At 34.0% G+C, this 66,913-nt stretch overlaps 3 protein-coding genes and 1 long non-coding RNA gene across 6 annotated transcripts in view; 2 read left to right on the forward strand and 2 right to left on the reverse strand.

Annotated features, from left to right (window-relative positions):
- The window catches only part of LOC115975835 (protein decapping 5-like), a 7,296-nt gene extending 6,382 nt beyond the window's left edge, over positions 1-914 (reverse strand). The window contains exon 1 of the mRNA XM_031096847.1: positions 587-914. Coding sequence (XP_030952707.1) covers positions 587-752 — 166 coding nt within the window. The 5' untranslated portion in view covers positions 753-914. The remainder of the gene's footprint in view (positions 1-586) is intronic.
- Positions 915-20,898: 19,984 nt separating this feature from the next.
- LOC115975836 (protein CROWDED NUCLEI 1) lies at positions 20,899-29,962 on the forward strand. Its single transcript, XM_031096850.1, has 8 exons — positions 20,899-21,554; positions 23,720-23,929; positions 24,537-24,790; positions 24,895-25,165; positions 25,244-25,327; positions 25,864-27,980; positions 28,661-28,829; positions 29,339-29,962. The coding sequence occupies exons 1-8, from the start codon at positions 21,330-21,332 to the stop codon at positions 29,576-29,578; spliced, it is 3,570 nt and encodes a 1,189-aa protein (XP_030952710.1). The 5' UTR covers positions 20,899-21,329; the 3' UTR covers positions 29,579-29,962.
- A 19,774-nt stretch (positions 29,963-49,736) lies between these two features.
- Positions 49,737-59,150, reverse strand: LOC115966299 (histone acetyltransferase HAC1-like). The gene is made up of 14 exons (XM_031085557.1): positions 58,844-59,150; positions 58,528-58,758; positions 56,100-58,003; positions 55,061-55,342; positions 54,699-54,977; positions 54,398-54,526; positions 54,051-54,251; positions 53,812-53,954; positions 53,389-53,692; positions 51,778-51,917; positions 51,298-51,376; positions 50,710-51,183; positions 50,144-50,361; positions 49,737-50,037 (listed from the first exon to the last, which is right to left on the reverse strand). The coding sequence occupies exons 1-14, from the start codon at positions 59,148-59,150 to the stop codon at positions 49,971-49,973; spliced, it is 4,758 nt and encodes a 1,585-aa protein (XP_030941417.1). The 3' UTR covers positions 49,737-49,970.
- A 2,244-nt stretch (positions 59,151-61,394) lies between these two features.
- On the forward strand, positions 61,395-65,119 carry LOC115975838. Of its 3 annotated transcripts, none has more exons than XR_004088197.1 (4): positions 61,395-61,766; positions 63,143-63,189; positions 63,283-63,521; positions 64,736-65,119. It is a non-coding gene; the product is annotated as an uncharacterized LOC115975838 (long non-coding RNA). The 3 variants fall into 3 exon arrangements; XR_004088198.1 differs by having other exon boundaries at positions 61,396-61,766; positions 64,747-65,119; XR_004088199.1 differs by lacking the exon at positions 63,143-63,189 and having other exon boundaries at positions 61,397-61,766.
- Positions 65,120-66,913: the final 1,794 nt, after the last annotated feature.

Here is a 66,913-nt window from a genome sequence, read left to right on the forward strand (position 1 = left end):
ATTTGGAGGGATAGGAATGAAAGGGTTCCCAACTGGATGGTAAAAAGTGAAGAGGTTTTGTTGAAGGCAATTAGCTTTAATGTCAGAGTCAGACTCTGTAGCAAGATCTAAGACGAATAATTCTCTTCAGAACCATGTTCTGTGCAGGCTGTCAAGGCTTCCTTATTCTATTTTGAGTTCATGTTTAGTCTGTCTCGCAGCACAATGCTGCATTTTCTGTGTTGAGTTATTAAGTTGCCTTGTTTTGCAAGTTGCTTTGTGTTCTCAGTTTTAGTTTGTGTGCAGCATGGATGCTAGTTTCTTTGTTTTTATGTACCTACTATGCAGGGTTCCTACTGGTTGAATAAATCTCTTATTCATCAAAAAAATATATATAAAAAATACACATTCCACATTTAACTCATCAATATACATATATACTTATAGAAAAACACTGCAATCTATATATCCATACAAAGCAACAAAAACCCATCATAGAACTTAAAACCCCCAACCACAAAACCCAAAATAACACAGACCCAGATAGCAAAATCCTCCATTTTTTCTTCAACATGTATAAATTATATGAAATTCATTTTAGACATACCATTTCTCAAGCCGATGCTGGATTCGTCAGTATTGATGTTAAAGAGAACGCCTTCATAGCGAATCTCGGACTTGGAAGTCAAGCTAATAAGGCTGCCGATATAAGAATCAGCGGACCCACTTGAAGATCTGGGAGCTTCTGCTGTTGTTGCTGCTGCTGATGCCATGGCCTTTGCTATGACTATGATTTAAGGTTTGGGTTTTCAATTTCTCGAGTAACAGAGAGAACAAAGGAAGCAAGAATATCACAACCCTACCCTACTGATTGGTATTCACTATTCAGGGCAAGTGGCCCAAACAGACCGCTTTCCTTTTTCTTTTTCTTTTTTTTCTTTTTATTTTTGGAAAAAATTGTTTTACTTTTTCCTTCTCTTTTTTTTTTTTTTTTTTTTAATATGTGTTGCCATTTGCCAATTACATGTGAATGAATAATTGATGGAAGAAAAACAATAAATAAGTGAATAATTATTAGGTCTGGGATACCAAGATGTTCATTTCTCTAAAACTCATTAAGTAGAAAAAGTTTGATTCCAAACATGTTTGAAGTCTTGCACTCCAACAACTAAATAAATGATATTAGACCCATTTAACCCAACTAACCAAGCAAATTGCGTATATTGCACATGAAGAGAAATTTGTCATCTTCTTATTGATAGTTGAAACCAAACGTTGTCTTGGTTGAGCACCTAACAATTTCCTTAAATGAATATGGAAATGAGCTTCCCCTAAACAACGAAAGAGATTCTTATGTGAACCCTCTCATAACATGTGAGTCTAAACATGAATACATGATGTGAAAGGAGATCTCGTAAGATCATCTAATAAGATACTCTTTCCTAAAAAAAAAAAACCTATGTCATAAACACAGTTCTAATAACAATTTTAGGATATTTTAACAACATATGAATAAACATATGATGATTCGAGAATATTGCACAAAGTACGTTTAAATTAATTTAATTAGAAAATAATTGAGGAGTAGACATTATAATGTTATAAGTTTAAATCCTATTGCAACTTTTTTTTTTTTTTTTAAGTTTCATTACACATTGAATCCTCAACATTTGCCCATATTTTCAAAATCCTCCTCATCCTTTAAAATGTTTCATTTTTGTCCTTATACTTTTAAGTTTATGTCAAAAATGACCCTTTTATTAACTCTTTATTATTATTATTATTATTATTAACTCTTGTTTTGATTTTCAATATTTCCAAATAGATATAAAAGAAGCAAATAAAGTATTTGAAAATTGTAATATTCACACATTGAATCCTCAACATTTGCCCATATTTTCAAAATCATCCTCATCCTTTAAAATGTTTCATTTTTGTCCTTATACTTTTAAGTTTATGTCAAAAATGACCCTTTTATTAACTCTTTATTATTATTATTATTATTATTATTATTATTATTATTATTATTAACTCTTGTTTTTATTTTCAATATTTCCAAATAGATATAAAAGAAGCAAATAAAGTATTTGAAAATTTTAATAATGAATCTCTTCCTCCCTTTATTTATATCAAAATCCATGGGATTTTGCTGAACAATTTGGACTCAAAATTAAAGTAAGAGTTAAGAGTAAGGACCTTTCTTACATAACTTTAAAGTATAAGGAATAAAAAGAAAACTTTTCAAAGAATAGTGACCATTTTGAAACGTGAGATAAAGTTTGAGGATTAAAATTGTAATTAAACAAAAAAAATTGACATTTCTCAAAACCCATTTGATTGAAAATCTTTATCAAATGTGGTTTTAGGAATTATGTTTTTATTTTTCTTTTAAAAGAATAATGTATTCTCTGTTCATTTAATTTGAAATGAAGAGTATTATTTTTTTCATGAATATTTATTTATTTTCTATGATTTTTTTTTATTGGTGTGTAAGTTATTCAAAGTCTAGAAATTTTAATTTTACTTTTTACTTTGATGTTATTAAGGAAGGAGTGGTACTTGTGCTAAAACTCATTAATAATGATTTTTTATGTATACATGACATCAAGTCATTTAAAATGCTATTTCTTACTTGTGAATTGTACATGATACAATCGTATCTACATTCTTAAATTCCCCAAAATTTTAATTATTACTCAAAATGTCTCTTCTAAGATTAAAAATAAATGGAGATGATTAAATACATGTGTATGAATCCATGACCCGAACATCATAAAATGAGTCTCAAGGTGATGACTGGCTAATATTCTTAAACCTTATATTAAAGATTTTATATTTAGACCCACCACTTGATATTTTTAAGGCACAGAAACAAGAAAATCAGTAAAATAAATAAAATACATCTTTATTCCATTAAGAATTTAAAATTACATGATAATAAAATGCATAATAGAAACTTACAAAACTTTTTCTCCTAGTTATAACATATATAAAATTACATGACCTTATTTCCAAGTTGCATTCTAAAGCCGTAAAAGTACATAGAAAAGTATAGTCTTAAACCATTAATCTAAGATCATAGTGTAGATTACATGATGGAAAGATGTTAAGCACCAACTTACCCGGCCTAGCGTCGATCTTTTGGGAAATAAAGACCCTTTCAAATCACATTACACAATTTATCCAAACATTTCAGAGTATAAAAACACGAAGAAGAAAAAAAAAAAAAAAACATTCATGTGAAATAAAGATCTCAATAGGTTATATTCCATGTGAGCTATGAAATAGCATTCAAGGATGATCAACACATATTTTCAGCATATCACAAGCCATGTGATTCATTTGCATGCATGCTGAAAGTTGATATTATGTTATTATTTATGTAATCATGGGAATTTCGATTTATTTACATGAGCATGCCATCAATCAAATAATTAAAAATCAGATTTTGGTTATTTCATCATTACATGTGAATCATATTATTCATTTTAAATCATGCAAACATGCGAATCATTTAAATCATCATATTTAAATTTTGAACCCCTAATCAAAGAAACATGATATATTCATTTGCTTTAACTCATGTCATCAAATAAATTCATATTAGTGCATGAAATTTAAACAAAAGTAAAATTGCTATACGCATGCACACCTCTAAAAATGACGAATCCAATGGATGATCCTCACATATTCTATTCTTCGTTCAATATTCTATTCTTCGTTCATTCAAAAGGTACAACCACTCATTTCCTCAGTTTACCATAGACCTCCACATTGTTTCCAAAGAGGAAATTATGCCTTTGTTTTTCCTTATTAATAGTTGTGGGAAATGAAGGTTACTTTAAATAGAAAATGCAATACTTGAGTATACTCTAGGTGCAAACTATTTCTGCGCCTCTTAAAGAGACACACAACTAGTTTGAGCCTCATCGTTCAACCTTCATTGACAACTACAATGTGTGCTTTTGGCCAGTTTTTCTGATTTCTAGGTCCTACTTTTGCATACACAGTTGAAGACCTTCTTAAACTACAATTTGAGAGTTTTTTTTTTTTATGTCATTGGAAAGTTTGTGTTCCCTACTTTCCAAAGACACCAAATACGAGTCATTTGGAGTTGTGGTCATAAAATTATACAAATGGGAGGTTGGATTATTTAAGTTAAAATTTTCCAATGTTGATTTTTGTCCATTTTGTCCAAACAATTTCTGAAAATTCAAAGAAGATCAAATGAAGCCGTTTGAACCATGATGTAGAGAAACACACGTATTCTCTTAAAGTACCACGTTTTCTCTTCTTTTTTTACCGTTGAACTATTATTTAAACACTTATTATGGTGGGCCATCATTTGTGTTAGCTTATCTTTGCAAGAGGTATTTTTGGGGCCTTAATATAACTTTGTTGGATGCAACTCGGACTTTGAGCAAAAATGGACTTCTCACACTTCACCGATAGCCTTTGGGCCATATTCCAAGCCCAAAGTTGAGTCTTGGTCTTAGCTTTTCAAATATCATATAGGCGACAAACAAAAACACCCCCAACATACATAGACAAATCTTTAAAACCCAATCCTCCTTGTGACTTGGGCTTGCACATAGTCTCCCATTTCAACCAATGATTTTTTCAGTTGTCCCCTCGCTACCCCCAAATTTTTTTTTCGGATAAGTGCTTCAATTCCATGGCATAAAGTGACCTAGAGCTTGAAACATGACATTGTATATGTGAGGAGGGCTTAGGCAACAGATTTAATTAGGATTTCTCTTCTTGCTCGGGTCAAGAGTTTAGCTTCCCATCCTTGAAGGGTTTTCCAAATCTGCTATTTGATATTTGCAAAGCTGTCCTTTTTCTTCTTGTCGATGAAAGAAGGAAGTCCTAGGTACTTCTCATAATGCTGCACCACAGGAACCCCAAGAGCCTCCTTGATAGAAAGCTGCATATCAAGATTAGTCGATTTACTAAAAAATAGAGTAGTTTTGGCTCTATTAATCTTTTGACCTAAGGCCCTTTCATAAGTGGTCAAAACCTCAAGCAAAGCTTGACATTCAGTCTTTAAAGCCTTGCAAAAAATCAAACAATCATTTGCAAAAAGAAACTGAGTTAGTCGAGGCCCTATTTTACATATAGCCACCCCATAATATCCCCATAAGTGGCTACCTTCTTAATTAGCCCATTTAGACCCTTAGTGCACATCAAGAACAAGTATTGTGAAAGGGGGTCACCTTGGCTGAGCCCCCTTGTGGGAATAATGTCCCCATGAGGTTCACCATTAATCATCACTGAATAGGATGCATTGGTGATGCATTCCATCATCAAATGTATCCATCTATCACAAAAACTCAACTTTGCCAAAACTTTTTCCATATATCTCCACTCCACTCAATAATAAGCCTTACTCATGTATAATTTTAGAGCCATGTAACCAAATTTACCCATACAATGGTTCCTCATATAGTGTAATGTCTCAAAGGCCACCAAATATTATTTGAAATTAAGCGATCCGACATGAATGCACTTTGCTGTTCAGAGATAAGATGTGGCATAATAAATTTTAGTTGATTGGCTAAAACTTTGGCAAAAACTCTATACAACATTACTTAAGCTTATAGGTCTAAACTTCGAAATAAATTCAGGATTTTTTACCTTGGGAATCAATGTGATGAAGAAGTGACCCAGAGCCTTTGGTATTTAGCCTGAATTCAAATACAGTAAAATAGATTGTGCCACATCACTTCCTAAAAGACATCAATAGCTCTGGGAAAAAAAGGGGGTTATGCCATCGGGCCCCAGAGCTTTCAAGGGAGCCATTTATCTCAAAGCAGCCTCCACATCTTCCATCTTGAATCTGGCCAACAACATGTCATTCATCTCTTGTGTTACCAGCTGTGGAATGGTGTTTGTAACCTCCTCAAAATCGGTTAGGTTTGATATGGTGAAGAGTTCTTGATAAAAATCAACAATTGTGTCCACCACCTGGTTATGTTGTTGCTTGCTCACTCCCAAGTGCAGGAAATCGTAGCAATATAATTCTCGGAGTACCAAGGTCGAACCATAAGGAGCGGGGTAAATTCAAAGACAATGTAATTAAAAATAAAATAAAATAAATTTGGTGAAGATGAAGAATAATTTTTGCCTAGTAAAATTGTAAACAAGAATAACGTTGATAACTAATTTAAGTCAATAATGTAAATACTAGAGCATCGAGGTGTTTCCCTATATCGATACAAAATTCTTTGTGATCTAAAAAATTATATATTTCATAATTGATTGTTCTTATACAATTAAATACTTATGATTCGGTTGAACTGAGACAATTCAAGAACACATGATAACCTAGATTAATAATGCGGTTAGAAAAGTTTTCAGAAAAACCCATTCACTTTAAAACCTAATTTCTATTTGAAACTATTAGAAATTCATCTAAACAATAAGAAAATCATGATTGAATTTATTGAAAGCATGGAAGAACTAATACATCAAAAGAAATCTAATTGAACAATCAAATATGTTGTTGATAAAATCCTAGAAAGAATCACATTGAATATTCATACCATATAGAAGAAACATAACACCTAGCCCTAGCAAAGAGTTTAGGCCACCATTAAAGAAAGGAAAATACAAGGTTTTCTTTGCCAAATTCGTTCTACCCAGCCTCCCTTCGAAACCCTAATGTAAAAAGTGTCCAAAGAAAATAAAATTTTTACTATTTTAATTTTCGTTCAGGTTTACAGTAGTAACTTGTGAGTTGATTTCGGCCTTCAAATACTGAGAATTTTGAAAAACTCAAAACTGAAAAGTTGTAGATATTTAAGTCATAGTTCTAACCCATCCAGCCTTGTGTCAATTGGATTTTTGAGGAGAGAGATACACCCAAAATACTTATCAGTGCTCAAATCTGACTTTTCCTTTTTCAGATTTTGCCTCTTTAATTTCTTTCCTTATTTGAAGCTTCCAAACGTGGTAGACAACCCAATCACTCCAGCTGCACCTCGTTAGACATTTAAGAATGGTCATTTAGCTCATCTTTAATTCTAGTTTGACATCCATTCTCTCATAGACTCTTGTAAACTCATCTTTTTCACATGATTTCCTGAAAGTAGAAAATTACATGCAATGAATGACATCTTATTCGAGAAATTATGTAAAGATATATAATAGAGACTAATGCAAATCATGGCTTAATTATAAAAATTAAGCATAGTAATAAGGAGATAACGCCCACATAAATATATAACAAGTATACATTTTAAGGCATTATCAGTTTTGTGCACCACCTACTCGAAACATCTCTAAGCCTCGTGATGTAATTCCTTCTCCTTCTCTAAGTTGCCTTGCCATGGAAAAACTTTGTATTTTGATCCCCATCTTTAAGCCACATGATTCTAGACCTTTGGCTCCACATCTTTGCTTCTTTGTCCAACAACGAATTAATCTCCTTTTCAAGTTGTTGCATTCGGCCAATGTCTCCTCCCTGCATTGCAATATTTTCCACCTGTTTCAATTGTCTTTTCTTTTGTTCTAGGTCTCTACGAACACTCCTAAAACGTTTTTTATTCCATCAAGCGAGTTCCTCCCTACATCTATCCACCTTCCGGATTACTTGTGTAGCACTTGACTTAAAGATTTTTTCCTTCCACACTACCTTAATTGTGTCACTACATCCCTTGGCTGACATCCACATTTGTTTAAAGCTAAAGGGTTTTCGAAAACTACACTCCATACCATCTAGGACTATCCATAGTGGTTTGTGATCAAAACAAGTCACGTCAAGATGGTGGATTTTTGTCCTAGGAAAATTTGAGAGCCACTTATTTGTAGCCACCACTCTGTCCAATCTCACCCGTATTGTGTAATTAGTATAATGTTTGTGCCACGTGAATTGGAAACCTAGGAATCCCAAATCCATGAAGCCACACTAGTCAAGAACATCCTTGAACGGTTGGATTTGGTTATGGGGCTGAACCCTGCCTCCACATTTTTCCGATTGCCATGTGATCTCATTAATATCACCTACACACAACCATTGTGCATTGCTTCGATTTTTCAGACTATGTAATCTTGCCCACCCTTCATGTCTCTTTTGCAAATTAGGTGCACCATAAAAGCCCATGAACCTCCACTCATCCTCTTAATTTTTATTGATCGTAGTGTCAATATGATTTTTGGAGAATGTTTCAATTGATAAATTAAAATCTTCCTTCCAAAAGATCACCAATCCATCCACCTTATCTTTCCTTGGAACTTTAAATTTTTGTCTAAACTTCAAACAATTTTGAACTTTTTCTAGCCTTGCTTTGTCTGCCCATGTTTCGGCTATAAACACAATGGAGAGATCTTTTGCCCACACCAAATCGGTGAGCTGATTTTTTGTATGTTAGTTCTCAAGCTCAAGACAGTTCCATAACAAGAGACTCATTGCTCCTGGCAAGGCTAGGAATAAACCTCCACTAATATATCTTCATCTTTTTCACTGTGAGAAACCAAAGATTTTTTGTTTGGTAACTCAAGGTGAGCCGTGTCCTAGGTTGCATGTTTCAAGCCTAATGCTGTATATCCTTTCGAGTATGAACCTATGTTAGGCTTGGAAATGCGTTTCCATGTTGCCTTATGGTTTTCAATTATTGGGGAATTAAAAAGCATTAAAGTCTCGATTATAAAATTAGGGTTTGTGGCAGCAATTTTAGGTGAGTGAGGTAACTGTGGGGATTTGGTAGAGATTTTTGGGGTTGAAGAGTTAGCCAATGTAACTACATCTAACTATGAGAAGTTTTCCTTAATTTAGGAGACTTGATTGTAACAGTTCAGCCGTAAGAGACTTACTCGTGGATGGAGTAACTGACCGTGTCTCTTAATGAGGCAAATCAAACTTCCTTAACTCTCGGTATAATGGCTCAAGTTGCTTTTCAAATGGATCTTCCTTATTATGGCTTTGCACAAAATCAGGATTGGAGCTAGTTGTAATCGTTCCAGTGTTACAAGGTAATGGTTAGTTCGAAGTTTGCTCATGCTGTGAGTGTACCATGTTAGGAGTTGCCACTGATAGGGGTGGAGCCGCCTTGGTCCCAGCCAGAGTTTGCATCGAAAACACAGGCTGTCTTGGCTGAGAAGAGCTATATGTGTTCTTCTTGTAGAAGCCTACTACTATAACCCCACTTTTTTGTGATCAACTAGATGGTGCTGCACGTTGTGAGAGACCGGGAAATTTAGGCCTCTCAAAAAAAGAGATTTTTGGGTGCTTTGAAGGGCACCTCTCTTTTTTGGTAAGTGGTGTGGAGTCGCTACTTATTTTTTATACAAAAATAAAAATAAAAATAAATACAACTTTACATGATCAAAATGCTTCATTGTCATTAATTGAATAAAAATAAATACAAACTTGATAGATTGAATATTACAAGGCTTTGAGTCCTATTTACAATCTATCCAAAAGAATACATGGTTTTTTGTCCTAGTTACAATCTACCCAAAAATAAAAAGAAAGACAAAGCATATGTCTACCTATCCAAAAGAAACTAAGTTCGAAGGCTAGGTTACGAAATGGGAAGAGTTAGGCACCCATTCTGCCTAGACAGAGTCTTGTCTTCTAGACTCTAATGACCAATATACCATTTTATGGATGATATGAATTATATGTTGTATACATGACAAACTTAACCAAAACTAACTCACATAAATCTACATTATGAATGCATCCTCTTCTTTTAGAAAAAAATTCAGATATATTTTTGTAAATAAAAAGATTGATTTGATTCGTTAAAAAGAAACCAGATCTGTTTTTGTATATGTAAAAAAAAAAATTAGTTTTGTAGAGAAAAATCAGATCTGTTTCTGGTGAATAAAAGATTAGTTTAGTTTTTTTTTTTTTTTTTTTAAAAAAAAATTAGATATGTTTTGGAACAAAGTAAAAAAAAAAAAAAAAAAAAAGATTTTGGTTTATATGTAAAAAAATCAGATCTGTTTTGTAAGTAAGAAAGTCTAGATTTGTAAAGAAGAAAAAAATCAAATTTGTTTTTTATGAATAAGATGAGAAAAAGACTTGAAAAAGAAAAAAAGAGGGACTACACTCGTAAAATAAATCTACATTATATGTATCAAACAAAAACCATCACAACTTTTGACTTCCTCTTTTAAATTTCAAAATCTACTATTTTTGTGACAAAGGAAATTTTTCTTGGAAGAATCAAATCTATATTTAATGAAAATACAGATCAGTTTTGAGGTGTAAAAAATTCAAATTTGTATTTAATGAAAATACAGATCAATTTTGATGTGTAAAAAAAATTTAGTTCTATATTTAATGAAAATACAGATCTGTTTTGATGTGTAAAAAAATTCAAATTTGTATTTAATGAAATTATAGATCTATTTTTTAGCTTTAAAAAGATTTATTAATTAACAGATTTTTGAAACTCAAAAGAAAAATTATAACAACAAAAGAATTAAGAACATGTTTTAAAGAAAAGTTTAACAATACTTGGCAACAACATCAAAAATTAAAAATAAAAGAAAACATCCTAAATCATTCATGCATCATCAAGTAGAATTAAAAAATGCAGAAAAAGGAAAAGAAAAACTACATCTTGCATGAGCGTGCTTTTCTAAGTGAAGGAATATTTTAGGGTTCAAAGAAATTTATTCAATTTTCTTTGAAACCTAAAATATTTTGCTTACAAAGAAGAAATTTCTAAGGCCAGAGCCTTCAAAACGTCTTTAACGTAGGAGAGAAAATAAAAGAAGAGGAGTCAGAAAGAGGGGAAATCAAAGAGCGTGAAAAAGTGTGCTAAATCTTGAGATGCAACCTCTATTTATAGAGGCTAGGATGTTCAAAAAATTAGCTAAATGATCAAAATACAAACTAGGACGTGTCCTTATCTCTAAAAAATCAGAAAGGATGTGTTTTAGTTCAATCCAAGTGCCCTCGGACTAGAGCTTGAATTTGTGCCAATTGGCACTTGTCGGCACTTATGGGTGCTGGTCCCGCTTTTGAGTTTCGGTCCATCTTGGACTTCTTTTTTGAGGTTTTTTTTAGCCGGAACTTGCACTTGGACGCGTTTTTAATCCATATTCTAAAAATTAAACTTTTTTTTTGATAATTCAGGTCTTTTAAGCAATGATTATCTTGTAAATAAATTCTCCAAAAAGTCTTGATTATCCCCAATTTTATTGTTATCCAATTATCCCCTTTATTCCCATGCAAGCAAGCCTATTTTTGACACTAATTAACAACCAATCACAAAATTATTTAATTAATTTTAATTGTATAGCCAATCAAAATTAATTTAAATTAATCATGTGTGGTTGATTCTATCTAAACACAATGCATGCTGACCGTGAAAACTTGATCATGCGATACCTTTCAATCCGACGGTTCGATTTGAAAATTGGGCATACCACTGTGACCGTTAGAACCTCAAGATCATTTTTATGATATGCAATGAACAAATTAATGCATGTAATGCAATCATGAATTTTGGGTATATATATGGTCATTCCAACCATCTTCCTGGATTAAATCATGAGTGCAAATTTGAGTGTCTACACACGTATCCAAGGCCCAAATTGTTGGTCTGTAGTGGCGAGAGTACCTTCACTATCAAGCTAGATTTCACAGTCCCTATCGTCATGTGTAAGACATTCGCACCAATAGCAGAGATTTGGAAAATGTTCATACTTAAATGAAACCCATTGTTCTTTTCCTTGCCCCATAGACGCCATTCTTCCTCGACTCAATGACCGAGTAATATTCAAATTTATACGTACCTTCAAAAAACTCCCACCCTCCTCCTCCGGCTAAGTTGGTCGTATCACATTACCAATAGTATTGCAAATTCCTTCCACCACCCTTTGGTTCATGAATCTCATTGGTATTCTGTGAACTTGCACCTAAAAGGATGTTAGATTGAAAAGCAAATCATCAAGTGACATGTCTTTGTCATAATGCTGCAACACCATAAGGTGTTTATCAAAACTCTAGGGTTTATTAGAAAGGATGGTATCCACTTCGAGTTTGTTGTCAAATGTAAAAATGACTATATGTTTGCCCATATTTTTGACTTTAAAACCATTTTTTGACCTCCACAATGGTTTAGAAGTCTTAGCAATAACTTTAGCGTTCAGAGCTCGCCTTGTGAAAAACTTGGCAACAATGATGTACTCCAGCGTGGCCATCTCTTCCTCTAGATCGAAAGTTGGTCCTTCCTTGTTTGTTTTTGACAATCCATTACAGTGGCTTGTCAGATCCTCCATGGCTAAAAAATAAACTTGTTATCTTAAGGGACAAAGGCACCTATAAGGAGGGACAAAAAAGTTCTACAACCTAGGAGAAGTTTGGATATTCCAAGCTTTCATTAGCAACCGAGAAACTAATTTAACTCAGTTAGTCTTTGTCGGGGGCCATTTTTGCACATAGACATGTGTCTTCCGCTAGGGGGGGGTGACTTTGCTAGGCCCGACTTTGTTTTGTGGAGTTCAATTCAGAACTCGACATTAGGCCACATAGACCAATGACTTCTGGTGCATTTTTAAGCTACAAAATAGATAAAACCCAAAGTGTAAGAATCGTGATAATGGTTGAAATAAATAAACAATACGTTTAGCATAATAGATTTGATTAAATGGTGAGTTGAACGTTATTATTATATGTGTTAAGTGATGTCCATTAGAATGATTAATTAATTGTCATATGTCCAATAGTTCATATCCAGCTATGATATAGTTCATGTTCAATATAAAAATGTATGTCCAACAATGGTTTATGTCCAAATAATGTATGTCCAACAATGGTTTATGTCCAAATAATACATATCCAGTTGTGGTTTATGTCCAAATATTACACATCTAGCAGTGGTTCATGTCCAAGTAATATATGTCCAACAATGGTTTATGTCCAAATAATACATATCTAGTTATGGTTTATGTTCAAATATTACACATCCAATACTGGTTCATATCCAATTAATATATGTCAGGTAGTGAGATGAATCCAATTTATTAATACATATGTTTATTACTAAAGCATTAGTGAATCCATGTTTATCAAATAGTGAGAAAATATCAAAATACATTGCATCTAGCGATGCAATAATGAGTTAACATATACTAAATGGTGTAATTTTGAAGATAGAGAAATATTGACTTATTTTATATGTTTCTAACTCTAGCCGTATAGCATCACTTTGTATGATTTGTGGCTCCAGCCGTATAGCATTAGTGAGCTGATAATAGTCCAGCGGCATAATAATATGAGTCCAATGGTACAACAATAATGAATTAAAATATACTCAATAGTATAATTTTGGAGATAAAAATATAATGACTTATCTTCATAGTTTGTGACTTTAGCTATATAACATTAGTAGACAACGTTCCAATAGCATGATAATGTAAGTCCAGCAATGTAGTATGATATCATGAGTCCTTTCATGGTAACTTCACAATTGAAGGGGAAAAATAGGTGCAACTAGAGAAAGAGAGAGAGAAAATATGTCCAGCCGTGTGCATAGGTTGGTTAAGTTTATCCCCTTTATCATGTACTTAAATAATTTTCCTCATGTAATGCTCTCTTAGTTTTTGGTCAAATATAAGTGATATTGCCTTCCATAAGTAGGGCTTTTAGTATTATAAATATATGCATTTCATGAGAAGGGCGTTTGTAACATGTTTTTGGAAGAGTGTTTGATATCTTTTAAGATGTATGAAGTTGGTGAGAAATATGTATGTTTTGTGAGATTAGGTGTTTGTGAGATGTATTAGAAATATATATGAGAAGTATGGATAGTTTGTGAGGAATGTGTTTGTAAAATATATGAAAGTATGAGAAATATTGAGGGTAAATATAGTACTACATGAGATTATAGCTGCTGGATTGATTTGTGTTATGATAATGGGTTATGTTTTTTCTAAGAGAAGAGATTTTGTAAGAGAAATGGAGGAGGAGATGTTTAGAGATATAGGCAGCAAGATGATGATATTTCAAAATAAGAGAGTGTGGGAGAGATGGGTAGTGGTGGTGTGTAATAGGTGTTATCTAAGAGATGCAAGAGCATGGAAATGGTTAGAGATATGGGTAGCAAGATGATGATATTTCAGAATAAGGGAGTGAGAAAGGGATGGAAAGTAGTGGTGTCTTGTGATGTGCATAGCTTGGTCCTCTTTATATAAAGCCAAGAAATGAGATTTTAGTTGAAAGGAAAAATTAACAAATAAGGAAAGGTTTTTAACAAAATGAGTGATCTCCTTAGTGGGTTTTTGGTTTTTAGCCAAAAGAAGAAAGTCTAAAATTTAAGTCTACTGCTGTAGTTGTACAGCATCTGACACAGCAGTAGAGCAGTAGCTGTAGCAGTTGACAGCAGTACAACAGTAACTACTACAGTTGACAGCTACACAATAGTAGCTATCCTGACATAGCTAGATGATGTCAGTTGTATGATGTCATCTGTTGGAGGAGGTATTCAACATTAAATTCATGGTTTGGCTGAAAATGGTAAGATATCATTTATAGGATCTTTACTTCTTTGGGTATGGCAGCAAGTTGTTGGTATTGACAATTAATTGGTTGATGATGTCGCTTTTGGACATGTGTTAGTTGTTGGAGCTTTTGCTGGTATTTTTGGCTAAGTGTCCTCTTTTGGAAAATTATATGTTTAGTCTATGGTTCTATTACAATATAATTTTGGTAAGTAGTTGACTCATTGGTTGATTTTGATGAAGTTTTGAAGGTTTAATTATGGTCTCTTTATGTTGTGACCAAATCTTGGAGAGCAAGGAGAGCATTTAATGTTGGATGAGATATTATATAGAGATAGCCAATAAGATTTAGGTATGTGTTTGGTATTGATTTAAATGAAAATAATAATATAATTTATATGAAATAATATAATTTAGATTATATGATCAACATTAAGTTTTAGATAAAGAGTAATAAGGAGTTTTATCATTTTAAGTGTTATGTAATATGAGAAGCTTACTAGATGTTATCTATTGCACACTGACTTGTTAGAGTTCAGGGAATTGGGGAAAACATGCCAAGCAATACGTTTCCTTTATCAACTTTGAACTGCTGGAGCTTTACTAAACATACTTCTTGGCCCTCCAAACAATGACTCCCAAAATTCTCCCGATGAGACTTATGAGCTTGGATCATGAGCTGAAAATGAGATGATGTGCCATGAGCTTGGATCATGAGCTAAAAATGAGATGATGTGCCATGAGCTTGAACCATGAGCTTTGATAAGGTAATATTGCCATGGGTTTTAGACCATGGGCTTGGGCATCGTTTTGTGTAAATATGGGTTTTTTTGTGCTTTGAAATAGATTTATCCAAAATCCATGATAATATTGATGTGGTGCGAGTTGCTAATGAAATAAAACCATGTGGCGTGAACATTTTGTCCTGAACTGTCTTTATGTTTGTTTTTCATTTCTTTAAGATAGCTTTAATTGCATGGTTTTAGTTGAAAAAGGTTTGTGGTATAAAGTTTTAATTAAAACATTTTAGCCTATTTTAGAAATTGGCAAATTACAGTAAATAGTGCTTTAAGTTATGAATTTATAATAATAAACAATAAATTGTAGAGTTTTTTTAATTATTAAAATAAAATTTAGTTTTAATCTTAAAGTTGTTTTCAATTTAAACGTTCCTTAAAGTACTTTTGGGTGGCCAAACACCTAATTTTTGACTTAAAGTGCTTTTCAATCTAGAAATCACTTTTATTAGTATGCTAAAGGTAGGGTCGGATGGATGAGATAAATAAAGAAGGAAAGAGTAAGAAGAAATTAAGCCTTTCGACCATAGACGCATAGACTATACTTCATTTTACATTTTGCTTTCTGAACTATTGAAATGCATAATTGATCCATAACGTTATAATTCTATTCCAATGTTTTTGCCTTCTGTTTTGGTGTTTAGTATAACAAAATTAAGTATTAAAAGACCAATTTACCGCTTTGCTTTGGTATTTTGGAGAGATGGGTTAATTGGGTTTTTAATACTAAATTTTGTTAGATTTAACAACAAAACATACAACAAAGACTTAAGTGTTACAAAGTTTTCAATTTGGGGGGTTGATCTTATATTTTGATAGTTTAGGGGGCAAAGTATAAAATTTGGTATAGTTTATTATGAAAAAAGTGTAATTTCTCCTTAACCTTATATTCTTTATTCATCCTATCTGTCTAACTCTATCTTCAGCTTAATAAAAAAAAATAAAAATAAAAAGCTTAATCATAAAAGTGCTTTAGACCATTCATAAAGTGCGTTATATTGGTGATGTATCTTTATAGACACCAATTATCTAACACTTAACTATTATATTAATAGTTTCTAAAAAAAAAAAAAACTATCATATTACTAATATTAAGGGTCATCAAATAGCCCATGACCCATGAGCTGGCCCAGTAGCCTGCTAGCCCACCAGGCTAATGGGCAGCTCAGCCCGGTAATATTGAAACCCATGGGCAGCCCAGTAGCTCAATGGGACAGACTATGGGTTGGTTTCTTTACCCATGGGCGCCCAGTGGGCCGACCCGTTAGCCCAACCTAGTAGCCCGACTCGTTAGCCTGACTCATTGCCCAAAATTTATAACAAAATAATTTGGGGGTTGGGTGGGTGAAGGATTGAACTTTAGACATTATAAAAACTTTAAGACCACACACCTAACCACTAAATACTTGGAATGATTGTGATACAATATGCATAATAAATATATATTTTGGTATTAGTCTAGTAGTTTTGATTTTTAAAACAAAGTTACTAAGATGACTGTTGCCCTACCTCTGTGCCTCTGGAAAGAAAGTCATTCTTTCCTTTGATAAATTCCAATTCTTTCCTTACAAGTTACAATTATAGAAGAAATTCCTTAAATAAATAAAAAATAAAAATAAAAAAAAATAAAAAACAAAGCTTACTGTTGGTTGGAAGAAATTCTTTCCTTAATGAGTTGATATTTGATTCTTCATATCTTTCCTTTAAGAATTGATATTTTATTCTTCAAATATTTCCTTTAAGAGTTGATATTTAATTCAATGTACTTATTTATTCTTATCAATAAAAGTTAATTAATCTTATTTTAGTACCTTTTTAAGAGGTATGTCTTAGTATTTTTTTTTAATAGAATCTTTTTAGTAGATTTAATTGTTCAATTTGATAGTTTGTAATAATATATAATTATAATTTTTTTGGTTAAATTTTTATAACCCTATTGAAAACCTGTTAAAAATGCCCATGGGTAGCCCATTAAACCCACCTCACTAGCCCAGCCCGCTAAAGCCCAAATGGGCATTGCCCATGGGTAGGGCCATGGGCTAGGGTTTTTCCATCCAGCCCGGCCCGACCTAGCCCATTGACTAGTCAACAGCCCGTTAAGCCCAGCCCATTAGACCTATGGGCCAAGTAAAAACGGGTAGGGCCGGCCCGGCCCGGCCCATTGACAAGGCCTAACTAATATAAATGGTTGACAATGTGTAAATAAGAAGATATAATCAAACATGTAAGGTCAAAATTAATATAAGTTTTATAATGTAAATGACCAGGTTAAAAATAACACCAACCTTTTTACCTTTAAAATTTGGTGTTGTTGTTGTTAAAAATAACACCAAATATATAATAATAATAATAATAATAATAATAATAAAGGCCTTAGTCCAAAGACAATAAAAAAAGGAAAATATAATGACATCTTACATACCATCATGATCCTTTAAGAATTAGTTTAAAAAAAAAAAGATCTTTTAAGAATTATTATGTTCTTTTTTAGTTAGTTTTATCTTTGAGGTGAAATGGCTAGGTTGTATAATTATTTATTTTTATTTTTTTAACAAGATAGAAATTCTACTCTAGTTTAATCTAAGTGTATATGCGTGTGAAACTCCCTCTTAGAGACTTAAATCCCGGTCCTTGCCCTCTACATCCTTTGAAACATTTATACTTGTGGAATGACTATTATACCAAAGGAGTGCGGTGGTAAATGATTGGTATAACTAATTTCAAATAAAAATTGTCCATTCAAAAACAGTAGGGTCACATAATTGCAACATTGAACATTCCTAATCTACTCGTGATATTTTCACAAACTTGTCAAATTCTTTATCAGAACTACCGAAAGTGATGTCTTAGAAAAAAATTGATTAGACTACTATAAGCGTTCTTTAGATGCTTTCAAAATTCAAGGACGCCAAAGAAAGACAATTTTTTTGCTAATCGCCAAAGAAAGACAATTGAATAAACATCATAAGCTGAATCAAATAACATATAAACATCAGAGAAAAACGTTGCAACAAGTCCGCAAACACGTGTATCATTAAAGGACACAAAGTCCAAAGTCCAAAGTCTAGTAATTAGACTTCATAATGCACCGCCAATAAAAATGATGGAAATACTTGTATCATTCTCATTTCATCTCACCGGTGGCGACTTTAGGAATATATTTCAGAAGGGTTATTAAGAAATTTAAAGTAAATAAAATTTTAATAAAAAAAAGAACTAAAATATATTGAGTTATTAATAAGAAAAAAAAAAATACATGAAGTTTTACAATTTTTTTTTACAAGTTTTCATATTTTAAAATTGTTACGTGGTAGTTCATTATCAATTGTTATTATCTATTTTCAATATGGGTAGGTGTGACCATTTTATTTTGTTAAATTTATATAAAATTTTTATTTTTATGCATTTGTCTTTGTTTTTATAGAAATATTTTGAACTAATTGACAAAACTCAACTCATTAGCATTGTATTAACATGCTCATTCATACATAAATAATACACTAATTATTTACTTAACCAACTTAACCAATAAAAAGATGGAACATCCCTAACTTTACTTTTTTTTTTTTTTTCTTGAATCACTAACTCTATAACTAAAAATTTTGGGATGCACTGAATTGTGCTTTTGTTTGGTTTTGGACTAGATTGATTGTGATCAGGGTGTGCAATAACATTTTTAAAGATATTTTGAACTAATAAAAAAATATAATATTTATTCCAAGCCCTGAGGCCTATGTGCCACCGCCCCTGCATCTCAGTGCTTTGCCTTGTCTCGTGAATATTTTTAAACTCTATATTCCAAAAGTTTTAAGCAAAACTTGTTTAACTTATAAAATATAAAGAAAATGCTAGAGTTACAAATTTTTTTACAAGCTGTTGATGTGATAAGTGATTATTAATAAGTAAAAAAGTGATGTAAGCAGTGGGCCCATACAAGAATGAGTAAGAATTTACCATTTTAACAGTTTGTAAAAAAGTTGCAAAATTTAACTAGAACATTACTCAAAATATAAAGTTTTAAGTGAAACTATATATATCTTTCTCAAAAAAAAAAAAAAAAAAAAAAAGTGAAACTATATATATATTCTCTCCTCATGTGTAATTCTGTATTTATGTGTTTGTTTCTCAATAAAAATAAAAAATCAGTTCCCTAATTCTTTTAATCAAATCCAAAAATCAACCTCAAAGAGTCCATAGATGTTCTCTAAAAGAAAGTCCATGGTCTAAAATCTAAATTAATATGATTTAAAAATTTTAAGGTTTAATTTTTAATTATCTGAAACTTTAAGATTTAATTTTTTACATTTGAGATTATAAAGTTTGATTTAACCTTTTATTTTTGGGTTAGAACACTTATATTAGTTAATGTATAATAGCAAAAGGGATAAATTTTGCAAATCCATCTCCAAAAATTAACTACATCAATCAATCTAAGCTTGTGTAAATTTAGATTGATGCTGCAGTAATCTTGTAAACATACATTGTTATTATTCACATGCAAATCTATTTTTTAATACTTAAAAAAAATTTGATTCTTTTTTTATTCATTTAAAGATAAAGAGAGAGACAACCTGAGAGTAATAAAAAATTGATAATGAAATAAAATTTTAATGAAATAATTTTTGAAGAACAATATTTTAACAAAATGCCATGTAAAATGGATAATATGATGCTGATATTTTAAAAAAATAGTTGTGTAAAAAAAAAAAAAAAATTTACACTAAAATAGATAGAAACTTATAAACGAGTTAATGAGGCTGTGGGAATGTTCAAACAATTAAAGTAAAAAAAGATGCAATCAAAACATGAAAATAATATAATCATCATTTTTTTGTGTTAAGAACACCAACCCCGTCAACTTTTGAAATTGTTGACAAGCATGACTCAAGTTGAAGCAGATAATGAGTCACGAAATAAATAAAAATGACCAAAATTCATCATCTAGAACTACCGCCATCTATTTTTTTCTCACAAAAATCATTCCTTCTCCTGAAAGTACATCACGAACAAAAAACATTGTGGACCCTCCACTCCACAATCTCACGTCCCACAGTTTAACCCATATGAGGTCCAAGAATTTAACCCATGATCAAATCGGCTCCCTTTGGTACCCCAAGTTGCCTACACTACACTTCAACTTCAAGCTCTCACTCTTTAGAGAGAGAGAGAGTTTAGTCTATAATGATGGGCCACGAAGCCACACGGGACAAAAGATGCTTATCTTCAAGACCAAATCGCCTCCATCCTCACATCAATAATTAAATTAAATAAATTAATTAAAAAACCGGCTCCATCCCAACTTTAAACAGCTCCTTGACACCGTGGCATTTCCAGTTTCCACATAGGTTATATTCTCGGGAACTCCCATTAACTCCACCCCATTTACTCTTCTACCCCTACTCACCCCCAAATTTACTCTTCCTCTCTCACAACCGCCTTTACCAAACGAGGCCATTTTTGTCATCCAACCAAAACCCCCACGTTCCAAACCAAAAAAAGCCACCCCCCAAAATCCCCAAAATACCCCTCCAAAACTACTCCCAATATAAACATCCAAAGGCCAGTATAGTAATTTAAACATAGGCAACTCCTGTCGGACCCATTAATAATTAATAAATAAATAAATAAAAAATAAAAGAACGTTATAGTCATCATCACAAAAGGTTGGCTCAAAAAAAAGAGTGAAAAAAAAAGTGTTTGGATTTGGAGAGACGTTATCGGATTTGAAATCCACAATTCGCCGGAATTTGGGATTTCCGTTCACGTCCGCCCGTACCCTAGGGTTACTGTTATTAGTTATTACACTCTCTCCCACCACACCAAAACAATTAAGAAAGTGAGAGAGAAAGAGAGAGAGAGTCAGTTATAGATAGATAGAGAGAGAGAGAGAGAGAAAAAAGAAATTGAGTGTTGGTTTCGCTACGACGTCGTTTTCAAGACTTGGAATTCAAAAAAAGAACGGTGATCTAGTTCGTTTCTGTTTCAATTAGGGTTTCGTTTTTTTTTGTTGTTGTTGTTGTTGAAGTTTGATATGAGGATCTGTAATTCGGGGAATTGGTGAGGGTTTAATAGTGGAAAGAATTTGCTACCGTGATGTTTACGCCACAGAAGAAGGCGTGGTCGGGTTGGTCTTCTCTCACGCCCCGGAAGTCTGTTCTCGGGTCGGGTCAGAATCCGAATTCTGTTGACGCTGGGAAAGGAAAGACTGTTGCTTTTGTCGAAACGACGCCGAATTTGGAGAATGGGGGAAATATCTTGGTTGACGCTGCCGGAGACCCTGAATTATTGGCCGAGAAGGTTTCCAAGCTTGAAATTGAGGTTTGTGGAGGTTCAATTTTTTTCTCGGTGTTTTTGTGCTTGTGCTTGTGCTATTTTTGGTGGGTTTTTGTTGCTTTTAACTTTTTTGCTTAATTGGGTTTTCAAAAAAAACAAAAAAAAAAAACTTTTGCTTAATTGGGTGTTTATGGAATTTGGATTGTTGTTATTATGATTTGAGTCTTTTTAAGTTATATTTTAGTACAAAAAGACAGTTTCTTTATCAAGGTCTTGTTGAGTTAAAACTGTTTTTAACGGTTATACTGTGATTTATCAGTGTGTGTGGTAGTTGTTTGTGACCGAGATTGCCCAATTTATGAAAATTTTTACCCTTTTAGGTCCCAAGTATGTTATCTTGTTTCTGTGTTTATGGTTTTTTGTGTGTGCGCGCAAAGGCTGTACAGTAAGAATGTGGGCTTGAAAGGTAGGGAAAAGTGAAGTCTTGGGGCCAAATAGGAGGAGTGACAGTTACACAGTGAGAGAATAGAAAAAAGTAGGAAATGGGTATTGTTCTTTGCCTTTAGCCCTTAGCCCTTTACATGGTTAACTTGTGTGAAGCTTACTGTCGAGAGTAAACAGAAGAGTCTCGCAATTTGAACTTGATGTTAAATGTAACTGGTTGGAAATAAAATAAAAAGTTTTGAAATTAAAAATTGCATTTTTGCTTCAAGGTCTTGATTAAGCAATATTTATGGGTTTTTTGATGAGCCTGTCCCTGTTGTATTATGTGATAGAGGCATTACCATTTATTAGCCTTGTTTGTGCTGTGCAACCAATTCTTTTGTATTCTCTGTATCATGGGTCCTAAAGTGTGTAATTACCACATATTCTATATGGTCTTTGAAGCAAAAAAAATTATGAGTTATTTTCGATGTTAAAAAAAAAAAAAAATTATGAGCTCACAATCTGGATGACTGAAGATTTGGACTTATAATCCACTGTTCTCTTAAAGTCGTTAATGCTACTGTAGTTTATGGTGTTGCTGGGTTCGCCAATACTGGTTGGGTTTAAGATGATCCAGAACTGGTAAATGCTGCACTGTTCAAAAATGAAAGCTTTGAAACTGAAAATAAATTTTACATGAAATTTGGAATTAATGAACTTTTTTTTTAAAAAACAATGAAAGAAAAAGAATACAGCTATTTTTGTGTGTGTGTGTGTGTGTATTGATCATAACACTGGCGTAGTTGAAGAAATAACTTCTTGGCTTCTTGCATAGTAAAGTAAGCGTGTCCGATATGATCTACTTTTTAATGAATGTGTCCTATAGATCTACTGCATTGGCTAAGCACACCTTTGTACTGTATCTATGTTATTGCCATCATATTAATACCTGGATATTATGTAGGATATATGATTTGCCTCATATGGTGGTGTATTAGGTACTCACATTAGGAATTTGAACAATAGCCACATCAGAACGCTTTTATGACTTTTTTGTGGCCAAGCTTTTTTTATTTTTATTTTTTGGGTTCACAGTTAGTACCCATTTGGGAGGGTGGTTAAAAACTGTGCTTCTTTATAATACGGCTTTATAAAGTACAACTTCTTTTAAATACCCCATTTTAAGTAGTACATCATTTATTGCTCCAAAAATTACACTGTACCAAACGTGCGCTTGACCAAAAAGTTGAAGATTATGTGAAGTTGGTGTTTTAATTCTACATCTGGAGCTTCTGCATCTACCCTCTAAACTGTCTGGACACCCTATTTATAAACATATTTAGGCTGGTAGGTGGTCAAGAGATGTTTTGAACCAAACAATTTTTTTGCCAGTTGCACTCTCACCCTCTCACTCCTCCTTCTCTTCCTGTTCTTACATAAAGCTTTGCTGTTTTAGGGTACAGTATCAAATATTCACTACATTGTCAGCAATTCTTGTGAATACATTTGGGCTCCCTCAAAGTTTGTGATGATTCACAGAGCCACTGTACTTTTGTTGGGATTAAAGCGTATTTGAGTTGATTGTTAGCAATCCATATTCATTACCAAATACCATTATGGCCTTCCTAATCACTTGCCTATTAATGATTATGTCACTGTAGTTTTTTTAATTGTTTTATTTTGCAAATTATCAGTTATATTGTCTTTAACGTTTCATTTGTTACAATAAATATAATGCTTTACTCTTACGTTATTTATTTATTTATTTTTGATGTTTTGGACAGCTTTTTGAATACCAGTATAATATGGGGCTTCTCTTGATTGAGAAAAAGGATTGGACTTCTAAGTATGAAGAACTTAGGCAAGCCTTGGCAGAAGCAAAAGATGCCCTTAAACAAGAGCAATCTTCCCATTTAATTGCAATATCTGAAGTTGAGAGTCGAGAAGAAAATTTGAGAAAGGCCTTAGGGGTGGAGAAGGAGTGTGTGCTTGATGTATGTTCTTTTTTTTTCTCCCTCTAATAGATAAATTTCTTATCATTGCTACCTATCAATATCATCACTAAATAACTGGAATTTTTTTTTTCTTCAAGAGATGCCATATTGCTACCTATCAATATGGATTACTACTCACCTCCCCTCTTCATACGTAAAAATCCAATCCCCAAATATTTTCTTCAGGTCTTTATAAGGATATTCTGCTTTTTATTTCTCTCTCTCTTGTTAAATCTGTTCATTACTAAAAGAAAATATTTAAAAACAAGAAGCATCTCATTTGGTTTGTCTTGCTCCTGTTTTGTGAAACAATAAGCATTTTCTGTTACATTTTATACTCATAGTTTTAATGGTATAAGCATGAATAGTTTATTTTTTATCCAGCCATATCATCACTTAGCAGATAGTTTTATGCTAAAAATACATTTTTAATTCTTTAAATATAATTTCTTGTTGACAAAGCAATATGTATCCTGAACCCAGCTTGTTATCTAAAATGCTAAGTTTAAAGCTCAGAGGTTGTTGGTCATGATGCAATTAAATTTTATTAGCTAGAAAACAAAATACAAAGTGATGTTTCCTAATGTTTGGAGATTTTTTTTCCCAGCTGGAGAAGGCTTTGCGTGACATGCGTTCAGAAAATGCTGAAATCAAGTTCACTGCTGATTCTAAGTTGGCTGAAGCAAGTGCTTTAGTCACTAGCATTGAGGAGAAATCTTTTGAGGTAGAGGCAAAGTTGCGTGCTGCTGATGCTAAGCTTGCTGAGGTGAGCAGAAAAAGTTCAGAAATTGAGAGAAAATCACAGGATTTGGAGGCTCGAGAAGCTGTACTTCGAAGGGATCGCTTATCCTTCATCTCTGAGTATGCTTTATGCTTTTGACCTTTGCTTGTTCTTGGATCTATTGGCTCTTGAGTGGGTTTTCAGTTTGTTCTAACTTAATTAAGTCATTTCCTCTTTTTGGCAGGCGAGAAGGTTATGACTCTACTTTTTCTAAGCAAAGAGAGGACTTGCGAGAATGGGAAAGAAAGTTGCAAGAGGGAGAGGATAGGTTAGCTAAGGGTCAAAGAATCCTTAACCAAAGAGAGGAGAGGGCAAATGAGAATGATAGGATTTTCAAGCAGAAAGAAAAGGACCTTGAAGAGGCACAAAAGAAGATTGAAGCAACTAACATCAGTTTGCAAAAGAAAGAAGAAGATATAAGCAGTAGGCTTGCAAATCTTACTTTAAAAGAGAAGGCAAGTATTTCACCATGCCGAGCCATTGTTAAAATTTTAATTGATTTATGTATTAACATGTCAGTTTACTTTGGGCAGGAATTTGATGTTGTGAGATTAAACTTAGAGACGAAAGAGAAAGAGTTACTTGCATTAGAAGAAAAGCTCAATGCTAGAGAAAGGGTGAGTTCTTGTACCTTATTCTTTTAATAGAAGATTCTTTTGAGAAAGATTTCTCATGTTTAGTGTATTTATTACGTTGGTCATCTTCATTTGGCATTTAATTAGCGGGTGTCTTGTTATTTGCATGCTCTATCTAGTTTGTGTTTGCACCAGTATAATCTGTAGTTTTGGGGTGAAACTGGTCCGGTAATTGGAGAAAGTATGCTATATCAAGGAGGTGCCTTTACTCTTGTTTTGTTTAAAGGAAATTCTTTGAGGTGATACATTTTTTTTGTTGGGGGAGATGGGGGGAGTTTTTTTTTTCCCTAGTTCTAGATATATTTCTTCTCTTTTCTTTTCTTTTTTCCCTGACCCTGATTTCTTTGTTTTAATGCACTTATTACAAGGAAAAACTTTTAAATAATAGGTCTGCAGCATCAGGAAAATAGTCTACCAAACATTATACTTTTGCTACACCAAATTGGAATTTTATTGCAATCATTCAAAATTGTGCCCCTGATATTTTTATTTTGGTTTGTTTTGTGCAACATCCACAGACTGAGATTCAAAAGCTTCTTGATGAACATAATGCTATTCTAGATGCAAAGAAGAGTGAATTTGATTTGGAAATCGATCAAAAGAGAAAATCTGTGGATGATGATCTGAAAAACAAGGTTGTTGAAGTGGAGAAGAGGGAGGCTGAAATTAATCACATGGAGCAGAAAGTAGCAAAGAGAGAGCAGACTTTAGAAAAGAGATGGGAGAAGCTTAGGGAGAAAGAGAAGGATCATGAATTAAAATTGAAAGATCTGAAGGAAAGGGAAAAGTCCTTGAGGTCTGAGGAAAAGAATTTAGAGAATGAGAAGAAGCAAATGCTTTCTGATAAAGAAGATTTGCTTAGTCTTAAGGATGAAGTTGAGAAGATAAGGGCTCACAATGATGAAGAGCTATTGAAGATAGCTGAAGAGAAGGATCAGCTTAAAGTAAGTGAAGAAGAGAGGCTGGAATTTGTTCGTTTGCAGTCAGAATTAAAACAGGAAATAGAAAACTGCCGGCTTCAGAAAGAACTTATTCTTAAGGAAGCTGAAGATCTGAAGTTACAAAAGGAGAGTTTTGAGAGAGAGTGGGAAGAACTGGATGAGAAAAGAGCTGAGATTGAGAAAGATCTGAAAAAATTGACTGATCAGAAGGAAGAAATGGAAAAACTGAAACACTCTGAAGAAGAAAAGCTAAAAAATGAGAAGTTGGCAACACAGGAGTACATACAAAGGGAGCTAGAAGATCTTAAATTTTCCAAAGAATCTTTTACAGCTCAAATGGAGCATGATAAGTTAGCAATTGCTGAAAAAGCTGATAGTGATAGAAGCCAAATGCTTCATGATTTTGAGTTGCGAAAAAGAGAACTTGAGACTGATTTGCAGAACCAGTTAGAGTACAAGGAAAAAGATTTGCGTGAGAGGGAGAGGTTATTTCAGGAAGAAAGAGAAAGAGAATTAGAAAATATTAATTACTTAAGAGAAGTAGCTAGAAGAGAAATGGAAGGAATAAAGCTTCAAAGAGCTAAAATAGAAAAAGAAAGACAAGAAGCTGATGAAAATAGAAAGCATCTTGAAAGGCATCAAGTGGAAATGAGAAAAGACATCGATGTGCTTGATAACCTCAGGAGGAAGTTGAAAGACCAGCGGGACCAATTTGTTAACGAGAGACGACGCTTCATTTCATTTGTTGAAAAACTCAAGGGTTGCGAGAACTGTGCTCAAATTATCTCTGAGTATGAGCTTTCTGATCTGCAGTCTTTAGCTGAAATTGAGAATGAAGATGTTATTCCTCTGTCAAGACTCGATGATATTCACGCCAATGAAGGTGGTCATGGAAATGTTGCTGCTTCTGAGAATCAAAACAGTGAGATATCTCCTGTTGGAGTTGGCTTAAGATCTCCAGTTTCTGGTGGAACCATATCTTGGCTACGCAAATGCACCACCAAGATTTTCAAATTTTCCCCGATCAAGAATATTGAGTCTACTGCTGTTCAAAATTTGGAGGCACATTTGTCTTGCCAGAACGTTGATATGGAAGAACCTTCCAAGAGAGTATCTAGCACTGAAAATCAGGCAGAGATATCTCTTGGTGTTGCAACTGATTCTTTTGATGTCCAGAGAATCCAATCTGACAACAGCATCAGAGAGATAGAAGTCAGCCAAGATCCATCAGCTGATGATCAAAGCAACATCAACAGTAAGGCACCTGAAGTTGCTGATGATTCCCAGCCATCTGATTTGAATGGTGATCAGCACAAACCTCGCAGAAGAGGGAGGCCTAGAGTTTATAGGACGCGCTCTGTGAAGGCAGTTGTCAAAGATGCAAAGGCTATACTTGGGGAAGCTTTAGAAGAAAATGAGAAAGATTATCCAAATGGGAATGCTGAGGATTCTGCCTATGATAATGCTGAAAGTCGTGATGATTCTAGTCTAGGTGGTCAAAGACTACCAAGAAATGGACGGAAGCGGAACCATGCTCAAACATCTCAAAACATGGGTAGTGAGCATGATGGTGATGATAGTGAAGGACGTTCTGATAGTATTGTGGCAGGCCAACGCAGGACAAGGCGGCAGAAAATTACTACAGCTGTGCTAGCTCCTGGTGAAAAACGATATAATCTTCGGAGACCCAAAACGTAAGTTCCTACATCCATGACTTAAGTAATGGTAATAACTTGCTTTAAGAAAGAGAAGAAAGGGGGGGGGGGGGGCATGTGCCATGCCATGCATAGTTAGACATATTTTCCCAAAGGAAAAAAACTTTGTTCAGTTGAAGGTGGTGTAAATTAATAAATTATTTTTAGACTGCTGAATATTGGTTATTGAACTCACAACTAGATAATAATTTTGAGAGGAGTGCTACGTTTACAACATTTTGACAATACTTTCACAACAAATCATAGGTGGAAGTTGTTATTGGTCCTAATTTAAATCCACAACTTAAATAACTTTTTTGTTCACCCATAACAGCCAATGACAATTTGCCATTTAAGATTTGTTGTAAAAATGTTGTGGACATAACATTTCTCTAATTTTGAAAACTGTTGTCTATTTCCATCCCAAAAAAGGAAGAAGGGAGGGATGCTCTTTTTTGTGGGATTATTTGGTGTTGTAGCCCATCTAGGCTCTTGGAGGCTGCGTATTCAAAGTTTTGGAAGTTAAGCGGGGGGAATTAAAGATGAGAGTTTTTAATTTTAGAGACATAACCCAAAAAAGGAAGAAAAAATATATTACAATTAATTGATGTAGGAAGATGCCTTGTTCATCTGTGGCATGTCAAGCAACTAACTACCGACTTTACCATAATGCCTTTCAGTAAAGCTACTGTCACAGCTGCCAGAGCCATGCCTGAACTTAGCAAAGAAAACAAGGAAGAGACAGATGTTGTTAGAGCAACAGGTGAGACAATTCTTCACTCCAAAGCTGCTCCTGCACTTTCGACTGGAGCTGCAAGTGAGAATGGTGGAAGCTCTCACTTTTTGCGGGTAAGGGAATTATAAAGAATTTGGGTTTCTTCTATATCCCATTTGATTTGTTGTAATACTGTATCTGCACATATGTGTGCGATCTTGTTTTTGGTCCTTTTTTCTCCTTGTTCAAATCAATTTCTTTGTAGAATTCCATTTTTTTATTGAAAATTTAGGGTTTTATTTTGATTTCTACTAGGACTTAAAATAACATAAATTTCAAAGCTAAAGTTTAAAAGCTTTTCTCTCCCTCTGTATGTGTGTGTTTCTGATTTTCGGAGAATGTAAGAATTATTTAATGAAGATTAAAGAATATACATTTCTTAATGATTTTAATTTGTGATGTGCATGTTTTTGCTGTTTTATTTGACTAAGCTGTTACTATTTTGCCAAAGTACAACTGTTATAGCCATCCTTGTTTTAACTGATTATGGAACACTCATTCGAGCAGTCCTCCAGTTGCTGATGGCTCCTGAAATTTTTCTGAACTGATTTCTCTGACTTGATGTTTATAAATTTTGTGACAGTCCAAGAGAGCTGCAGACTCTCAGGTTGGCATTGCCGATATTACAAGCAATTTGGTTGAGAACACGATCATGAGTGAAGAGGTGAATGAGACTCCAGAAGAGTACGGTGATGTAGATGAGTACAGGTCCCATGGTGAAGATGCTAATGTGGATGGGGAAGATGAAGAGGATGAAGAAGGGTCTGAACATCCTGGTGAAGTCTCAATAGGAAAGAAGCTCTGGACATTCTTCACAACATAATGATGCTCAATGCTGTTTGCCATATAGTGGTCGCTTTGGATGGCCTCTACTGCATCTACCTTTTTAGATATGCTGGTAGGAGTTTCCTGATGTGTAGTAGTGTGAATTAACAATTCAAATGTAGTTAGAAGCCCTGGAAGTATTCAGAAGTATTCAGGTCAGGGAATGAGTTTTTCTCTGCCCTCTTTGATTTTTATTTTTAGGATTAAGAGTATGGGGGTTGTTTTATTTTTTTAATGATAAACCTAGATATTTTGATTAGTAGTAACCCAGTGCAGATTTAACACTGGACTCTCAGCTGCCACCCTTACCAATTGTTTGTATCAAATGCTTTGTATCTCTTCATTTAGCTCTGGAATGATTGTTTGAACCCAGTGGTCTCAACTCTCTCTCTCATATGCGTGTGCTTGGTCTTGTGTTAAAAAGGTGCTTTTGCTATGTATGTTGTTGAGGCTTGATGGAAGGCAAGATAATCAAGCAATGTATGTAGGTTAAATGAGTAGTGAGTTGCCCCAGGGATATGAATTTTGATCAGCATCATACTTCTAGTACTCAAGGGTTGACCACAATTGCTGCCTTGAGAAGTTTGCTAACAAGTTTTACTATGTAAATTCATGGGCCGTATTCTCACCTGATCATTTTTTAAATCCATTAATGCAATTACTTTTTATTTTTTTATTTTTTATTCAAGAATCTGTTAATTAAAAGGGTCATTCTATACTGCATTTATTTTTGTAAATTTACCTTCTTAGTTAAGATACTTAATCTTAACTTTCCATCTATTATTATAAAACTATATTAACATTTAGGCTAAAAATGCCAATCACACTATTTAAGTTTGATTGAAATTCATTTCAGCTATTTAACTTTATCTTTGTTCAATTGAGTCATCTAAGTTTCAAATTTATTTAATTTAGTCATTCTGTTTAATTTCTTTAAAAAAATGCCTTTAAAAAAAATATTTTTCTCAAATGGAAAAAAATCTAAAATAAATATTTTATAGATATTTTATGTGATTTTTTTTATTATTATTAGTTAATTGCAAACTTGACAATTGTGGGGGGTGAAAAATAGATTAGATAACTAAGGTTTGTTTTAATCCAGTTATTGTTCGTTCACACAATTAATTTTTAGAGATAGGATGCAAGATCAACCTTTAAGTATCCGTTATGTAACGAGATGAAAGTCATACCACAAACCATATGTGAAGAGGTAACATTCAATTGGAAATAGCTTGAAAATTGGCTAAGTGTTCGCCCTCGGGTTCAGTTTGAGGAAGAAGGTACAATTGGAGGAAGAAGCACTTGGATGATCCAAGTGCTTCTTGGCTTTATATAACTTAGCAAGAATGCATCTGAATCTTATATTTGGAGGATTGTGATTAGACTTTCTTGATACTTGTCCCATCAAGACCTTGCTAGAAAGTTTTTACACCAGAACATGAGTTGTGAGGAATATTGTTTATGGCCATTTCCTCATTAATGTGACCAGTTAAGTGGTTGCAGTGCATTTAATGCGGAGGGGATGACTGTCTTGTCTTTCATTTTTCTTCTCTTCCTTGTTCAATACCAAGTTACCTTTGTCCCCTTGGGTTTGCACCATGCTCCCTTCATTCCTGATTTCAGCCTTCTGAGGTTAAGTAGGAGCTCTCGGCATCTTCATCAACGGCAACATCTCGAACTCCTTATTAGTTAAATAAGTCCTCTTTGTGAAGTTTTCCTCCTTAGAAATGCCCTTATTTTCTGTATTAACGGCTTTCGATTCTCGTCCCCCTGCAACGATAATTTTTTAATGGAATTGGATAAAATGCCGGAATGGAATAAATTTGAAACTTAGGAAAATTCAATTAAACAAAAGTAAAGTTAAAGAACTGAAATGAATTTTAGACAAATTAAAAAATTGTAATTTGCATTTTAGATTATTTGACATTTAACGCTCTGTTTATTTTGATGTAAAATATTTTCAGGAAAATATTTTTCCATTTTACGGTGTTTATTTTGTAGTAAAATATTTAGATAAAAATAAAATATTTTCGGTCAATTAAATCAACCCAGGCAAATTTGTGTAAAATATTTTACACTTAAATTTTTGGTAAAATATTTTACGTTTGCTCTCCTCCCTCTTACCCGATTCTTCAACATCCTCAGTCTTTAGTCCCTCTCAATTTTTGCTCTCCCTCTCCCACGACTACTATCCCTTCTTACTCTGAAGTTCTCCGTCCTCTCTCTTCTTTTCTTTTCAGCAGTCCATTGGGACTCCTACTGGTGAGTGGTGAGGCAGTCAACGTTGATCTCTCTGGCAGTCCATTTCTTTCAGGCCGCATCTCTCAGATTTGGATAGGTGGGTCGTCGGTAGTGGGTTTGGTTTTGGGTTTTGGTGGCTGGGTATGGCGTTGCTGGGTTTAGTTTTGAGTTTGTTAGGTGGGTTCCGGTGTTGGGTTTTGGCGGCTGGGTATGGCGTTGCTGGGTTTAGTTTTGAGTTTGGTGGCTGGGTACGGTGTTGGGTGATCGATGGTTCATCGGTTCAATGGTGGTGCGTTGGGGGTGGGTTCTAGTGTTGATGGTGGCCGATTGGGGTGGGTGTATCATTGATCTTGGATTTTTTTTCTTCTTCTCATTGTTGTGGTGGTGTGGGTGGCTATTGCGGTGATTTGAAGCGTTGGGTTTTGGTGGCAGTAGCAATGATGGCTTTTTTTCATTATCCTTCTTCCTAATCTGGAATCTGGATTTGGTACTGTTGGTGGTGGTTTGTGCTTACATCCGGTGTTGGTCTATGCTTGCATCAAGTGGTGGTTTGTGGTGGCTGATTTGTACTTGGATTTTCAAGAGTTTAGGACAATCCAAACACTTGAAAATGTTTTACCTAAAATATTTTACAAACGGAGCGTTAAGATTAAATAACTTATTTCCTATAAAAAAAATGGCCTAGTTTATTTGGACTCCACTTCATACCCTATCCCAGCTCAGGAATACTGAGCGAAAGCTCCATAAAACTAAAGTCTAAAGAGACATCAACGTTCTAACATCGAAGTTCACAGGTATGTAGAGAGGAAAAAGTGAAACTGATATAATAAGTCTTGGAATCATGTTCTTTTAAGGGTATGTTCACTTTTTGTCCAAATAATACTATAATAGCGTACGTAAGGTTTTTATTTATTTATTTATTTTATAATTTTTTTAACGGGGTTTGGTTTCTTGAAAGAGAGCACTAGGAGCACTTCAAGAACGTACAGTTTAGAAATGATAGCTCTTTGCCCATGCCAAGCCAAGGCCAACACCAAGACTAAATCTTCACAGACACTTCTAACATTACTCTTCTTTTAGAGAGAGTTTCAATCTATAGTGTCCGCTCTTGATAACCTTTAAAGACACTTCAGACAATAATTTAACCATTTTTTGTTCAATAACTTAGGATACAATATTCTTCAAAACTGTAACATAATTTGTTATGATAGATACATAATAAAGTGGTATTAATGGTAAATCATGTAAAAAAATATTATTCTATTTATAATAAATCTTATCAACAATTATGAAAAACACTTGTGAGTTCTATATGCCTTGAGACAGAAGTTTTATGAAACTATCTCATTAGATATCTCCTCGTGATATGAAGGAAGAAAGAAATAATTAATTTGAATATAGGTATTTTTGTTGAATCACATTCATAAAATTGTACACATACCCCTATACAAGTGCGAAAATAGTTAATTGGATAGAACTCTAACAACTTGTTCGGGTAAAGGCGATTAGTGGGAAATGGAGGATTAGGATTTAATTAATTGAAAAAGTTTACCACTGACCTTGTTTGGATTTTTTTTAAGGAGGGGAGGGAGATGAGGGGGTTTGGACTTTGGAGGGGAGTAGAGAAGAGGTGTTCCACTTGTATAAAAATACATTTAAAATTTCAATTTCAATTTCACTTTTTTTTTTTCCAACCAAAGCTAATTTCATCATTTTTTCAACCAACTTAGAGCACCCACAGTAGATGTGGGATATGTGCCAAATGCTAAATATTTGGCACATATCCCACACCAAACCCAATTTGAGCCCATTTAGTAGATGTGGGATATGGTTTTTTTTTTTTTTTTGCAACATTGAACAGTACCGTGACAAATTTGCCACGGTACGGAAGATGTGTGGTATATTATTTATTGTTTGTTTATTGTGTTGATGAGTAGTAAATATTATTTTAATGTGTAGTAAATATTATTTTAATGTATATAATTGAATTATAAAACATCTGATAAATGGGATGTTGTAAAAAGATGTGGTAAAATAATAAAGTAGGCATTTGATGTGATAAAATGACATAATTTTTGGAACATCTGCTACGGATGCTCTTAATGCCCCACTTGAATTTCACTCTTATAGTGTTAATTTACATCTATTTTCTTAAAATGAGCAAATAGGAGTCATATTTGTCAATTTATATGAGCTCTTTTCTTATACCCCTACTTAATTTTAAACACCCAAACAAAGTAAAGAGATATTTATTTCCCTTTATCCTACATAAATTTCCAGAGCATCCAAACAAGGGGAAGGGCAGAAGGGAAAATAATTCCCCAACCCTCTTCTTTCCTTTTCCCCCTTACCCTCTACTCTCCTTTCCCTCCAAACTTACCACAATGCAGAGATTTTATTAAGTCCAAATTCAAAGTGGTTTTTAATGACAATTTCACTAAATTGAATGCTGGGTAAACTACATGGAATAATTTCAAAATTTTCCAATAAGAAATAGAGGGCAAAATTCGCATTTAAGAGCTTGTTTAGTCTCCTATCCACACACACACACAAAAAAGAAAAAAAAAAAAAGCTTGTTTAGTCACTGTTTTGAAGTCTTTTTTTTCTTTTTTCTTTTTTTTAATCCTGAAAACGTGGGCCCCATATATTGAGTTTTTGTTTGGCATCTGTTTTTTAAATTTTATTGTTGCAAAACACGTTTTTGAAAACAATTGAAGATGTGTTTTTGAAATACATCAAAGTGAACTTATTTGAATTCTTTACACAATGGGCTCATACGGAATTAATAAAACATCATATAAATTAACAGTTATATCTCTCTTTTGTTCAATTAAAAAATATATATATCAAAGGAAAGATTGATAATTATCAAAGTTTATCATTATTTTTTAATGTAAGTGGAACTCAACCGAACCCCTCTAGATTCCCCCAAATTGGGAGAACAAAAAATTGAGGGACTTGAACTCCTCCAAGTACATATGGACAGTTTAGAAAACTGATAAAAACCCCCTAAATTGGGCAAAAATTGGCAATTAACCCCAATTGCCAAACTATATAGTTAGTAGGCAACGTTTCAAAACTATATTTTTAACTAACATCTCGAGTTTAAAAGACTCGATTTAGGGCTTATAAATCGAGCCTCAAAGACTCGGTTTTTGTGTTCTGATCATGTTTGATTTGATGTTTTTCCACGTGATGTCCACCTGGAAATTGGGTCTCTAAGACTCAAGTTATATCTCGACACTTAGAGGCTCAATTTATGTGTTTTGAGAATGACGTGGTTGATCCACATGGAAGCCACTTGGAAACCGAGCCTTAGAGACTCGGTTTTTTAAAAGGGAATTCGAGTCATAGAGACTCGATTTGTAAGTTGTGGTGGACAAGCATCCACGTGGTTGGGCAGCTACTTGTCCTTAGTCCTCATAATGTGGGTCTCTTGGTTTCCTCCTCCAAAAACCCAGCAGCAATCTCTCTTCCTCTCTCACTCTGTCTCTCACTCTTATACAAAACTCACCCCATTTACAAAACTTCAAATCAAACTCACCCCCCATTTACACATTCTCATGTCAGGTAAGGTTTTTATAACACTCACTCTCTCTAGTTGTTATTGTGTGTGTATATATATATATATATGTATGTATGTATTGTTAGGTTTTTTTATGGATATGTATCATGACCATTTTTTTTTTTTGTTTGGTTTGATATTTTTCTTTAAATTTTTTTAGAATGATTTGAAGGTTTGCAATGGGGTGAGTTGTGTGCTTAGTTTTTTTTTTTTTTGGTTTGAGTATGAAATGATAATGATTGAGTGTGTTTGTATGTGATAGGGTGAGTATATGCAAATGTGGGGTTTGTATATGCATATGATGTAACAAGTTAGTGTATATATATGCTAGCTTTTATAAAAATTAAAAAATATTTAAGATATATTTGTATTTTTAGGCTTTTATCATGACTATTTTTGTTGTTGTTTGGTTTAATATTTTTCTTTATTTTTTTGTTAGTGAAATTTTGTAATGGGGTGAGTTTTTTTTTTTTTTTTTTTTTTTTTTTGAGTATGAAACAAAAAATGATTCAGTGTGTTTGTATGTGATGTGGGGTGAGTATATGCAAATGTGGGGTGTGTTTGTCTATGCATATGATCTAAGAAGTTGTAATTTTTGCACTTTGAGTAGATAAAAAGGTTTTGTAATTGATGTTAAATGAAAGAGATAAAATATGTCACTAACATATTACACTTGACTCTAATACGTTCACAATCTCTGAAGAATATTGATATAAATATATACTATGGTGGACCCCTTGTCAATCCTGAAGAGATTGATGGATTCCCATTTAAAGGGCTAGGAATCCAGTGCTATTATATCATGATACGTCATAGGTTGAAGACGTTGAATGATTTGAAGATGAAAATAATGAAGAATTGAAATTAAACCCTGCTTTTTATGACATAAAGATTATTTACCGTTACTCACAAGAAGTCTTTCATGAACGGATAAATTACAGGTATATGGCGATCAAAGAAGACAAACATGTAAAGATCATGTTTAATAGAATTCATAAAATGCCCCAAGTATATGCTCATGAGTTGTACGTAAGTTTGGAGTCGCTTGCAGAAGTTGATGCTGAGGAGGTGCAACAAACAACTACATCTTTACAATTTACAGCCCCAGATGATGGATACACTACAATGGGAGGCTATACAATGGGAGATTATACACTTCCATCTCAAGATCATGCTGCCAATACTAGTGAAACACTCCAACCTCAGGAGACACATTTAGGGGAGGAAGATGAAGACAAAGATCATGCTGCGAATAATGGTGAAAATCTTGATGATATGGATGAGTATGAAGAGAGGATTGAGCGAGGCAACTTTGATAGGGATGTGGATGACCATGAACTTGTTCCCAATTTTGAAGAGGAAAATATGGAGTACCATGATGAAGGTGATGCGAACGATGATGGCGTCAAGCATGTCACAAATACGACCACTGCCTACACACCTCCTACTGAGTCATTCTATGTAAATACTTGAGAAAATATGGTTGATCCTTCACGTCTTTAGATACCATTTGTTTCTACTTGGGAAGATGGGATGCATTTTAGTAAAGGGTTAACTTTTGCAAATAAAAGATGTTACTACCATAATATATTTAGCCATAAGAGATTGCTTTCACTTCCGTATATAGCTATTATTCAAAGATTTAGGGGATAGAGGGGATAGAGTTTTTTGGTTTAGAGAAACATGGTACTTGGTGTAAGGGCTATTTCTTTCACGTTTGTGGCACACGTGTTGGCAATTTTGGGTCTGGCTTTTGTGTTGGTTTGGACCTTAGATTTCAGAGGTGGTTTAGCATGGGAAGCTACCAACAAGAGCCTCATCTTCAATGTGAGTTTAATCATTAATGGGTGACCTAGGTATTATTCCTTATGTTTATTGGCATTAGGAATTTTTCTTGATTCTCTCTCACTGTGAATATGGTATTGGATGCCACTCCAATTGGCTTGGACTGGTTCAAACTTTTTTAATCATATATATATATATATATATATATTTTTTTTTTTTTTGTGGTAACAAATTGTTTAATATCAGTAACTAAATGCACTGGACAGCTAAGCCAAGCACTATTGATATAGTCATTGATATTAGTAACTAAATGCACTGGTCATCACAGCTAACTATAATATGTTATTGGGGAGAGCTTGGTTAATGTACACAGTAATTCTAAATAAAGTATTATAACCTTAGCCTAGCCACTCGCTTTTCAACTAATCATTACAAACGCGCATAGTTTGTTATGCTACATTTAGAGTATGTTTTCTAATAAGATAGTTAATCTAGTAAACTAAAGCTTGGTTAATTAAGTAGCTTTTATATACTTATAAAATTAAAAAAAAATAATAAAAAGAAGTAGCATATATATATTAACCTAATCATATAATTTAGGAAATTTGATACAAAATTAGGTTATATTAACCTAATCATATATATTGAACCTCTGTTTAAAATTTTTTGATATTGACTTAAATAATTCCTAGAAGCCTTTAAAATAAATAAAAAAAATGAAGTTACATGATTGTGGGCTTAGGTAACGATCACATAATGTATATGACATGTATGAGGTAGAGACTTACTTTAGGGATAGTGGACCACGCACTGGAGGACCATAAGCACCCACTAGTGGCCACGCTAAACTCTCAGGCACAAATATGGGAACCTGGCCCATGCCCAATACTGGACCAACAACAAGCACCCACCAATCTGACTGGCTGTCTTATCGCTTGCCCTGCATAACTCTTTGTACAACCATGTAAGGCAAGCACTTCCCCAACTGTACCTTCGTGGGTTGCGAAGGTCTTCCAACTGCTGTACTTACATTAGATGCACCCTATCACCAGATTTGTTCATGAAGATTATGTCCCCTAATAGCGCTAGGATGTAGCATCGTGCATACTTATGTAGCTAATCCTCTTCAGCATTAGGCGGCAATGGACTGGCAACTTGCTCCAAAAGCCGTTTGATGACAATCCTCTGGCCAGTAAGTTGCTTTGTCTCATCATTTATAGGTTCAAAGCCAAGGAAGTCTCGGCACACCTCCCGCCAATCTTTTTGTGTGCTCCTTGTTATAGCCTTGCCATCAAAAGGAAGCCCAAGAAGAACCTCCACATCCTACAATGTAATGGTGACCTCACTATGTGGCATGTGGAAGGTGTGAGCCTTGGGTCACCATTGCTCCACTAAAGTCGTTATCAGACCATGGTCAATCTCTCTACCCGGGGTCCTAAGGAGTCCTTCCCAAGTCCTTTAATGGTCCACCATTGGCTCTAGATTGGTGAACTCTTCACTACGGCTGCGGCAAGTAAAGGACCTCGGATCCTGCACAGAACAAAACCATGGATTAATATATGACAGTTGGTCATGTTAGTGATTATGTTGCATGGCTAGAGGAATGTCCTAGCCTGATTGAGCATGCTTGTGCTCAAGACAAATGTAATCTATTATCTTCTTTTCAATGAAGCTAAGTATTTCCTATCAAAAAAAAAAAAAAAATATATATATATATATATATATATATATATATGACAGTTGGTGTGTGTACATTCTATGAATTAAATGGGGGTACCATAAGAAGGATACAATTAAGAACAACACAAATGGTTTTAGTGTTGTGTTTTACCTGCCCATTCCAAATAGCTTTTGACCGATGGTCAACCTACAAACTCAACACCGTATCGTTAATGGGTCCAAGCTGCGCATGGTCAATCTGTCCAACATTTGCAGCAGGCATACTACACAAGAATGATAAGCAATTGTTAGGGTACATTTCTTTACACCTAATATTAACACCTATTTATTTCTTTTCAAATGTCACAAACAAATTATTGGGCATGCCTAAATATTTTTTCACTGTCACTATGCTAGCCCACAGCCTTTCTCCTTTCTATTACAAAATTGGGCTACAAATGCAAAACACTATGGGACCTAATATTTTCTCTTAAAAGCTCAAATTATTTATTGAGCGAGATAAAATCTAATCCTTTCTAAAGCCCAAGAATTTTATACTTAGCAAATTTTCAAAAAAACTCATGATTCAAATTCATGGCAATACTATTTTTCCAATGCAATTCAACCCCATGATCAAAGCACATGATTCAAACCCGTGGCAAATTATTCATCAAAAAGCCCAGTTCTCACTAGCAATATCAAAATCCCAATTTTCATTGGCAATATCAAAAACCTAGTTTACATTAGCAATATCAAAAACCCAGTCCCCACTGGCAATATCCAAAGCCCAATTTTCATTAGCACTATTTTATAAAAAAGCCGAAGATTATTTACGCTTGGGAGAGAAACAATATTATGGTATAATTATTGCTTAAATATTACTATGGCAAAACCAATGGCAATCGTCTTATAAAAGCTCATTGGGAATTATCTTGAAGATTATGTTCTCATATTATAAACCCATGAAATACATGGTCATCATTTGCATCACAATATCCATAATATATACCTTCAACACTCATGGTAAATATTCAAACCCACAATCTTATCATTTAAATTATGATGCGATTATTAGAAACCATGAACATTATTTACAGTATGGAATTCATCATAGTAAATGTTATTTACAAAGATATTTTGAAACTTGTCCTATTGTTTCAAACATTACAACTAATTGCCCAAAGGCCCATTGCAAGTATCTATGAAAAACCCAAAAATATTTACTAATAAAAGTCCATGAGGAATGAAAACTCATGGCAACATGTGTTATTGATGTCCATTTTGTAGGATGCACACAGCCTAGCCCATGTGAGCAAGCCCAATCCAAAAGATTCCAGCAAGAGGCAGAGGATTGAAAGTGGACACCAGCACTTGTTCATCCTTAACCAAAGTACAGCTGGAGGCCCCTACAAGAAAACCAAGTCTTTGAGGAAGAACTAGAGATTGTCCCATCAGCTTTCTGTCACCCTCTACCTGACGTGAATAGTGCCCAAGGGTTGTGATATCAGCTGAAGTCTAAAGGATGATAGAACTCCATCATCTTCCTCAAGACTGTACCTCCAGCAAAAAAGGAGCTGAAACTAAGTTATCCAAACCTTAACAAATTGATGCTATAAATGTCAAAAACATTCAAGACATGATTCATGTACCAAGCCCATGAATCCTAAAGGGGAAAAATTGGGAACATGTGGTTTGGAGAGCATAAAGGGATCTCCAGCAGAACCCCCTGAAGTGGACTTAGAGTTTGACACCTGGCTTGGGGTGTTGAATCCTACTTCTTGGGGGTCCAAATCTCAGTTGTAGCATTATGATTCGTTCTTGATACATGCCTTAATCCCATTGGTTAAGCTCAGCCCCAGAAATCTTGGCATTTAATGCAAAACACTCCAAAATCCCATCATATGTCATATATTACCCAAAGAAACAAGGCAACCCCTAAAGTAAATCTCCTACTTTTGTACAAATCCTAGGAAGATTAACCTTGATTTACTGCCTCTGATCAGTCCTACGTTTTTTGGATTCTTGTTAATTAATGCTTCCCAAAAACTCCATTATAAAAACATAAGCACCTCAACCCACAAACACACAGCTACTCCCTCTGAAACTCTTGATTAGTTTGCCATTTTTGCTGGTGGTTTAGCTTTCCTTAAGCTAACCACTCATTCCCCTTAGACCATACTCACCCAACCTTAGATATTCTTTCCACTTTTTTACACAATCACAGCTCATAAGTGTCTCCCAAATTAGTCACAAATAGCCCACTACTCACTAAAGCCTTAAACTCAGTATCAATCCTATCCCACTCACTTAAAACAGCCCACATTATCTCATTCATGCCTTATGAACATGCACTTACCAAAATCTTAGTTTAATACTTGCTGCATTGTGCTGGGATCCCTCTCTCCCTTCACATCATGCCAATTAATCTTTTTCTTCTTCCCATGGAACCTTTAATTTTTACTTTTTATTTTACTGTTAAAGGATATAATGTATTTGTAACAATCGAACTCTTCCCTCATATTGATGTAATGATGGCTAAAAGTACAATAAATTCCCCTGACCGAGACATACAAGGACCCCCAAGAGTCAACACTTACCTAAATTTATTTAATCATTGACTGTTGGATTGTGTAACTTCACCCTTGCCGTTGGAGAATTTATCTTTTTGGACTTAAATGTAATTTTACCCTTACTGCTGGAGAATTTAATTCCCTTGCGCTATTAGAATAGGACCACTAACGTATTAATTAAGTATTGTAAAGTATTTTTCATTGGGATTTTGTTGTTGTTTTGTCAAGTGCAGCCTTTGTTTTCTTGCTCGGATAGGCTTGTCATCACACCGAAAGCCTTTTGGTTCCATCTCAAGAGGCCATAGTCAAGTTTTGGCTTGGCTTCCGAACACTTTATTCAGAGGCATCAATTTCTCCCTCAACAGCAATTAGTTTGAGAAATGAACACACAATATGCTTATGGAACTAGGTATGAGGTAGAGCAATAAAAGCCATTTTGTACAATGAGAATTCTATAAAAGATGAAAGATTGAAGCAAAAAAGGCCAATAGGAACAAAGAGCTTTTTAGACTTAGGATTTTTTTTTAAGTAAATTTTTGAAGCAAGAAAAAGAGTAGTTGATTAATAAATAACATTTCAAAAGCAAGTAGAAGATGACTTCTGTTGAGGACCATTTTTTCGGTCTACGTGGCATTACTTCATTGGCAACCCATGCCATATTAACATATTATTGATTTTTTGGGTAAATCTATTTAAAGTCCAAAATAAGCTCATATCTCATTCAATTACATGGATTGGGCTCACATGGCCCACGAGATCCTTACTTCAAGAGGCGGATTCATGGTCCACATTTCCTTTTCATCAATTGGGATCATAACCCCATGACATCATCAACATCAACATATGGATTGGGCTTAAGTAATGAATCAAAGCTCACGGCCCATATTACCTCTCTTACACTCATGGCAAGTGGCTTCTTCAATAAGAGCCCATATTTACACAAAATGACAACAAAACCCGAGGTACGTCATCTCGTCTTCAGCTTATGATCCAAGCTTATAAGTCTCTTTGAGGAAACTTTGGGAGTCGTGGTTTGGAGGGCCAAGAGGTATGTTTAGTAAAGTTCCAGCAGTTTAAAGTTGATAAAAGAGACATGTTACTTGGCATGTCTTCTCCAACTCCCTAAACTCTGACGAGTCCATGTATATCGAGTAACATATGGTAAGCATCTCTTATCACATAGCACTTTAGATGATAAAAATTCCCTATTGCTCTTTTCCTAAAACTTAATATTCATCATGTGACAAATATTCAATATCTCCAACCATCTAACTGCTGGGAAAATAACTGTTCATTCAATCCCTAGCTGTTGCTATACAAATTTAGAAACTTCATTATATTATTCTGTATAAACTACATTACTTCTTTCAGCTAAAATCCAACTCAAACTCATGACCTAATTTGATTGGCTATCTTTTATCTCCAAATATATGCAAAATATTCATAATATCTCTCATATCCAGTTGCTGTCTACCACAATCAGACCATATATTTCTCTGCTAACTGCCAGAGTAGAACATTAAATACTCTTCTTACTCACCAAGATTATGTCACAACCCAATGAGACCTTGACTAAATCTCCAAAGTTTCATTAATTTTCAACCAATTCTTCTATTACTTGCTAAAAATGTGTTGTAATGGAACTTTGGACCAAAAACGCAAACACTCGAAAAAGAAAACATTTCTAGTTGAACCCCAGTAGTGTATTTAGCACTTGACACCTGCCTGGAAATGATATCATTAGCCATTTAATGCTGAAATCCCAGCAACCAGCTGTTATACATAAAATAGCAAGATACTTTTCAAAGAGATCTTACCATTTTTTAGTCAAATCCATGAAATGACCTCTCCAGTAGTTTGAAATCACCCAACTGACCTCATTTTCTTTTGCCCAAAGCAAACTGCTGTCTTATGACAGTTGTGATAACTGTCTCAGGATAGCTGTCACAGCTTTTTCCTGATAGCTGGGACACCTTTTTCAGAACAGCTGTGACAGCTTTTTCAGAACAGTTGTGACAGCTGACCCAGCAGCTTGAGCATTATTGATTTTTCCACATTTGGCTAAAACCAAAACCAACTATTGTAACTACTTTTTTCTTGCCAAAATACCTTCCTTTTCTGTTGCTCTTTCCCCAACAGCTCTTATCCGAAACAACAAGAACACCTTAAAGCTAAACATACCATTTTTGGCCAAATCTTAAGATGGATTTTCTGAAGATTCATTGCTAGTTGGGACAGATTTTGGCTGATATTCTTTGCTAAAATACCCCCTTAAACTTAGATCTAAAGGGGACCCTTCGTCAACACCTCAAGTGGGGGACACCAATGGAGAACAACTCTCTCATAAGCTTCCCTATTCTTTCTCCCTCTAATTATCTTCTGAAGCTCTTAATGAAGTTCTGAGCTTCTGAGTTTTTTAGTTTCTAAATTAGGAACTAAACTCTTCAGCCCTAAGCTCATAAATGTCATTCATAAGCCTTCATACAATCACAACAGAGAATCCCAACAGCTTTGCTAAACACACTACAATACTATTACTCTCTTATACTCATTATCTCACTTTCCATATTCTGAAGATACATATATCTTGCTACCTATATCTCTAAACATCTCTTTCTTCACTTCTCTTACACAATATCATACACATTTACTACACCATTACATATAACACACCACAACTCTTCTAAGCTCCACTCTCATACTCTCTCACTCTGAAATTCTATTATTTTGCTGCCTATAAACACATCTCAATACTCTTCTACACCTATCTTATTGCTCCTATCTCCAAATACCTAAACACATCTCCATACTCTTCTCTTACAAAATCTTTCCTCTTGGAAAGCAATCTCTATAACTTCTCCAGCAGTTATAATCTCACATTCTTACTATCTTTAACCTCCATATCTCTCATACTTTCATATATCATACATATTATAAATACTACATCCCACAAAACATCTATATCTTTTACTATCTCTACACTTCTCAAGAGATATCAAACACTCATACTAAAAGCCCTTCTCACAGAAGGCATGAATTTCTACTACTAAAACCCCTCTCCTAGAAGGCATCAAGATCTCATATCAAAGCCGTTCTCTTAGAAGGCATAACTACTTCTTACAAAAGCCCTTCTCTTAGAAGGCACAAATTACATCTTACAAAAGCCCTTCCTTCGGAAGGCAACACTATTCACAACTTCACAACAGCTAAAAGAGCATTGTCAAAGGGGAAAACTCATTTAAGTGCATGATGAGAGGGGTAAACTTAACTAGTCCATACACACAGCTGGACATATTCTCTCTCCCTCCAGTTGCACCCATTTTTCCCCTTCAATCTTGAAGCTCTCATGGAAAACTACCTCTCTACCGCTGAGGTCACTCTGCTGGGATATTACCACCTCACAGAAGCTGTACAGTTGGGGCTGCGAACCATCAGAGATAAGTGACTTTGCTTCCTTATCTTTAAATTTACATCATTGAGTATATAATTACTTCACCTTTAAATACATATTACTTTATTCTAACTATTATTACAACAATTAACCAAGGCTTAAATTCATTTAAATGCATGATAAGAGGGGCAAGCTTAACTAGCCTCTACCCTGGCATTCCACTGGAATCCTATCAGCTCACTGATGCTGCACAGTTGGAGCTATAAACCAGACAAAGATAAGTGACTTTGCTTCCATATCTTTAAATTTACGTCATTGAGTACACGATTACTTTACCTCTAAATAAATTCTACTTTATTTCAACTGTTATTACAACTACTAATTAAAGCTATCATATCAAACACATATTGTTATTCGACCATCATCATGATTCTTAGACTTTGGCTTTAATGATTTTGTAGGCTTAAAAAAATACGCCGGTAGCCATTGGACCACGTGGCTCAATGTTGAGTTCCGAAGGCAACTCCCCAAAAAGAACTCGGGCCTAATAAGGTCATCCCTCCAATAGACCACACGTGGCTGGGCAACCAAAAAAGGCCCCCGAACAACTTCCATGTGGTCTTTGGAAAGTTTAATATAATATTCTCTAAGAGATACTGAATATCCAAAACTATTCCTAGTACAATATGAATTGAAAACTAAACTAATACATTGAAAGCACACAATGACAATACACAAAACCAATATGAGTCCAAAACTAAAGCTATCATTAATTGACCTTCTTGTTCCTAATAAAAAGTTTAAATTCAGTGTATAAAATATTCAATTTATAAGTAAGTAATTAAGATCCAAGAAAAAGAAACAACCAAATTTAAGAATTGAAAAACAAAGAAATACAAAGATTGAAAGTTGGGTTTTTAAGGAGAATGAGAAATTGGATTCATCAATGAACATATAGAAGATACCTAATCAGAGGGTTTGGATAGGGAAAAGTGTGAATATATATGGAAGATAGTACCAGCTTGGTGAATTTGAAGAAAAACAAAAATTAGCAGAAGTCAAGAACTCTGTTTGGTTGCCGAGAAAATAATAGAGAAGTAGAAAGGTTTTCTTAGCAACTAAATAAGAGAGAGAGAAAGAGAGAGAGAGAGAGTTTCTCTACAAAGTGTGACTTTAGGAAGTAGGGCCTTGTGAGATAAGGCATTTGATTTTCTTAGCAACTAAATAAGAGAGAGAGAGAGAGAGAGTTTCTCTACAAAGTGTGACTTTAGGAAGTAGGGCCTTGTGAGATAAGGCATTTGATTTAGTGCTCTATAAATTCTACATGTGAGGCTTAGGTGGGGTCCCTTGTATGATATTGTGACTGGTCTGTTATTTTTCAGCTAATGACAACATGATCATAACAGCATATTTTGATGAGAAGAAGTTTTTTTTTTAAAAGATTTATCATGGAACCCTAACACAAATCACAAAAAGAAAGTATGAAACAACTTGGATTTATATAATAGTGATGACGAAATATGTAATGTACTTATTCTTGTTTTTAATATTCATGTAGAGTATTGCATAGTGCATACAAACAAAAAGACTCGATTTATCTGAAGATGTTGTATTAAGTGATTCTCACTATCTCATGAGGTCCTAAGTTCAAAACTTTTAACTAGAATCTTGTATACACTCTAAAGATTCATTCTTGTAATTACTTGATGTGTATAAAATGAAAGACTACAAAAATTATGGAAAATAATTAGGTGTTCAAAAAACTCTAGTCATTTGGATACTCAATACTTTATTTACTAAGGTAAAATAAAAAAATAAAGAAAAAACAATAAAGACTTTGATTACTATATATGTAAAGTGTTAACGTTGGCCAACAAATCCAGTTGAAAGTACAGTTTTACATATCAAGATGAAATATATCAAATAATTCATAGGGCTATAGATATATATATATATACACTCTTTAAATTAATAAACAAGCAAAGGATGTGGGGGCTTAAAAAAAATTTGCTCGTGAGATTCAGTAATCAATCGACATGGTTTTGAAAAGATTAGTAGTATAGGAAGATCAAACACACTTTTGCTTTGATTTTCTTAATATTATCGTCAAATAAAATTAGTATCACTTTCCTTTGGGTGACCTGATCATCATGCTACATGCATGGTAAAGAAATATATATATTACAACTAAGAATGATGTAAGATAGGAATAAGCGCACATGTAACAGGTTTAAGGTCTCTATCACACACGAACATTGCCTCTAATAAGAATCTATACCATGTTCAAAAGAAAATAAACTTTATTATGATTTACAAAATGTTCTTCTTTAGGGGTAAATGACCCCTAAAGCACCTAAAGCACCAAATAAATGATGATCAATTTTCCTTGTCCTCGGTACCTAAGGCACCTAAATATGAAAAAAAAAAATTGCTCTACACATTTGTTGCCTGCATATGACTTCAAACCAACAAAATTTTGGGTTTTTGATAACTGACACCTTACATGGAGCCATGGAGGATCAATGCCTTCTCTCAGCAAGTTCACACCTACCTAGAATTATCAACACAAGTTCTAATAGATTGTGTTTGAGCTTAAGAAAACTTAGATGAGTATTAAGCTTGTATTAGAAAACACTTGGGTTAGCTTGAAATCTCCTAACTCTAAATATTTTCCTAATTATAAAGAATTAGTTTTTGGCTAACTAAACATCAGATTACCCAGGTTCTAGCCATGATTTTAACTCATGATTGACCACAATATTGAAGTTTATATCTGTTTATGGTAGTCCAAAACTTATGGTCCGATTGAGAGCAGAAGAAAATATCCCAATTTCGGGGAGGATTGGTATGATATAAATGACAGAAGTAAATGAAACAATAATTCAATATCAAATAAAATATCCCAACACAGTAAATGCAGGCAAGGCAAGAACTGAGCAAATAAAATCAAATAAAATAACACTACAACAATATTACATTAATAAATAAACACAATATCATTTCTGACATTATCAAATTTAGCAAGAAGAAAGTCATCAAACTTTCAAAATTCCTTAAAATTTTTTAGTAACATGGATCCAATAAAACACTAAATCATCAACTTTAACAAATCCTAACATTAACAATTTAATTTAACAAAGACCCAGTTAACAAACTCTAACACCATCATTGCAGAACAATGGGTTTAACCCTTTCCTAGCACAATGCATAGTTTAAGATAGAAATTTGAAATTTGTTTGATATCAATAGTTCAACCCACGAATAGAAAAAAGCTCAAAAAAAAAAAAAAAAAAAAAACCATTTAAGAAACGGATTACCTGGCGTGGGCTTCAGTGAGGGTGGGTCTGTGGAACAGGAATTTGGTGGAGGATGAGGATTTGACACAATGAGTGAGGAATTGAGAGTGTCTATGTCTTTGAGGAATTGACAGGATGAGAGTGGAGGTGCGTGAGAGTGGAGACCGAGTGAGAGTGGAGAGGGTGCATGAGAGTGGTCTTGTGTCTGTGACTTATGAATTTTGAATAAAAACTTTATGAAATTGAGTCTCTAAGGATCGCTTTCCAGGTGGCTTCCACGTGGATAAACCACGTCATTCTCAGAACACAAAAATCGACGCTCAAAGGGTCGAGATATAACTCGAATCTCTAATACTCGAGTTCTAGGTGGACGTTATGTTGAAAAACACTAAATCAAATATGATCAGAACATGGAAACCGAGTCTTTGAGGCTCGATTTATAAGTCTTAAATTGAGTCTTTTAAACTTGAGATGTTAGTTAAAAATATAGTTTTGAAATGTTGCCTACTAACTATATAGATTGCCAATTGGAGTTAATTGCCAATTTTGGTCCCCCAAATTGGGAGAATTAAAAAAGTGAGGGATTTGGACTCCTCCAAATATTTTCAAACAAAATGGATGGCTTAGGAAACTTCAAGTGATAAAAACGCAAAATATTTATAAAACAAATTATATATATATATATATATATATATATATCTTGATGATGAAGCTCTCATCTGCATTTTAAAACTCAGAATTCCAAATCTTGTAGACCATTTTAACTTTATAAGTTGGGGTTGGTTTCAAATTATATCCCATACTTTCAGAAGTTTAGAATTAAGCCATGCACTTAAAAACGTTTTAATTCAAGCGAGCCATAAATTATACATGACGTTAATGGAGAATGCTAAAACAAAATGACAATGGTTTATAGCTTGGAATGAAAGAGTTTTTTTTTTTTTTTAGAGAAAGAATGAAAGAGTTTGTATACATTATAGATTCGTGTTTTAAAATAACTACACAAGATTGATTTGTTTAAGCATTTTCTGTTGGTGTCATGTCAGATGCCACCATAAAAAAGATACAGGGTTTGAGTTGAAACTTTTTTGAAAGTGTAAGGTTTAATTTAAAATTTCTGAAAATATAACGTATGATTTAAAACATCATTAACTATGAGGTTTAAATTGTAATTTGCCAATACTATGACATTACCGAATTACACATTTCAAAATTTGACAAATTCACTTTGTTATTATTATTATTATTATTATTTTATGTTACATATGTTCCTACTTTGATGTTCTAGCTGCTAAGTGTCTATTGCACCGAATTTTGTTATGCTGGTAAATTTCTCTTTCTTACTTTTTAATTGAGACCCAAAATTCATAGGAATAAGGTAAAACAAATTGATTATTTTCTAAGTAGCAATATGATCACCTTTACTTGTATATTTCCTAAAAGAATCAAGTAAAAAGGATGTTGTAAAAACAGGATTGATTCTAGTGACCACATAATAACAGATATGCTTTGTATGAAAGGCTACTAAAATAGCAAATTCACACTTGATTTCGGGAAATATCAAGCAATACACTGAGTAAACCCTTTTTTTTTGATGAATGAGAAAGCTTTTGTTTACACATAATTGTATGATAATAATGAAGCTGCTATCTAACTGCATGAATGAATTTCCTGAACCAACTGCATAATTAGTAACTGTAAACATTTTGATTTACATATATTTGTACCATTATTCTGATGCCAGCTAACTGTATTGTTGAATTTTCTTCACAATTTTATACTTCAGCAGTTCAGCTGCTGTTGTTAACCCTCCAGCTCTATCTGTACACTTGGGAGAATCAACTGTTCTCTGCAGCCTTCAGTGCTTAGCTAATTGACAAAATCTAAGTGGCATCCCTGCACCAAGCGTCAGTTTGCAATGCTCGAGCTTCTGCATGTTTCTTCAGATCCCTGGAAATTGAAGTAAATAGATTCAAATAATGAGAATGTTCTAAAATCATTAGAGTTATGACATAAGAATCAAGATTATGACTTAAAAATGAAAGTAATAACACACGTGCAATATGGTACGCGACAATCTGGTTCTGTACAATTTCTCAAGTGCAATATCAGTAACGCCCGTCCCTTCCTGCACTGTTGACAATCCCCACGAAGCCAAGAAGTGCACTTCTTTGCATGCTGGAACAGCCTTCTCATTTTAAGACAGTTTTGGTCGGAGCAGGGACACGCTACACATTGAAATGCATGTGCTAAAATAGCCAGCAATTTTCTTTTCTGCAACACCAATTTACAAGATTACTCACTAAGTTGTAATGACAAAGGAAAAGTATTGAGCATCAGTTGCCTACTATTACAAGTTAGAATACATGTAATCCTTCGCAAACCAATTGCCCTAAGGAAACAATATTGTACATGTACATATAATATGTTAGAAAGCATTTTTCAATTTGTTTTAGGTGTAAAAATGACATTCTAAATCCATTCAAATGTTTCCATTGTTATGTGTAGTGCATAAATAAACTATGGAAACGTTGACAAGATCAAAATCTTTACAAGAGGATTCTGAAATTCATGATTAAGTCATCACTCTAAAACTGATAATAATTGATAGAGACTTCTTACGCATTTTTCTTTTTCTGTTGAAGAATGGACATGCGAAGCCTTTTGCTTTTCCTCTTTAATCTCTTTTATTGTTGAAGAATGAACATGTGATGTCTTTTGCTTTGCTTCTTTAGTCTCTATCCCATGACAAGTTGTGGGAAACTGTTGAATCAACTCATGATTATGACAAGAACGTCCTTTCTCTTGATTGCTTGCAGCACTGACGACTAACTCTGGGCAGATCCCACTTCCTCTGCTCTGGTCAACCGTAGTATCCTTAAGGCAGTTGCTGCAGTTAGTTTCAGTGGTCTCCAGTGTTGGATTGTGGAGATGATGCAGAATCATCATTGAGGAATGCTTAGCCCGCCGAAGTGTGTCAAACTGATAACGGTTGCCTTGACAGAAGCTCAAGAAAGTGTGCCTATTTTCAAATAATCCAGTGTCTAAAGTAAGATCTTCATCCTTGGTAACTGAAGGCACATCATCAACCATAACCTGAAAGGGGCAAGAAGGCCATATAAATTGTCTGGGCGGAGATGAATATGTACCAAATATTGGCACCTTGTATTCACAAAACTATCGATTGAAATCTAAAGGCTTGAAGTTCACCTGAGAGAGTAAATGCTTATCCTTGCTCATTGAAGTATGTGTGTCCATCCCGTAGAGGTTTTTCTTCTCATCATGGCATCTGCAACATATGATTGGAACAAAAATTAATTCATTTCAGAGTTATATTTCCTTTCAATAAGTCGGCAACACATGCATGTTCATAACTTGTTGATTATCTTGCTTATTATTGTTACCCACTTTTCATTACAGCAAATAACCACCATATTACATAGTTGAGATCTTGCATCTACATAGTCCATATTTGATGAATATTCAGTTTGCACCACACTTCTACATTGCTTGTATCGTCTAATTATTTCTTGAGAGGATGGAAGAGCCATTAAAATAAAATAGCATAGTAGGGCTACACGAAAAATGTCATAACTTATATGAATATAGAAGAACCACCATAAATGCATAATTCTTGACATGGATTGGAAAAAATACTAGATAAAGTGTGGTTTTAAATAAAATTGTTACCTTTCACACAGCTGAAAATTTTTGCACTGGTTGCAAACCCATCGGTGACCAGATAATATCACTTCACAGCAGTGTGTGCAAATAAACTGTAAGTGGGCAATTATGAAGTCCTCCTTATTGGGTAAGATAGTTTCCCCCAACTGTAAAGTGAGAAAAAAAAAAAAGAAAAAAACAAGAATTAGTAACTAGTGCAATCATAAAGAAAGAAAAACAATTCATTCATCCTTTGAGCTTATTGACCTAATGCTACATGAAAATGTGAAAAGTTTCCCAAATTTCTGGAAGTTCTAGCTTTGAATCAAATGTATACGGGGTATAAAGTTAACCATCTACAATCTCCCGTGTTCTCACAAAAATAAGTAGAATGTTAAAATTCAAGGAAGAGAAGCAAACCGCTAAGATGTCCCCCTTGAAGAAATATTATTATTATTATCTTTTAATTTAAAAAAAAAAAAAAAAAAAAAAAAAAAAACTCAAGATTGTATAAAAAGCATAAATAAAACCTGAGCAGCATCCTTCTGACCCTAAATGGATTAACAAGATATCAAAACCTATAGAAGGAGCCCGCTATATTCCTTTTCTTAGGTCCAAGACATTGAATTTCAGGCATGGTTTCATGTAATCTGACTTTCCTTACCCCTCAGCCATCAAAATTATCAAGCTGTTATTTGGTTAATGTACAAGAAAGGTGAAAATTTTTAAGTTCTAATTTTGTCAAATTCTTTAAAAGAAAAGGACTTTTTTAGCTACTCTTACTTGCACCAAAATTTTCCTGATAACAAGATTCTTTTTACCAAAATTACAAAATGGCAAGAAACTTCAGAAAAGGCTTCTTAATGTAAGCAGATCAACTTTTAGAAAATGATATAAAAGGTAAGCACCAAAAAAGAATTTCATAGTTAAAGCTAGTTAAGCGTCCCTAGTTGTGGTCATGACAATTTTTGCCAAGCTAGTGGTATTTTGTCATGGCACTGATAAGTTCTGCGGGCACCTAGGAAAGTATAAGTATCAAATAATCAAGTTACCAGGACAAGGTTATGTGTAACTGAATCATAGATATGAGAAGCTTTTCACACCCTCAATTATTGGTTTCAATATCATTTATAGGCAACTTCAGCAATAAAAATTTTGGTGTGTTAAAGACTACTATTAAAATTTGGCATGTTTGACACTGGACACCAAAACTTGTGCCAACCTGTGCCTGACACTTGTTTCGAAAATAATAAAACAATTTGATTCCTTTGCTGAAAATAGTGCAGAATTATGAGTTAATGAGATAGTTAATGTTTTCATAATACATAATATATCTAGTTCTTATGGACGCAAACTGATAATCATATAACCATCTCCCCATGTCTAGAATACGTGTTGTTTCTCAATGTCTGCCACCTTATACCTACATTCAACACTCTCGTTCATCTCCAAAATAAATAAGTTATACTCTACCTATTTCCAATTCCATGATAATGTTTCCTATTTATAAAGTAAATGTCATGCAGACCTAGGTTGGTTGATCAGTGGAATTCTTTAATGGCTCTCAAAAGTCAAAACATTAACATAGCTTCTATTGAGTATGCAGACTAATTTAATCAAGTTGAGTAAGAGATTTACTTTTTGCATGATTTGAATATCTTTTGTAGCATTCCCAGAAGGAGTTGCATGTCCCATGCCTTTTAAAGCTCTATTTCTCATCACTTTCTTCAATTTCCTCTGAGACTCTCCTGGGCTTTCTTTTTCAAGACTTCTGATCTCATCCTCAACAGCACCAGACCAATAGTCACCATCAAAGTATGGTAAACGAGCTGCTGTAACCTTGTACTTGCATTCTCCATTAGGAACAAAGAAGTTATCGTATAAATTAGTAGAATTGATCACAATATTTTCTTTGGCTGCTTTCCTCAGCATCAACAGATACCTGCAAATTTTGGGGGGGAAAAACACCTATTCAAGACACACACAGAGAGAGAGAGAGAGAGAGAGAGAGAGAGAGAGAGAGAGAGAGAGAGAGAGAGAGAGAGGGAGGGAGGGAGATACCAGTGCCTCAGCTGATCAGAATTTGGTGTTTTCTGAATCTCAGGATGGCAATATAATATATAATCTTCTCCCTTTGAAGGTGGGCAGGCCCAAATGTAGCAGGCCGCAAAACCTCGATTCTTACAAAAATCAAGGTATCCTATCTGATGATGAGAAAAAAAAATGACACATTATATTTTAATTGTATCAGTCACAACCAGAGGAACAAAACAAGTAGCAAAAGAAACAAAGTAACTCACCATTATTTCATGGTAAACAAAGGTACGGAGACATTCTCCAGTAATAGTTTTTATCTCAGGCCTGAAGTGCTTGACAGAATCAAGATATGCAAGATAAACACATCTTTGATTGGGAGGACTGCATTCTGAGCCAAACTCCTGGACGTACATACCAAAAAGGCATACGTCTACTCCTTCAATCTTTTGAAACAAAAGAATCACCTGAAATGGAGAAAGGAGTGTAGTCAGACTTTTTTGGAAAAATATTAACTGGTCATGACACTGAAAGATCTGCAATATGATTTGACATGATGAAAAGTAAATCAATTAACCTAAAAAAAATCCCCCAAGTGCAATCTCTTTCTCACCTTTGATCTGTATTGGAATTCAGCAGGGTACTTTTCGTCATCAAAGATATCCAGAAACTGCTTCTTCACTTTCAAATGTTTGTCAACAGATGAAACCACTCTGACAACAAGATCTTCTGCTCCTGGCACCTAGTTAGGCATTATGAAGAATATATAATAATTAATCTTCTTTTCTCTAATCTAATACTAGCTAACAGATAGTTGGAAACATAAATGTATGCACACAGATGGCAATATAAGCATAACCAAGAATTTAAGATTGCTAAAAATGCATTATCCTCATTGGAGTTTGTATATATACCTTGTCAAGATTTTTTCCTTCAGCCTTTGCTCTCTCTTCTTTCTCTCGTGTCAGACTCCTTAAGAGTCTTTGCTCTATGTGATCACTAAGCATGGTTCTAGGCAGATCCTTTGCCCCCAAAATGCCATTCTTCGGCAAGGGTACACACTTCCCAGTTTCTATTTCTTTTATGAGGCATTTGGGGCATATGTACTCAGCTTTATTTTCCAAATCTCTTTTTTCATTATAAAGAGCACATATCTGATGTTGCCATCGGTCACATTTATCACATTGAACCCACTGCAAGCAATAGCCATAGGATGTGAGTCTTTCATGATTTTTCTTTTTTGGGAAAAAAAAAAAAAAATTAAGATTTAGCTTACCGGTTCTTCAGCTTCCTCATCATTCTTTTTTTTATTAAGTGTTGCCTTGGAAACAGAAATACCCTGGAGTTTGATATTCCCAGCTTGAGAGTTCTTGTAGCATGAGTTACAAAAGCAATTTTGTGTACCACTTTCATCTGTTGTGTAGTAGTAAATTACACTGCGCTTGATACAAGCACCACAACGTGAACAATATATTGGTACAGGGGCAAAAGAATGATTTCCTGATGCACACAACTGACATACATTTTCACTGTTTCCCCTTTCTTCCTTTGGTATAGTCTGTTTAGAAAAGGATACATATACATATTAGTGCTCCCATGAACTTAAAAGCAAGGTCTATTAAATGAAAAAAAGTAATTACATCATTAACAACTATTATTTGGTCCTCCAACTACTAAGTAAATTTCAATTTGGTTCCTTAACTACGAATCGTTTCAATTAGTCTTTCAACTTTCAAAATCAAGTCCTTGTCATCCTTGGGTATTTTTCCTGTTGGAACTGACTTGATTTTGATTTTTGATTTTTTTTACACTTTCCTTTACACCCTTTTTTCATTTACCTCATCAACTAATTTTGTTAAATTTTAAATGGAGATAAGATCCAAAGATGAAAATAACTTGATTTTGAAAGTTGAGGGGCTAGATTGATACAATTAATGCTTGAGGGACTAAAATGACACAGTTAATATTTGAGAGACCAAATTGAACTGTACCCAATAGTTGAAGGACCAAATTAGTAATTTAACCTTTTAAAAAAAAACGTATAACAGAATGGCCCTCAAAATCATGATGATAATATGTAGATGCCACCTTTACTAGTTCAGAACCATCACATTAGACATCAATATAAGAATTATAGGCATGATTCAAGTGGTTCAAGTAAGAGGAGCTAAAAGGACAAAAGGGACGCTAGAAAAAGAAATGTAGTCTATGACTGTGGATGTCCCAAATATAATAGAAATATACAGCACCATGCAGGAAAAGGCTGAATGGAAACAGTTATAAACATAACCAAAGCAGCAGTATAATGTACTCACCTTACCAACCCACTTCCTCAGACTCAATATATGTTCCTTTAATTGCTCTGCATTGAAAAATTCAGTTAAGGAGACACCCTTTATCTTCATATTCCCAGACTGTACTTCTTTCGCACAATTAGTTTCTGGTGCGGTAGATTTATTTTCTATTTCTGGCTCTGTCTGATACATCTCACTCCTGACCTTTACCTCCTTCTCTTTATGATCAAAGCTGAGCTCTTTAGGAATAACAGGCACACTCCTGGACCCCGATTTAGTGGAATTTGCATTGACATTGTCTTCCATATCCACCATGCGAACTTCAGAATTAATAGATGACAAAACATCAAACTTTTGCTTCAAGTTTACTAGTCCTTCAAGAGTGCATGGTTGAACCAATGATGGAGCCGATTGATGAGAAGTTTCATTTTCATTTGGAGAGGTACACATAGGATTTTCCATCTTCTGACGTTTTAAAGGAGGCAGCACATCAAAATAGTTGCCAGAATTGGGCCCATCAGGACCTCTACAATAAAAATCCATTAGAAGGCTATTTGCAGTTCTTTTTGACTGAAAACCAGTTCGTGCGGAAATTCCTGAAGCCAAGTGTTGAACCCCATCTAACCTTTCTGAAAGAAACTGATGTTGCTCACATTCATTTCGATGGGGTTGGTGTTGGCTCTTTTCAGACTTCTTCTGGGAGTGAATAGGAAGAACAGGCACACTCCTCCTGTACCCCAAATTATTGGAATTCGCATTGACATTGTCTTCCATATCCACCATGGGAACCTCGGAATTAATAGACAGAGAAGAATCAAACTTTTGCTTCAAGTTTACTAGTCCTTCAGGAGAGCATGGTTGAACCAACAATGGAGCCAACTGATGAGAAGTTTCATTTTCATTTGGAGAGGTACACATAGGATTTTCCATCTTCTGACGTTTTAAAGGAGGCAGCACATCAAAATAGTTGCCAGAATTGGGCCCATCAGGACCTCTACAATAAAAATCCATTAGAAGGCTATTTGCAGTTCTTTCTGACTGAAAACCAGTTCGTGCGGAAATTCCTGAAGTCAAGTGTTGAACCCCATCTAACTTTTCTGAAAGAAACTGATGTTGCTCACATTCATTTCGATGGGGTTGGTGTTGTCTCTTTTCAGACTTCTTCTGGGAGTGAATAGGAAGAACAGGCACACTCCTTCTGTACCCCAAATTATTGGAATTCGCATTGACATTGTCTTCCATATCCACCATGGGAACCTCAGAATTCATAGACAGAGAAGAATCAAACTTTTGCTTCAAGTTTACTAGTCCTTCAGGAGAGCATGGTTGAACCAACAATGGAGCCAACTGATGAGAAGTTTCATTTTCATTTGGAGAGGTACACATAGGATTTTCAATCTTCTGACGTTTTAAAGGAGGCAGCACATCAAAATAGTTGTCAGAATTGGGCCTATCAGGAGCTCTACCATAAAAATCCATTAGAAGGCTACCTTCAGTTCTTTCTGACTGAAAACCAGTTGGTGTAGAAATTCCTGAAGCCAAGCGTTGAAACCCATCTAAATTTTCTGAAAGAAACTGTGGTTGCTCACATTCATTTTGATGGAAAAGTTCATATTGATCAACCGAGCAGCATTCTGACCATGCCTTAGATGGCTTATCAAACTGAACATATGACTCATGGGTTTGGTGTTGGCTATTTTCAGACTTCACGGAGTAATATTGCATTGTATCCTCAAGAGTTGAGATCTGTCCATTGGAGATCATGCTAGGCATAAAAGGTACAGGAACTTGGTGAATACCATGTTGAGGAATCAGTATATCTGAAGGATGTTCCCTGAATGCAGATGGAAGCACCATTGATTGAGTAAACTGATTATTCCCTACACAGACTGGAACTTTTGTCGGATCCAATTGGGACAGCATTACTACGAGTAAGACATAAAGATCACCAAAACAGGGAAAAAGAAATGAATATATGAGAATGATATCCAGAAATAAAATTGGGTATGTTTCTCTATAATAGTATGCTATAAATAGGATATAACATTATACCTAAAAAATGATAAAAATCACAAACTGCATCGGTAGTCTAGTGCACAGATAAAACCACAAATTTCATGATAATAGGTTCAGTGCAGATTAGAATATTACCATATGGTCTCCGAGAAAATATTTACCAAATCACATGGGCTCAGTGAACTATAGTATTTGGAACATGCAAAATGAACTGTTTATTGAAATTCCAGACTCACAAGTTACAAGTCAAGAAACTTGGATGTGCAGTTTATTTAAAATAGAAACCTCTTGTATCATTGAATAATTATTCAAACTACTTGCAAAGTAAAATAATAAGTTTCCTATTATAATGTCATGGAATATATGACTAATTCAAGAACAATACAAGAGTTCAAAATTACATGAGTTTTAGTCAAAAACTTTCAAAACATACCATGATCAAGTTGTTGCTGTTGAAAATGGCATTTGACTGATGCCTCAGAATCATACTTTTGATTGCCCTGAAGAGAGCCTGGCCCTCCATTAAAAAGTCCAAAATCAGAAATTTCATTCTCATTGGAAAACATAGTGATGTTTGAAGTCTCCTGAGGAGAAAGAACCATTGGTGGAAGCAACTCCTCCATATCACAAGACATGAACATATTGGCATAATCCCATTCATTTCCTACAAAAGAATATTATTAGACCAAGAACTAGAACAGTACAGAATTGTTTAACAAAGGTAGCATTGGGCAGGCTAAGTGGCTCACCTTTCATGAAGTGCAATTGATCAGTGTTTTTCGTAATGACCATGTTATGCTCAGTAAAGCCAGTGCTAGCAACATCAAAGAAATCAGAAGGAGGCTTAGGTGCATCTGAGTTGCAGTAGTCATATTGATAGGAGCTTGCATCATAAATGTTCTGTTGGGGAAAAGGATCCCGCCAGCAACTTGCAGAGCCTACTTGTTGCCAACCTAAGCCATTGTCTCCCATCTGGGATAGACTCTGGATATTCGGGACAGAAAGGTTTGGTATCTGACCAAGGCTCTGGCCAAACATGTATTGCTTAGCATTCATCGTCTTGTTGTTTCAATCAATCTGCAAAGCATCGAAAAAAGTAAATGAAAATAAATACATAAATACAAACATATAAGCGCGCGCACACACACGTGTGTGTGTAAATATATATCAAGAGAGAGAGAGAGATTATATTAGAAGCATAATTTGATAGAGAGTCCAATCATAATAATGATAATTTAAAAATAACTCATAAAATATCATAAATCAGAACAAAAGAAATCAATTATTATTATTGTTATTATTTTAAATTATCCAAAACAAAAGGCAAATGTGTTTGTTAGTGAAGCACATAGGAAGACGTCAAACTGGAGGATGTTATGTGAGGCCTCAGAACTCTTTTTCCTATGAAAGGAACATTGAAGAATACTTGGTCCTTCCACAAGAATTTTCCAATAGTTGGTGCAGAAGAAACAAGATTTTTGGATATTTATAAAAGGATATGTGCTAATAAACCCCATACTGGCAAATTATGATGCTAGCAGGATACTTTATAAACACATTCTTCTTTAACTAGAAGCCAAGCATATTCTTCACCTGCAGCCACCATAATCAGGCCTGCCAAGAGGCATGCAGCTGAAAGCCATAGGAGGCTTCAACTGTTGCTAACAAAATCAGACCCAACAAGAGTTGCACAACCAAACATCATCCACAATATAAGTGTCAGTCCAATGGTGGTCTACACTCACAAAGTTGTGTACTCTGCCCAAAAACTAGCAACATCAAACATCGTTTCTCATTTCTTCATGTCTAACACCAGGCTAAAATTTGTATGATTGAGTCCACAACTTTAAAAAACTTATAATATTACTGAACCTAAATCTATACTCCAACAAGTTGTTACATAAACATACATACAACAGAAAGAAAAAAAAAACCACCAAAAGCACAAAACCAAGAAATATTTCATTGTTCAGCAAAGGAAACCCACTAAAAGTAACAATTTACAATCTGCAAAAACAATCCTATTATCAAGAAATAGCTTATTAAATATGACACTCAAAAGAGCCCGGCACACACAATTCTATCCAATCCAAATCATAATTTACCCAACTGCATTTAAGGTTTCCTATCATTTCAATGAGCTCTAGCTCAACGAGAAATTATATTTCTCCTAGCTCAATTGGCACCATCCCCCTTCTAAAAGTAAGGAGGAAGGTTGAAGCCATGGATCCATAGTCCTAACATGTGCACGCACCACACGTAACTTGCCTATCAAGAAAAAAAAAAGTGATTGACATAAGTCTATTCCGTGTTAGCACTAATTTTTTTTTTTTTCTTTTTCTTGTTAAATGTTTATATGAACAATTACAATTCTAGTTAAACGGTTGAACCAAGAACCAGTTGTGAAAATATTCACTTTTGACTAACTTAATTGAATTAATTCCTGGAAGCTAAAGCAAATTCTCAATTATGCGAATTAGGGTTTTCATTGTCCCAAACCAAAATGTAAGTGTTTTCAAGCTCTAAAACCGAAAACCCTAAGCAACTCGAGAATCAATAAAAACATTTAAACTAGTCTCAATTTTAATTGCCAAGAATATAATTATGTATAATAAAAAATAAAAATCCCCAAATTTTCGAGTTTCAGCAGTAGACAGTAGTATTCAAATTAGGGTTTATTTAATTTGGACCGTCCTCAGATCCAAAACAGTAGAGCTATTAGACAATATTAATTAATAGTATTATTGTGAAAGAGAATAGAATAAACGTTCAAAGACAATCCTACCCCTACAAAGAAAATATTGTATGAAAGAGAAAAAGGGTTTAAAGAAAAGTACCAACGCTGAAAGAGGGTTTAAAGAAAATATTGTATGAAAGAGTCAAAAGAAAGAGAAAAATCTTGAAGTTGCTAGATAAATGGATAGATAGATAGATAGTTATTTCTGTGAACATACAACACTGAATTAGCTCTCACTCTGCTCTACTGCTTTTATATAGCAAACAAACCGACTTTTATCTTATCTTATAAAAAAAAAAAAAAAAAAAAACCGACTTTTATATAGCAAACAAACCGACATGTCTTCCGCGCATACTATTATTACTATACGGATTCACGCCTTCTAGAGTTATTAGGATTCTCCCCTGAATAGATTTCTTTTAATCTGGACTTTTTATAAGAAATGTCTTAAATGATGTCACATCATCTATATATATATATATATTCTATAAAATTGAAGCTTTTGTCCTCTCCATAATTTTACGCATTATTAAAAAGATATATTTTCAACTAAAAAAAATAAAGATAAAATACTAAAACGCCGTATTGGGAAACGCTTCTACCTCTCATTCATAACCGAAAATATCAGCTAAAATTTCTCCCCAATGCTAAAAACCAAACCCTATAACTCTGAAAATCAAAAACTCAAAACACGTCTCTTCTCTACTTTTTTTTTTTTTCCTTCCCCCAAATCGCAAAATCTCCACTCCTCGACCATACAAGCTTATATGGATGGTTACCGAAGCTCAATGGAAAGTTCTCCGTTGAATATTGCAACCCAACTCACTGATATGCCAACCACAAACTGATGTTCGCTGGAAAAAGCTTTGGAAGCTCAAATACCCTGAAAGGATTAAGAGAATTACCTCCTCAGCTGCTTCGCTCATACCGAAGAGGTATAACTCTGTAAATTTCGGTGGTCTCTGTGTGTGTGAGTTTGGGTTTTTGAATTTTTTCACCATATTTGTTGAGGTAAGAATTCCGATTTGCTCTTCAATTGAAAATCTATCTGCCCAGTTATTACTTCCTATATACCGTTCTCTCTCCACTTCAATTGTTCATGGAATTTTTTTTTTTTTTTTTTGTGGTTGTTCTGCTTTGGTGTTTTGGGTAACCAAAATTGGGGTTTGGATAGTTTGGGTTGTTGTCTTTGACTCAATTAATGAAGTAGCTATTGTTGTGTGGGAAGTTAGGTATTCAGGTTCCTTTCTACTTTGAAGGCCTTGATTTTGGGATTTTGAATTTGATCTTATTATTGATGATAAATTGATAATGTGTGGTCTTGATAAAATATATATATATATATACACACACACATTAATACCGGATGAATGTCAACTTTAGTGTTAGTTTGCATCTTGGTTCTTTTACAAAAAGGCCATCAATTTTGGTTTGTTTACTTCCTACTGCTTAGAATGGTCCTCAGCCACATGGTAAGGTTGTTTTTGCTCACTTGGTAGAGACTTAAACCTATTTGCTGCTTTACGTATAGAAGGTGTTTGAGAAAAAGCCAAGCCCAAAGTAGTAGTAGAAGTAGTTTATTAGTTCCATGTTACAATTCAAATCCAAAATAACTTGAACATATTTAGACGCCTATAATTGAACCTATTGAACTCAAATAATACCATATTCTCTCTGATTCATCAATTTAGAACCAAAAAAAAAAAAAACCAGAGAAAAAATAAAAGAAAAGAAAAGGAGTTATAGAGTGGCTAAAAGTCCACTTTGTGAACTTTTTTCTTTTCTACCATTTTGAGCTTCTTTTAACAACATGGTAAGGACCACAGAATTCTACTACTATTCATTAACATCCAACAACTTCTTTCAACACAGATCCACTAAATCATTAGCATAGAAAACAATACAAATATACAACACAGTAACACTCACCATGCCAAAAAAATGTCATTTGTATACCTTTCTTTTTAAAAAAAAAAAAAAATTATAAGAATCTTCTTTAAGAGCAGCATCTAGATTTTTGAGGGGTTTTGTTTGATTCTTTGTTTGGTTGCAAACCCCTGCTTCTTTTCCAATGTCCTCCTTCTGCAACCTTGGCTTTGCTGTTTATGTAAAAATTTTATTTATTAGTTATGGTAAGGTTTGTTTTTTAAATTTTGGTATAACCATGGAAGCTAAGATTCATTCCTACTACTGACTTTTTCTTTACATGGTTTTTCATTGCACCACATCAAGTAATGAGGGATCGCATTCCAGATGTGTGGGGTAAATTAGGACTGACCAGTTTTTTAATATATATATTTTTTAAATTCAGTGGTGTGGGCATGGGAGGTTCATGGACAAGAGAATCGTCTAATACAGGTTTCTTTTGAATGTGCTGATAGTAGGAGCTTCTTTACTATTCTGTTTTCTGTAGATTATTTACAGTTGTTGACAATGATGATATCTCCACAGCTATATAGTTCATCAATAAGGCAAGGCCATGAATTACATTGATGGTCGTTGGCTGGGAATATGGTGCAAACATGTTGACGAAGTACTTGGCAGAAGCTGGAGAGAATACACCGCTTACAGCTGCCATGTGCATAGACAATCCATTTGACTTAGAGGAGGCTACAAGGTCCTCTCCTTATCACATGGCCATTGATCAGAAGCTCACTAGTGGACTGATAGATATTCTAAGATCTAATAAGGTTGGTGATTGCTTTCAATCTTCTGACTATTTTGGTTCAAATGCTTTATACCCCTCCATTCTAGCATTGTTTTAATGTTGAACAAACATAATCATTGATGTGGTATGCTTTGAATTTTGTTGGCCACCATTTAAGTATAATAACTTATACTTAATTTTTTAATTGGGAATAACTTATGTTTAATGTCTACGTAGTATCTTCAATCTTCAACTTTTTTTTAAAACATCATCAAAATCAAAGTCCTGGGTTAGAAAGATTTGGTGGGCATGAGCATAACTTTCAATCAAAGGTAAGCCCATTGCACACTACTTGGAATCTCAGCAAAATAGCAATGGCAACACTTGCACACACACAAAAAGTTTTCACCTTTTACTAATTTTCATAAATGTACATGTATTTATATTCTCTTATCTCACTCTTTCCTCAAAAAGATACTTAACTATATCCACACACCTAAAACTCGTTGAGAAGCTTATGTTAAAGGTAAAAATGATTGAATTCCTTAGCTAAATTTAGCTGAACTTTTTTACAAAACCGACAAATCTGATACCGACCCATTTCACCCAATATGGTTTTCTTGACAAACGTCAAGATAAGGAAGGCACATAGTTCATTCCTCACCTAAAAAAAAGATCCACATTATTGAGAGATGTACTTTTTGTCTGAACGAAGTTGCTTGCTTTAGACTCCCAGTCCTGAGAGTTGAGTTTCACTATTATCAATAATGATGATTTTGATACATTTGAGGTTAGTTTACATCTGGGGTAGTCTTATTTTTCTTGAAATCCCATCTAGGTTTCTTTATGTGTTTGATATAGTGATTTCTTGTGCATGTGTCTGTGAGGAAAGCTACTTTAAAAATTGAGCTATGGTGGTCTTTATTTCTTATTTAATTATTTTGAAGTTGATTCTCATATTGGTTGTCCTTAACCATCCTAAATTGTATTTTGGGTAGAGCTTTGGATTATGGTCCTTTTGCCTATGGTAGGTGAAAAGCAATTTTTTTTTCCTTAAGAAAAGAGAGAAGAAGTTGATAGAATTGCCTGTTAATGATACTTTCTGAGTTTAAAGAACAGGATTTGTTTAGTAATGGTGTTTCCACATTTCGTTGTTTGTTATATATTAAAATAACACCAATATGTTGTGGTTATCGCACTTTCTCAGATACTATAATTCTTCTTTTGTTCTCAAAGCCCCTAACTTGGGTAAAGCAGCTGTTTTCTAGGAACTATTTCAAGGCAAAGCAAAAGGGTTTGACATGGAGAAGGCTTTATTGGCAAAGTCTATTCATGATTTTGAAAAAGCAATATCTATGGTATCTTAGCACAAGGGACGTGGTTGGGAATGTGAGCAAGCAAAGAAGATTTATAAAACTCAATGTTTTATGTTGAATAAATATATGATGTACTCTTCTATATAATGCAGATTTGTTGTATTATGTTCTTTCTCTACTCTTTTTGAGTCATAGCAAAAGAATTTGACATTGGTAACTATATTCTATTTATTTATTATGAAAATAAGATTGCGATCATTATTGCAATTTTATTATTTGTTTATTCACAATATATATGTAACTATGAAAATAACTTCATTGCTAATGGACCTATGGTAGTGGTATTAATCTTTTTGGCATGTATGTATTTTTATGGAGATGATATATAGGATTTCTTTAACCCTTATTTGTCTTTATAATTTTTTATTGGGCACAAGCACATTGTTTACTAGGTTTGACATTGTTTAATATTTGAATTAGTGAAGATTTTATGTTATGCTTGGGTCTTCTCCATTTAGTTGTATTATTTGATTAGTGAGTCTTGAGACATTCTGATTTAGTGCAGCAAATGATAATTGCAATATTATTTGTTTTTTTTTTTTTTAAAGAATCTCGTGCATCGCACGGGTTAACGATTAGTTAATTTAAAAACAAAACTTTAAAATAATGATGCCATGTCAACTAATTAAAAAAAAAAAAAATTGACATGTCAGATATTTTAATATTTTTTAATTTTCATAAACTTTAAAAAGCACAGATCTAAAACCCAATCTCACAATCGTGACTCTCGCCCAAGGTAGATTGTGCCATCAGTGTCTACCAATTTCATGATCATAGCAGGTCCTTAATTTCATGGTTACGTTTCAACTTTTGGTGCCATCATTGGCTTTCTTCATCTCTTTCTTTGTTCTTTTATTAATTACCTTTCTTTTTATTCTTTACTGCTTGAAATTGATTTTGCATAAATCTATGATATAGATGCGGCCACATTAAAATACAAATCGCAACGCATTACCAATGAAGGTTTACATTGTATTAAGTAAAAAAAAAAAAAAAAAGCACATAATAAGGATATAATTTCATTGGAACGAGTTGAACTATATAAATTGCACCCTTTGAGATATATTCAAAGAGAGGGGGAGTGTTGTGTGGGTTTAGATATTAAGATCTCAGAGATTGGGTTGCATGGGACTTCATCTTGATCAAATTATCTATTGTCGTTGGCGTTGAGATCTCGCTGGAGACAAGCTGTGCCATCAGTGTTGGCAGAACCGGCAGTGAACAAAGAGGTGAAATGAAAGAAACTGTAATAGAACCCTTTTCTCTCTCCCTTGTGTGTGTGTTTGTTTTTCAAAAAAAAAAAAAAAAAAACTTAAAATCTGATGTGTCAACTTTATTTTTTAATAACTGATGTGTCACTTGTATTTTAAGGATATTTTTAATTAATTAATGATGTGGCATCATCTAAGACATTCATTATAAAATGAAGTCAAGATTAAAAGAAATCTATTTGGTAGAATACTTTAGGAACTTTAGAAGATTTGAATCCTTACTATACCGCCTACTAATTTTAGAAAATATTTATGCGTAATCTACTACTATACTTTGTATGATGAGGGGAAAGTTAATCCATATTTTAAAATTAGTTTAACAAATTTTTTTATGATAAAAAGTAATTTTTTTTTTCCAGGTTTGGCTTACCTCCAGTAGGGACGGAGCCAGAACTTAGAGTCAAGGAGAGCGGCTTTGTTGTTGGTTGTATGCAATGACTTCAACTTTTGACTCTGCTGCTGCTAGTTGTTTAAAGGGACAGATTGTTTATTTTGGGTAAAATTAGTTGACTAAGCTTAATTTTATTTAGTTTTACTATTGGTAATTTTGTTGTTGGACTAATTTTTTTGGGCTTATATATTTTATTTTAGATTTGGTTTTTAAAATGAGAAAAATGCTAGAATTACAAATTTTTTTACAAATTGCTAATATGATGAATGATTATTGGTAAGTAAAAAATAATGAAAGTGGTAGGCCTAAATGCTAACCAATAAAAAATTGCTATCTTAACAGTTTGTAAAAATATTGTAGAAAAATTTGTGACTATAACAATACTCTTAAAAAAATC

The sequence above is a fragment of the Quercus lobata genome, chromosome 2 (genome assembly GCF_001633185.2).
Source record: "Quercus lobata isolate SW786 chromosome 2, ValleyOak3.0 Primary Assembly, whole genome shotgun sequence".
NCBI lineage: Eukaryota > Viridiplantae > Streptophyta > Magnoliopsida > Fagales > Fagaceae > Quercus > Quercus lobata.

Excerpts from the sequence above, each read along its gene's own strand:
- LOC115975836 (XM_031096850.1), top strand. The coding sequence starts at position 21,330 with ATGTTTACGCCACAGAAGAAGGCGTGGTCGGGTTGGTCTTCTCTCACG. Across the intron at positions 24,791-24,894 it reads CGCTTATCCTTCATCTCTGA|GCGAGAAGGTTATGACTCTA; the intron begins GTATGCTTTATG and ends TCTTTTTGGCAG. Across the intron at positions 25,328-25,863 it reads AGCTCAATGCTAGAGAAAGG|ACTGAGATTCAAAAGCTTCT; the intron begins GTGAGTTCTTGT and ends CAACATCCACAG.
- LOC115966299 (XM_031085557.1), bottom strand. The coding sequence starts at position 59,150 with ATGAATGCTAAGCAATACATGTTTGGCCAGAGCCTTGGTCAGATACCA. Across the intron at positions 50,362-50,709 it reads CAACAGAAAAAGAAAAATGC|AAAAGAAAATTGCTGGCTAT; the intron begins GTAAGAAGTCTC and ends TTGGTGTTGCAG. Across the intron at positions 50,038-50,143 it reads TGTCGCGTACCATATTGCAC|GGATCTGAAGAAACATGCAG; the intron begins GTGTGTTATTAC and ends TTCAATTTCCAG.